This window comes from Podarcis liolepis (assembly GCF_965112155.1).
Source record: "Podarcis liolepis genome assembly, chromosome: W".
Taxonomy (NCBI): Eukaryota; Metazoa; Chordata; class Lepidosauria; order Squamata; family Lacertidae; genus Podarcis; species Podarcis liolepis.
This window is the reverse complement of record NC_139568.1, coordinates 32036113-32108201: the sequence shown is the minus strand read 5'-3', so window position 1 is coordinate 32108201 and position 72089 is coordinate 32036113. Positions and strand designations below refer to the sequence as shown.

Sequence of the window (72089 nt, the reverse complement as noted above, 5' to 3'; positions counted from 1 at the left end):
TGCAAAAACACTAATTAAGAGTTGGTAAATAGTAAGATTTATTGTGCCTCCCATTAGACTCGAGCAATCTTTTCCTAAGGTTAAAGGGCAAGAGCTAATAGGAACAGCAGCTGGCTGGGGAAAGGGGGGGTTGTAAACCGAAGAGGCTTCTCTCTGAAGCTGTTTCCTTTTTACTTTGAAAAGGCCTTTTCTTCTAAAAATCTATCTATGTTATTGTTATGTACTGAGTTGAATAGGATCCAAACTGCAGCAGTCTGATTGGTCCTAGAACAATAGGATCCAAATTGCAGCAGTCTGATTGGTCCTAGAACAATAGGATTCAGAATGCAGCAGTCTGGACTTCCGGAGGCGGCGCGAAACAGCAATGGCGGTCCTCTTCGTGCTCTGAAGAGGGGCTCCGCAGAAAAGGGTCGTCCGCTGCGGCACAGCGGTGACCCATCAAGAAAAACCATGGGCAGAGTGAGCCCGTGGCCGTGGGACTCGGCGGGCACCAGAAGCCCCCCCAGAAACGAAGAAGGAACCCCGTAAGGGGCTCCGGAACGTGGAAGGGGGAGCGGTGCTGTGAGTTCATCGCTCTTTCTGTGGAAGCGAAGCCGCGTAGCTGCTGCTGATGAGCGCTGACCTTTCTTCCTGAAACATCAGACTTCAAACTTCATACCCGTGAGTAGGGATTACAAAATTTTCGGGACTAAAGTTATTAAATTCGGCTGAAAACGGGAGACGCAAACAGGAAGTCCGTCTTCCGATCGTGCTTAGAGATCAAAGCAAAGACTCTGACAAGCGGGAAGCACTTTAAAAGGGATTACGAAAGTTTGGATTATTGTGCAATAACTGAACTTGCTTCTAAGAAATTATAAGAAATAATTTTGTTTTAAATTTATTGGATTTGGATTGGAACTTTCCTCCCCTTTGTGGATTATAAAGGACTAAGAAACCAAAGCCTCGGACTGTCAGGATATAAGAGAACTGTCAAATTGCGGAAACTGTATTTAATACTGAAAGTGCTACATGCGAGCGTTATTGTCTGGATACAAACAGGGAAACTGTTTCTTGCACCCTTTCTGAAACTTTGTTTTAACTTGGGAAAAGCTCTACATGCCTAAAGGGAAATTGAAAGTTCCTTTGTAATTTGCTTTGGACTGCAGGGACTTTAATGGCGGGAAAAGCTCTTTCTTTCTTCTGAATTACAGTGGTACTCCCCCTAGAGGATTTTGGATTTATAAGTCTCTGGGAACTGCATTTTATTTTGACTATCTGCTGTCTTGCTGTTTATACTTTGGAACTGCCTTTCCCATGGGATTGCTTACAGTTTGACCTTGACACATAGACAGGTGTGGAATGAGTGGCACAGGGAAAACAAGATCGGCCAAAACGAAAGCAAAACAATCTGTACAATTGGTACAAACAACTCTGACTTCTCAATCGCGTAGATCATCTGTCCCAACTGTTTTAGGATTACAAGAAGGGGAAGCTGAGCAGACAGCACCAGAGGATATGGCCTCAGGAGGATCTGATACAGTTTTAAAACAAATTTTGGAACAACTGGCAATTTTAAATAAAAAGGCTGATGAGCATTCGACTAAAATTGATCAAGCCACAGCCTCTATTAGTAAACTGACTGATCAAGTTGCTCAACATACACAAGCAATTGGGAATCTTCAGGCAACAACTTCAGAAAATCGTAAATTGGCTGAGGAAGCCAATCAAAAAGCAGAACAAGCCAATCAGAAGGCCGAGGCAATAAAAGGGGAGGTAAGGCCACTGCGCAAACAGATTAATGAACAGCAGGCCTACCTGTCTATGGTGGAGTTGAGAAATCGGGAAAACAACCTCAGATTGAGAGCTATCCCAGAACTTGAACAAGGAGACTTGATTGGTTATTTGACATCAGAACTTTCAAAGTTCTGGGTGTGATGGGACGATGAGCTGCTTGTGCGTAAAATCCAAGTCCCTCAGAGTTTGATCAAGTTTGCAAACCTCTGTCTGTAACGGAGCCCCTGAAACATGGCTCCCTCAGTCACTGGCAGATTCCGACAGTGGTTGCTTTCGGAATCGCTTCCAACATAAAAGCTCCTTAACGGAAACATGTCTTCTGGACTCTCTGCGTGACAGTTTCCGGCGAGGAGTGGGTGTCCCTACGGGAGGTCCTGAAACCTCCCCACTGCCCTCGCTGGAAGTGTCTCGGAGCCATCCCTCCTGCTCACTTTCCCTCAGCTCAGCTCCTCTCCCCCTACTGGTTCCCTCTTCAGCTGCTGAGTCCCTCCCCACCTGTGTGAGCCCTTCCACCTCCCTTCCTTCTGATGGCAGTTCCCTGACATCCACCTCCCCTCCAGGGCCCCCTTCACCCCCTCCCGCCCCCTCCTCTATGGGCGGTGAGGAGGCAAAACCCCGGAAGGAACTTCCTTCATCTTCCAATGTCTCGAACACTTCTCTCCACCTGTTGCGGTTCCGGGTCTCGAAGTACTCCTCCTCCTCAGAGTCCATCTCCCCTTCCCCTTCCGAATCCATAAATCCTTCCAACTCCTCCTCTTCATCGGTGGTGCCAAAGTATTCCCTCCGGAACCTCTCCACAGGCTGAGGTTTCCTTGGGAACCTTTGATGGAACGTTTCTATCAATACCTCGTCATTGATATCTTCTGCCATTACCCAAGTGTTTTCTGACTCCGGTTCTCCTTCCCATGCTACCAAATACTCCACCTGATCCCCCTTCCACCTGGCGTCGAGGATTTCTGCCACATGGCTGCTGCATTCCCTTTCTTCTATGACCGGTCCCCGAGTGGACTTCCCTTCCCGTCCCCCCTCATACGGTGACAGTAACGACCTGTGAAATACTGGATGCAGTTTCATGTGGTTGGGTAACCGGAGCCTGAAAGCCACTGGGTTGACTTGTTGAATGACCTCAAATGGACCCAACCTCCTGGGTCTTAATTTCTTGCAACCTCCTTTGAACGGCAACCCTTGGGTTGACAGCCACACCCGATCTCCCACCCTTATGGTTTCACCTTCCCTTCGGTTCTTGTCTGCCTGCCTCTTGTATTCTTCCTTCGCCCTTTCTAAGTTGAGTTGGAGCTGACGATGGATTGCTTCCATTTCTTCTACAAAATGCTCGGCTGCCAGGACGCTCCATCTCTCCCCTCCTCCCCCTGGGAATGCCCTGGGATGACACCCATAATTAGCCAAGAAGGGGCTCATCCCTGTGGACACATTCTCTGCATTGTTGTAGGCAAATTCCGCCAGCGCCAACTTCTCTACCCAGTCATTCTCTCTGTCATTGACATAACACCTCAGGTATTGCTGGAGGACACCGTTTGCTCTTTCCGCCTGCCCGTTGGTTTCAGGGTGCCGGGCAGTCGAAAAGTTGACCTCCACCTGCAGTAAGCTCATGAGCTTCCTCCAGAACCTGGAAGTAAATTGTTTTCCCCTGTCTGAGACCACCCTCAATGGCACCCTGTGCAACCTAAAAATGTGTTCTACAAATAACTTAGCTGTCTCTTCCGCCGTGACTGCATGCGAGCAGGCTACAAAATGGCACATCTTTGTTAGTAGGTCTACCACCACCATGATGGCTGTTTTCCCCTTGGACTTTGGCAGATCAGTCATAAAATCTATCGACACTGCCTCCCAAGGTCGTTCTGGGGTTGGTAAGGGTTCTAATAGCCCTGCCGGCGCCCGCCTCTCCCCTTTGGCTCGCTGGCATTGCTCACACCCTCTTACATATTCCCGTACATCTTCCCTCACCTTAGGCCACCAAAATTCCCTGGTGACCAACCACATGGTTTTGTGTTGTCCAAAATGCCCCGCCGTGGGGCTGTCGTGCAACTGCTTGAGTACCCTCCCCCTTAAGTCTCCTTCGGGGATATACAGTGCCCGTTTGTAATACAACGCTCCATTTCTTTCCTCGAAACCCCCTGGTTCCTCTCCCTCACCCCTAAGACCTCTGAGCTTATTCTGGGCATATTCATCATTCTCTGTTTCCTCTACCAGTTCTCTTTGCCCCACCAATGCCGCCCCACACACCCAGCGGTCCTCTGGGATGACATGTCTCTCTTCTGGTGCCCCCTCCCCTTCCAAATATTCAGGTTTGCGTGAGAGAGCGTCCGCCCTAACATTTTCTGGACCTGGCACATAACAAATTTCAAAGTGGAATTTGGAGAACTCCTGGGCCCATCTCACTTGCCGTTGGTTGAGCACTCGTGCCGTTCTCCAATACTCTAAGTTCTTGTGGTCTGTGCACACTTACACCTTATGTTGTGCCCCAATTAATAAATGCCTCCATCTCCTGAACGCTTCATGAATAGCTAGTAGTTCTCGGTCATACACCGTGTAGTTCCTCTCAGATTTGTTCAGCTTTCGCGAAAAAAAGGCACACGGTCTCCACTCCGACTTTTCCTTCCCCCCAGGCTGCAGAAGCACCGCCCCCACAGCCCAGTCTGATGCGTCCGTCTCCACTCGCATCGGTTTTTGTAAATCCACATGCAAGAGCTGTTCTTCCGAAGCAAACGCCCTTTTCAGTTCCTCAAAAGCTCGCTCCGCCTCCACCGTCCAAACAAATTTCCTCTTACTGCTGAGACAGTCCGTAATGGGAGCCGTCAAGTGGGCAAAATTTCGGATGAACTTCCGATATAAGTTTCCAAATCCAAGGAATCTTTGCACATCCTTCCTTGTTTTCAGTGTTTTCCATTCCAGTACCGCTTGGACCTTGCCAGGATCCATAGCCAATCCCTTGTCCGACAAGCGGTACCCCAGGAATTCCACCTCCTTGGCATGAAACTGACACTTCTCTAGTTTCACCAGGGGCGCCAACTTATAAAAAATATTGGGGGGGCCCATACCGGGGTCCTGCCGCTGGTTCGCTCGGGTAGCCGGGAGAACGCAGTTCGAGGTGGCGGTGTTGGGGAGAGACCCTCGCTCAGGGCGCCACTAGACTTGGCGGCCGGCGGCCTATCTGGGGGGTTTTGGAGCGTATTTCGGCAGAGCGATTGGGGAGGAGGGGGCTTGTTGCCGGATTCTTCAGCTGAGCCGGAGATCCGCTGCTGGGGGTCCCTGGGCCGAATTGTGAGCATGGCCTGCTGAAGGGAGATCCAGCTGATTGCGCGACGGGGACGGCCGGGGCTCTCCGGCTAGGGCGCGCGGCTGGCTGGCTGGCGAGGGAGCAGGTGGGGAGGAGGCGGGGGTCCTCACTCTCTTAGGAAACGCACCCGCGCGCCCGATTGCCACGAAGTCCGAAGGGTGCGTGTGTGGAATTAAAAAGCAAAAACGAGATACGGGCAGGGCAGGCAAAGAGTTTTCTGCAAGAGGATGGAGGGCAGGTTGAAGAGAAAATCACTCAGGATGAGACAGTCAAATCAGCCATGATAAAATGGGCTCAGGATATTGGGTATAACATCATGTTTGAGGACTGGGAAAGGTTATGGACCACCGGAATGAAATTCACGGCATGTAATGCCTTGAAGGAAAATATTATGAAAATGATTTATAGGTGGTACATGACCCCAGTCAAGCTTGCAAAAATATATCACCTGTCTGATAATAAATGTTGGAAATGTAAGGAGGCTGAAGGGACATTCTTTCACCTCTGGTGGACTTGTCCAAAAGTGAAGGCCTTCTGGGAAATGATCTATAATGAGTTAAAAAAGGTATTTAAGTATACCTTTCCCAAGAAACCAGAGGCCTTCCTCTTGGGCATTGTTGGCCAGAAAGTGTTGAAGAAGGATAGAACTTTCTTTATGTATGCAACTACAGCAGCAAGAATACTTATCGCAAAATATTGGAAGACACAAGATTTGCCCACACTGGAAGAGTGGCAGACGCAATTGATGGACTACATGGAACTGGCTGAAATGACTGGCAGAATCCGAGATTTGGGAGAAGAAACAACGGAAGAGGACTGGAAAAAAATTAAGGACTATTTACAAAAACAATATAAGTTGTATGAATGTTAAAAATTTACACGATTCGGAAACTATAGATTCAGCAATTAGATTTGGGAAACAGGAAATTATATTTTAAGTAAGAAAAGGTCAAAATCTAAGGTAATACTATGTTTAATTTAAGATATAAGTAACTGATGAAAAGTATGTTAAATTTAGAGATATAGTATTTGAAAAGTACAAAATAAGGTACGAAACAAGGTAATAATTTGCTGATATCTTTATTATAATGAATGCAGGGTAAGGGAGATGCGAGGAAGTCCAGTTAGTTATATAAAAAATGTGTTGAATGGTTGGTTTTCTTTTCTTCTTTTTCTTTTTTTCTTTTTCTTGTTCTTTTTCTTTTTTCTTCAGTGTATGTTTCTAACTTTGTATTTGAAAACTTAATAAAATATTTATAAAAAAAGAAGAAGAGAAAATCCTTTCGCTTTTCTGGGGCGCAGGGAAGTCTCAGAGCCGGAGGTTGGGGAAGGGACCCCCTTTGCTCTGCCCTCTTCTCCCGTCTTAGATTTGCATGGGGGTCCCCGCCCGAGCTTGCCTGGCCACCGGGCCACACAAGGGCCGCGCTCTACGCGGCGCACCTTGCTAGCCGCGCAGCTGTCCTCCTCTGGGCGCCCGCTGCGCTGCCAATGACAAGCGGGCGACGTCGCGGGCGGGGAAGGCGTCGCTTTCTTTCCCGATCCTGCATCCTCCCAGCCCTTTTTTGGGTTGGAAGCTCGTCTCGTTCGCCCTTCTCCTGTCTTCACCCTGCGCGCAATTTTCCTCCCTCGTCTCCCTCCTCATTTCTCCTTCCTTCCTGACTGACTGACGGGCTTGGGCTTGGGCTCGGGCTCCGGGTCGGGCTCCGGGTCGGGCTCGGGCTCAGGCTCGGGCTCGGGCAGCCACAGCGTCGGCGGTGTTGGCGATCGGCGGCGCGGGGGGATGGCCCTCCCGGGGGAGCCGGCGCTGCTCAATGGGGTTGCCAAGGAGACAGGCCGGCCGCCCCCCTCCCCTGGCCCGGCGCCCCCCCGCCGCGCCGGTGCCCGTTATCGAGCTGGTGCGCGCCGGGCGCCCTATAAAAGCCACGGACGCGCCCACCGCCGCCCGAGATTATTGGGGGGGCTGAGCCCCCCCAAACGAATTTTTGAGGGGGCTCGGGCCCCCTCAAGCCCCATGGAGTCGGCGCCTATGAGTTTCACCCACAGCTGATTGGCTTGCAGTCTGCCCAACACTTCCCTGACGTCTTTTACATGCTGCTCCTCAGTCTCTGAATATACTAACACGTCATCTAAGAAGGCCACACAATTCTTGTAAAGCAAAGGCCCCAGGACGTGGTTCATAAACGATTGAAAGCACGCGGAGCCTGCTTGTAGGCCGAAGGGCATAACTAAATATTCAAATGCCCCCAAAGGGGTGAACATGGTGGTTTTCCATTCATCCCCCTTCCTTATTCGTATCAGGTTGTACGCCCCCCTCAGGTCCAGTTTAGTAAAAATCTTTCCCTTCCTGACCCTTGTCAAAATGTCATCAATTCTGGGCATCGGGAAAGTCACTGGTTCTGACACTGCATTCAAGGCCCTGAAGTCCACTACAAGACTGGGTTTGTCCGTGTCTTTTTTGTCCACAAAAAACACTGGGCTGCCCCCCACCGCCCTGGACTCTCTGATGAACCCTCTCTTCAGGTTCTTGTCAATGAACTCCCTTAGCTCCTGCATCTCTCTGTCTGACATGGCATACAGCTTGCCTACAGGGAGCTGTGCCCCAGGTAGTAAATTGATTTGACAGTCAAAGGGTCTGTGTGGGGGTAGTTTGTCTGCCTCCCTCCCGCTGAAAACGTTGCTCAGGTCAGCGTACTGTTGGGGAACCTTCCCCTTCTCCGTTACTTCTGTCCCTGCTAGAGTGGCTCTGGCCCCTCCTTGAGCCTCCCGCTCCTTGCAGTGTTCTAAACAATGTGCTGACCCAAAGGAGACCACTCTCTGATGCCAGCCCACTAGCGGATCATGTAACGCTAGCCAGCTCATCCCCAAAATAATGGGAGCTCCTCCCAAGGTAGCCACATTAAACGCTATTAGCTCAGTGTGTCTTGCTACCCTCATTATCATTGGGACGGTCTGCTGGCTGACTTCTCCTCCCAGCAGCTCCCTTCCATCGATCGTGGTCACCTGCAAAGGGTTACTTAAAGGGATAGTCTGTATCTGGTGCTCAGCAGCAAACTCCTTACTCATGAAATTGCAGGAGCTGCCTGAGTCCAATAGCGCCTTTATCTTTAGTGGGTGTCCGTTAGGCAGCTCTAGGAACACCTCTATCACTAGGGCGGGTTTTGGAGGTTCCGGCGTGGGCACTTTCACTGCTCTTTGGCCTGGCTGCTGTGCCCCGACGGTGGCAGCCAGGCGTTGGCTTTTACTTGCTCCGGTACCTTTTCCTCCCTCTCCCCAACAGCTCCCGCCATTCCTTGCCATTCCTTTCTTTGGGGGCAGACTCTGGCAAAATGACCTGGCTGTTGGCAGAGATAACATTTCTTGGCGCCCTTCCCCTCCTTCTTCCGCTCTTCACTGGGCTTTGAAATTGCGCACGCGCGCGCTGTTCCAATTTCCATCGGCTCTCCCAGCGGGAACGGTGGCTCTGGAATCTCTGGAATGCGAAGCTCCCTCCAACGTTCCCCCTTCCCTTCCCGCCTCTCCAAGGCTCTCGCCTCTTGGCGCGCTCCTATGGTCAGCGCTGATTTGGTCAGCTGGTCCATAGACTCCTCCCTGGGCGCCCGGGAAAGTTCATCCTTTACCGCCGAAGCAAGCCCTTCTTCAAAGAGCATTTGAATGGGTTCCGCCGACAAATCCCACCCCAATTTATGGATCAACATGGTAAACTCAGTCCAGTACTCACGAACAGATCGGCTCCCCTGTTTGCACGCCATTAACTGTCTGCGTACCACTCCCTGCTCAATATCGCTGGAATACATCAAATCCATGGCACGAAAAAACTTCCTCGTGTCCTTCAGGATGTCATTGTTTGTTGCCATCAGGGGCCTCACCCAGTCTTTCGCCCCCTTTTCGAGATGCCCAATCACAAAAGCCACCCGTGATTCCTCGTCGGGAAAGTCATCAAACTGTAGGTTAAGGGCATATTGCATCTCTGTCCTAAAGGCATGATAGTCCTTGGGCTCCCCCCAAACTTCTGCACCAATCCTGGCAACTTTCTGGCGAGCGGGGCGGTTTTCCCCTTCTCTGCATCTTGAGCCCTCCTCTCCTCGAGCCTCGCCGTCTGCAGCGCTAGCTGGATCTCCAACGCCCGGTACCTTTCTTCCAGGCTTGGACCCGCTCCAGCTCCTGCTTCTCCGGTTCCGGCTGGGTTGCTCATGATGCCTTCTCCTGCACAAACTGCTCACAGAGACTGTTGGAATGCTGTGATGGGACGATGAGCTGCTTGTGTGTAAAATCCAAGTCCCTCAGAGTTTGATCAAGTTTGCAAACCTCTGTCTGTAACGGAGCCCCTGAAACATGGCTCCCTCAGTCGCTGGCAGATTCCGACAGTGGTTGCTTTCGGAATCGCTTCCAACATAAAAGCTCCTTAACGGAAACACGTCTTCTGGACTCTCTGTGTGACAGTTTCCGGCGAGGAGTGGGTGTCCCTACGGGAGGTCCTGAAACCTCCCCACTGCCCTCGCTGGAAGTGTCTCGGAGCCATCCCTCCTGCTCACTTTCCCTCAGCTCAGCTCCTCTCCCCCTACTGGTTCCCTCTTCAGCTGCTGAGTCTCTCCCCACCTGTGTGAGCCCTTCCACCTCCCTTCCTTCCGATGGCAGTTCCCTGACACTGGGGTATAGAAGAAGATAAGGACTTTAAGATTGTAACTGCTTTTAGATTGGGAAGAGTGGTGAGGAAGGACAGATCCAGAGACTGTTTGATCATTTTGAGATCCAAGCAAGAGAGAGATAAAATATTAGGCCTTCATTTTGAAAAATCACTTGTTATTCAAGGCAACAAAGCAGAAATTTACAGAGACATACCGAAACAACTTTTGGATCTTAGAGCTACATATACAGAACTAGCAAGATTACTGAGAGGTAATTCAATTCCTTATAGGTGGGAGTTTCCTCAAGGACTATCTTTTAACTTCAAAGGAAAGAAAGTCAAAATCAGAACAGCAGAAGACCAACAAAAGTTTCTGAAGGACTACGAAGAGGACCTTCAAAAGGGAGCAGCGGCATCTTGGCCACCACCTCCGCCTGTACCTATACCGACACCTGCATCCCCGGGATCAGAGGAAAAGGAAGAGACGCCACTATAGAACTAACAGATTGATCCAGGATGTCTCTGCAGCTGCTTAGTTGGAACATTAATGGCGGAAATTCCCCGGAAAAAAGAAGAAGAATCTTTCATATATTGAAAAAAGAACAATTGGACATTATTTGCTTGCAGGAAACGCACGTGACTAGGCTCCATAGGAAAGTGTTAATTAACAAAAGACTAGGCCAAGAATTTATTTCATCGGACAGAGTCAAGAAAAGAGGTGTGGTGATCTATGCAAAGGAGAGCCTGTCACCAAAATTTTTATTTAAAGATGAGCAAGGAAGAATTTTGGCAATTGAAATACAGACACAAGGAGAAAATTTTTTGATATTAGGAATTTATGCACCAAATGAGGGGAAATCAGAATTTTACAAGAAGCTGCATGAGATAATGCTGGATTATCTGGACTATACCAACATCATTATGATGGGAGACATGAATGGGGTGGTCTCTACAAATATGGATAAGTCACAAAATCAAAACTTAACAAAAGATGGCAGACTACCCAAAACTTTTTTTGAACTAACTGACAGTATGGATTTGATTGACATTTGGAGGACAAAGAACCCCCTAGGTAAAGAAGGAACATTCTTTTCTGAAGCCCACCTGTCATGGACAAGAATCGACCAAATATGGACAACTAGAGGGCTGGCACCTAAGACTAGAAAAGTGGAAATCTGCCCAAAAACTTGCTCCGACCATAACGCCATGAAAGTGGAATTGAGACTTACTCCAATCGGTTCCTTCAGATGGAAAATGAATGACACCCTATTAAGAGATCAGGAGATTGTGAAGAAGGCCCAAAAAACTTTAAAAGACTATTTCGAAATAAATTTGAACACTACGGTGGAAAAGAGGACAATCTGGGACGCAAGTAAAGCAGTTATGAGAGGGTTTCTGATACAACAGAACACGATTAAGAAAAGGCTCTGGAATTAAAAAAAGGATAAGATCTTAGAGAGGATAAGAGATGGAGAGAAAAAATTGAGATCAAAACCAAAATCGAAAGAGGTTCTGAGAGAAATTAAATTCCATCAAGCACAATATGCGAAATTGATAAATCAAGAAGTTGAATGGAAAATTAAACAAATGAAACAAAGATCATTTGAATCAGCGAATAAGTGTGGAAAACTGCTAGCATGGCAGTTGAAAAAGAGACAAAAATTGAACACCGTTACTAATCTAGAGATCGAAGGGAGAAACATTCAGAAACCAGAAGAAATTAGAAAGTGCTTCCAGAGATATTTCAAAAAACTTTACACCCAGGGGCCACAGGATGAGACTGAGATAGACCAATTTTTAAAAATTAATGGATTATCAAAAGTAGTCCAGGAAAAGAGAATAATCCTGAACTGTAAAATAACACAACAGGAAATTGAGGGTGCCATTCAGAATATGCAACTAGGCAAATCTCCAGGCCCAGATGGACTTACCTCCAAGTACTATAAGACATTAAAAGACTACTTGATACAACCACTAATGGAGGTTTGCAACCAGATTATGGAGGGGAAGAAGGCACCGGAAACGTGGAAAGAAGCTTTCATCACATTGATACCCAAACTGGAAACTGAAAAGACTCAACTTAAGAACTACTGTCCCATCTCACTCCTAAATGTGGATTACAAAATTTTTGCAGATATTTTGGCAAGTAGATTTAAAAAAGTGTTAAATGAAGTAATTCATAAGGACCAGGCAGGCTTTCTCCCAGGTAGACATTTGTTTGATAACACCAGGAATATTAATGACATTTTGGAATTTTTGCAAACTAATATTAATACGAAAACAGTGTTAATCTTTATTGATGCGGAGAAGGCCTTTGACAACATTTCTTGGAAGTTTATGAAGAAAAATTTGGAAGGGATGGGAGTGGGACGGGGGTTTGAAAATGGAATAGAAGCAATTTATTCAGAGCAAAAAGCTAAATTGATAGTGAACAATGTGGTGACAGAAGAGTTTAAAATTGAAAAAGGAACACGACAGGGGTGCCCCCTATCCCCTCTTTTATTTATTTCAGCCCTGGAGGTGCTTTTGAACATGATTAGGGAGGACCGGTTGGTGCAAGGAATACAGGTTGGAGTGAAACAATACAAACTGAAAGCTTTTGCAGATGACATGGTTTTAACATTACAGGAGCCAGGATCTAGTACAAAAAGAGTTTTAGAACTGATTCATGAGTTTGGCCGGGTGGCGGGATTTAAGTTGAATAAGCAAAAAACTAAGGTTCTGGGAAAAAAACTTGACACCTTTAGAAACAGATGGGTTTCAGAAAGAGACAGAGTTAAATGTGGTTTAAAAAGTGAAATACCTAGGGGTTAATTTGTCCGCTAAAAATTTGAATTTATTTAAAGATAATTATGAAAAATGTTGGTCAGAAGTTAAAAAGGATTTAGAAATTTGGTCAAGATTGAAACTTTCCTTGTTGGGTCGAATTGCAGCTATAAAAATGAATGTATTGCCAAAGATGTTGTTTTTGTTTCAAACCCTACAGATCGTGGACAGAGTGGAATGTTTTGGAAAGTGGCAGAAAGATATCTCTAAGTTTGTCTGGCAGGGCAAAAAGCCCAGGATAAAATTTAAAATACTAACTGATGCAAAAGAAAGAGGGGGATTTGCCCTGCCGGACTTAAGGTTATATTATGAAGCTGCAGCTTTCTGCTGGATGAAGGATTGGTTACTTTTAGAGAACACTGATGTCCTAGATCTGGAAGGGTTTAATAATTCTTTAGGATGGCATGCATATTTGTGGTACGACAAGGTAAAGACTCACAAAATGTTCAAAAACCATATTGTCAGAAAAGCAATATTTATTGTCTGGACAAAATACAAAGACTTACTAGAAAACAAGACCCCGAGATGGTTATCACCAATAGAGGCTAAGGCCCGAAAAAACCCCAATATGGAAGCCGGTTGGCCGAAATATTGGGAAATAATAGAAAAAATTGGAGATAATTGGAGGCTGCAGAGCTTGGAGAAATTAAAGAATAAGGTGCGAGATTGGTTACATTACGCTCAAATTCAAGAGGTTTTTAAATTGGACAAAAAAGTAGGGTTCCAGGTGGAAAAATCGAAATTAGAGACAGAATTGCTTGAACCAAAGACTAAGGTACTCTCGAGAATGTATAACTTGCTGCTTAAATGGAACACTCAAGATGAGACAGTCAAATTAGCCATGATAAAATGGGCCCAGGATATTGGGTATAACATTATGTTTGAGGACTGGGAAAGGTTATGGACCACCGGAATGAAATTTACAGCATGTAATGCCCTGAAGGAAAATATTATGAAAATGATATATAGGTGGTACATGACCCCAGTCAAGCTTGCAAAGATATATCACCTGTCTGATAATAAATGTTGGAAATGTAAGGAGGCTGAAGGGACATTCTTTCACCTCTGGTGGACTTGTCCAAAAGTGAAGGCCTTCTGGGAAATGATCTACAATGAGTTAAAAAAGGTATTTAAGTATACCTTTCCCAAGAAACCAGAGGCCTTCCTCTTGGGCATTGTCGGCCAGAAAGTGCTAAAGAAGGATAGAATTTTTTTTATGTATGCAACTACAGCAGCAAGAATACTCATCGCAAAACATTGGAAGACACAAGATCTACCCACACTGGAAGAGTGGCAGACGCAATTGATGGACTATATGGAACTGGCTGAAATGACTGGCAGAATCCGAGATTTGGGAGAAGAAACAATGGAAGAGGACTGGAAAAAATTTAAGGACTATTTACAAAAGCACTATAAGTTGTATGAATGTTAAGAAATTGCACGATTTGGAAATTTTAGCTTCAGCAATTAGATTTGGTGAAACAGGAAACTAAGTTATAAGTAAGAAAAGGTTGAAACTTAAAGTAATATTATGTTTAATCTAAGGTACAAGTAATTGATAAAAAGTATTTTAAATTTAAAAACATAATATCTGAAAGGTACAAAATAAGACATGAAACAAGGTAATAATTTGCTGATATTTTTATTGTAAAGAACACAGGGTGAGGAGGATGTGGGGAAGTCCAGTTGGTTATATGAAAAAGCCTTGGAAAGTTGGTTTTTTTTCTTTTTTTCTTTTTTCTTTTTTCTTTTTTGTATTTCTTGTATTTTGTGTATATTTTTGAATTTGTATCTGAAAAATGTAATAAAAATATTTTTTAAAAAAATAAAATAAAAACATTTTAAGGCAAAACTAAAAAAAACCAAAACAACAGAATGCAGCAGTCTGATTGGTCCAAGAACAATGCAGCAGTATGATTGGTTGGCAGGAACCACCCAATCATGCTCCAGATATAAGTGAATCCACAACCTGAATGGCTTACAGTAGAATTCCAAAATTAACCAATCATGTGCAGCCCATTGTGTAAATAATGTATATAAAGCTGATACTTTGAGGGGACTTTCATTCATTCCTCCTCACCACTATGAGCTGAATAAAGAGCATGAAATCACTTTGCGACTCTGAGTATATTTCACTGGCGACGAAGGTGGGATCCTGCTGAGCTGACTGCCACACACAGCACCGCAGCACCGCCACCTGCCGCACCGCTGCCTCGCACCGTGTATCCAGGCCTCAACTCCGGGACACAAGGAACTCAGAATGGCAACCGACAGCAGCTTCTCGCCGTTCAACCCAGCATCTGGAGACTGGGAAGCGTACGCCTCCCGTTTCACCTTCCTCCTAGAAGCCAAAGGGGTCACCGATGAAGAAGACGCCAAGAAGAGGGCGATATTCTTCAGCATCTGCGGAGAGGAGACATTTGAAATCGCCCGGGCTCTCCTTGCACCTGAAGACGTCGCTACTGTTCCATACAAAACAATAATGGAACAGCTGAAGGGGCACTTTTCGCTGCAGCCCTCAGTGGTGGCTCGTCGAAATGCCTTCTACGCAAAGCGGCAAGCCCCTGGGGAAACCATAACTGGGTTTGTGACCTCTCTCTGCCAAGCTGCCCGGTTCTGCAACTTCTCAGAGCTGGAGAACATGCTTCGTGACCGCCTCGTCGGTGGCCTGAAGGATGAGAAGCTGCAATGACGCCTCTATGCCAAGAAGGACCTAACGTTACAGGTCGCTCTGGAGGAGGCCCTGGCAACGGAAGCTGCCAAGAGGTCGACGCAAGAGGCACGGCTGAGCCTGCCACCCCAACCGAGGGTCCACCATGAAGACCTCACCGACGACTCAGGATCTGACAGGGAGGAGGTGCACCGAGTACAGCAGCGCACTCAAGCAGCCCACATACCACAGCTGCCTTGACGAGAAGGAGGGAACTGCGCAAGCTGCGGGGAAAGTCATGAGAGGAGGACCTGTCGTTTCCGCAACGCAGAGTGCAGGCAGTGCAGAAAATTGGGACACATCGCCCGGGTGTGTCGAGCTCGGCCCACCCGATGCCAGTCATCAGATGACCAATCCAAGAGCCCCAGATCCCGGGGCCCAACGCACCAAGGCAACTCTACGGAGCTCACGGACTTCCAGGTATACCAGTTGCCCCACCCCAACGTAGAGAAAATTTATGTAGAGGTACAGATAGAGGGGGCCCCATGCCGCATGGAGCTTGACACGGGTTCAACTCTATCCATAATCTCGGCAAGGACCATAAGGAAACTGTGTCCTACTGGGGGTCCCAAACTCAGGCCGGCCCCATTCACCCTCCGGGACTTCCAGAAATGTAAGGTCCCCACAATGGGGGTGGGGACCGTCAGGGTGCAATACCGAGGGTGGACGCGGCAACTGGACTTGCTCGTGGTCAAGGGCCCCTACATTAGCTTACTGGGATTGGCATGGTTTGGACCACTGGGGCTAGCCATCACCGGGGTGAACCACACTACCTTACAAGTGGACGTGGACGCCATCTGCAAGGAATTTCCAGGGGTTTTCGATGGGAAATTGGGACAGTATACGGGCCCCCCCATTGCTCTACAGCTTGACCCCGCAGTGCGACCGGTCAGGCTCAAGGCCCGCTGGGTCCCGTTCGCCCTGAAACCCCGTATAGACGAGGAATTGGACCGGCTCGTGGAGGAAGGAGTGCTGGAGCCGGTGCCGAATGCCACCTGGGAAACCCCAATCGTCACACCCGTCAAGCCTAATGGTTCGGTCCGCATCTGCGCAGACTACAAATGTACCATAAACAAGGCCCTCACGGCCCATGCATACCCAGTGCCAGTGGTCAGCCATGTCCTTGCCACCCTGGCTGGGTCGAAAATTTTTGGCAAGCTGGACTTGGCCCAAGCATATCAACAGCTGCCAGTAGATGAGGCCACAGCAGAGGCACAGACGATTGTGACGCACAGAGGAGCGTTCAGGGTAAAGCGGCTGCAATTCGGTGTCAGTGTGGCACCAGGCATATTCCAGAATCTAATGGACTCGCTCCTTAAAGGGATTCCTGGCATCACCCCCTTCTTCGATGATGTGTTGATTGCCGGGCCCACACCAGAGGAGTTTGAGGACCGCCTCCGCACCGTTCTGCACCGTTTCCAGACGGCTGGTCTCAAGGTGAAGCGGGAAAAATGTCTACTAGGAGTGCCTCAGGTGGACTTTCTGGGATTTATGGTGGACGCAGAAGGGGTCCACCCAACTGGGGACAAGGTACGGGCCATTTGTGATGCCCCAGCACCCAAGAGCAAGACTGAACTTCAGGCCTTCTTGGGACTATTGAACTTTTACCATTCATTCCTTCCCCACAAGGCGGCAGTAGCAGAGCCCCTACACAGACTCCTGGACAAGCGGGCCCCTTGGGTGTGGGGCCAGCACCAGGAGGCTGCATTCCAGGCAGTCAAGGACTTGCTTGTCTCAAACTCGGTCTTGGCACACTTCGACGAGAGGCTGGCGGTGGTGCTAGCATGCGACGCCTCGCCCTATGGCATTGGCGCTGTCCTGGGACACCAACTCCCGGATGGAAGAGAGGTACCGGTGGCATACTTTTCCCAGACACGCAACGCAACCGAGCGGAACTACTCGCAAATAGACAAGGAGGGTCTGGCAATCGTGAAGGGAGTAAAAAAATTCCATGATTTCTTGTACGGGCGGCCCTTCACCGTGGTGACTGACCACAAGCCGTTGCTTGGCTTGTTTGCCCCCGAAAAGCAGACCCCCAAGTGCTGTCTCCTCGCATCCTCAGGTGGTCAATTTTCCTTGCCAGCTACCAGTATGCACTGACTCACCGCCCGGGGAAGGCAATGGGCCATGCGGACGCCCTCAGCAGGCTACCACTACCGGAAACAGGCCCCGACCCAGCACCTGCACAAGAGGTTATGAGCCTGGAGCTGCTTCCCGACCGACCCATTCAGGCACAAGAAGTTGCACACCATTCCAAGAAAGATAGGGTCATCTCCCGGGTCCTGGACTGGGTGTGGAGGGGATGGCCCAGCAGCAGCCCTGGGCCAGAATTCGCTGGCTACACAACCCGCAAACATGAACTGTCGGCCCACAAGGGGTGCCTGTTATTGGGAAGCAGGGTCGTTGTTCCCCAGCCCCTCCGCAAAAGGGTCCTCACAGCCCTACACGAGACACCCAGGGGTGTAAGAATGAAGGCCCTTGCCAGGAGTTATGTGTGGTGGCCAGGGATCGACGGAGAGATAGAGGCCTGGGTCAAACACTGCCAGGCCTGCCAAGAATCCCGCCCAGATCCCCCAAGGGCCCCAGTCCAGTCCTGGGAGTCCGCCCGAGCACCATGGTCACGCCTGCATGTGGACTTCGCTGGCCCCTTTCAGGGGAAAACATTCTTCATAGTGGTGGACTCCTACACCAAATGGCTGGAAGTCGCACTGGTACCGTCCACTTCTACATCCGCAGCCATCCGGGTACTACGCAGGCTGTTTGCAACCCACGGGCTCCCTGACACTCTCATCTCAGACAACGGGACTGCATTTACGTCAGGAGAATTCCAAATCTTCACAGCGCAGAACGCCATCCGCCACATCCGTTCGGCGCCATTCCACCCTGCCACCAATGGCCAAGCAGAACGCATGGTGCGGACCACCAAGGACACCCTTCGCCGCATGATGCAAGGGGATTGGGAGTACCGCCTTGCCACATTCCTCCTAGCACAGCACAGCATCCCCAGCTCAACGACTGGCCGGAGCCCCGCTGAACTACTAATGGGTTGGCGCCTTGCAATCAGATTGGACCGCCTTCACCCTGATAGAGCTCAGGATGAGGTAGTGGTGGGGGAAGGCAGGAACCCCCGGACCTTCGAGGCCCAGGACCCAGTGTACGCAAAGAATTTTGGGGCAGTCCCAGCATGGGTACCCGCCACAGTCACCAGGGTCACTGGCCCCGTGTCGTACGAGGTGCTAACGAATGGGGGGCAATGCTGGCGCTGCCACTGCGACCAGATACGGCGACGATTCCCAGGAGAAAACCAGGAGGAGGAAAGGTCAGAGGAGTCCCAAGGGAACAGAGGGGCAGTGAGGCCCATAGACCAGGAGGGGCCAGCAGGAGAGGCAGAATCAGTAAATACAGAGAGGACCCGCGAGGCCGAAAGGACACCGGAACCAGAACCACGACTGAGCGAGCCGGTTGCGCCAAACCAAACAGGCCCATCACAGCCAGCATCCTTGGAACACGAGCCAGAACCTGAACCCCGGACCAGGGAACACCACAGGCCGCAACGCACACGTAGGCTGCCGGCGTACCTCGAGGACTATGAATGCGACCTGCCGGGCAGGACTGGAACTTAGAGGGGAGGGGTGTTATGTACTGAGTTGAATAGGATCCAAACTGCAGCAGTCTGATTGGTCCTAGAACAATAGGATTCAGAATGCAGCAGTCTGATTGGTCCAAGAACAATGCAGCAGTATGATTGGTTGGCAGGAACCACCCAATCATGCTCCAGATATAAGTGAATCCACAACCTGAATGGCTTACAGTAGAATTCCAGAATTAACCAATCATGTGCAGCCCATTGTGTAAATAATGTATATAAAGCAGATACTTTGAGGGGACTTTCATTCATTCCTCCTCACCACTATGAGCTGAATAAAGAGCATGAAATCACTTTGCGACTCTGAGTATATTTCAGTTATGTATGAAATATATTGGCTTAATGTAACTATGCAAAGGATTTAGAAAGTAAGAAATGTTAGATTCTTATGTTAGATTCTTATTTCATTGATGGTGTGTGAGAAGGTGAACCCAAGATCTCTGTTACCATGAGCCATCTGTTTTAGCCATCTGTTTTGGAGTGAATAGGGCAATAGGGCAAAGATGATCTGGTAATTAAGGTGCCTTTTCGAGGCAAATGTAAGATATATGGCTACTTGTCTGCCATTTATGGATAGAAGGAAACATAGCTCTTTGTCTCCCATAAAAGGTAATAGGAAATGGGTGTATCTTTTATGATTGGTTCTAGCAAACAGCCAATAGGAATTTCAACCAGGCTGATTGGACAGAGGCAGCCAAAGGAGGAGCAAGGGGGCTGGGCTGAGGAAATATAAGTGCTGGCCATCAGGGCTGGAGTGGGCAGAGCTTTGGTATCTCTATTGCTGCGTTGAATATTTCATTCCAGCTAAGCGTTAACCACAAGCAGGGTGCTACAAAAGAAGAATGGAAACTTTTTACAAATTACTTAAAATACAACAAAATGAATTGGACTCCTTGGCAGGTTTTGAATAAACATACACAAATTTATTGACTGTTAACATAGTAGACAGATAATATAAAGATTTGTACAATTTTACAGTATGCAGAGAATATGTGGTGAGAAATCAGAGAGAGGAGCTGAGGGAGTCTGGAGAGGGTGAGGAAGGGAGGGTTTGATGGGGAGATGGGGGGAAGGGGGAATAATGAATACATGTTTTGATATTTTCTTATGTTGAAATTGTTAATAAAAATCCTTTTTTTATTAAAAAAAGGAAACCTTTGCTCCTCTTTAACCAATCAATGAAAACAAAACGGAATGAACGATCATCGAAAGCCCCGCGCAGGGTTTTAAATGAGAGAGACCTTTTTATTTGGACGGGTGGGTGGTTTAAACGCGACGAATGAAGCAGGGCCTTAAGTCCCTTTTCAGCAGCACAGAGAGGAAGGCGAGCGCAGAGGCTCCTCCGCCTCCCTCAGGTTTTGGCGGGAAAGCTGGCGGGGCCCTCCGCGTGACTCATCGACAGAAGCGGCGGGGGCGGCGACCTCCCCCCTTCTCTCTCCTCGCCTCCTCCCTCAATCCCGCCGAGGCCGCTTCCGCCGCCGCCTGAGGGGAAACCCATCATTCCCGAGCAAGATGGCGATGCTCTCCGTCTTGCAGGCTTCGCTGGCCGACGCTGCCGGAGGATTCAGCTTCCACAACTGCGCCCGGTCAGTGGCGGCCGCGGGGGGAGAGCGGGGGAGGCGGCGTGGGGGCCCGGCGGGGCGGCTCCGAGGCCTAGCGAGGCCCTCACGCGGGTGGGAGAGAAAGGGCTCTTCTATTACAACGGTAATAAGTAACGCGCGCGCCGGTGCTGCTGCGGTTTCCCCATGGATCTTCCTTAGCGGCCTTCTTATTCGCCTGATCGCTTAAGCCGCCTTGGGATCCGCGGATGCTTCGTTCTTTCCCGGGAGGGGGGGTCGGGGGGCCGAAGGGGGGAGGAGGAGCCCCCCTTGGAAGTGGCTGAGCCAGACCCCCAAGGGCCGCCCATGGGGTGAGCGGGCTGGGGGGGACCTTGCCTCTCCCCGCCCTTTATCTCAGAGAAGGAAGGGCTGTCGCTTCGTTACTATCCACCTCTTGGAAAGCTTAAACCTGCGGATTTCTTTCCTCCTCAGTAACTAGGCAGCTGCCAGAGGGTGAAAATAGCGCTCAGGTTCTTTGCTGGGGGGGGGGGCGGGGAAACGGGAATAATAAAAATAAAAATAAATTTTATTTAAACCTCACCCTCTCCAGCCAAAACTGGGCTCAGAGCAGCCAACATCAAATGTATAACACATTAACATAAAATCAATCAATTAAAATACATCCTCAAATCAGATCAAGATCAGAATAAAATCCAATCAGATGGCAACCCGCAGATTAGGGTTGGGGACCTTAAATGCTCACCAGGCCCAACTATTTGTGCTGTTTGTTTTTGTATGGGCCTGTGAGAAAAATTGGGAAGCCGCTTTCATGCAAGTGCTTATTAAAGGGGAGGGGGAGTCAGGCTGAACCCTGACCAAAGGCCTGGCTGAACAGCTCCATCTTGCGGGCCCTGCGGAAAGATGTCAGATCCACCTTTTTATCCTGCTGGGCGGCTCAGTTGCTTAGAGCCTGATGTTGATAATCCCACGTTTGCCCAGTTGCAGGTTCGTATTCCTGCCTTGCCGGGAGCTGGACTAGGACTAGGTGATTCTTCGGGTCCCTTCCAACACTGCGGTGCTATGAATCCCATTTTTGCCAAATCGTAGCTCCTCCCATAGGAGCAAACGGTTGCTAGTTCCCCCACCCCCAATTATAGCGGGGGTGGGGTGGTGGTGGTAGAAGAGAATTGCAGGGGTGGGGAGAGCGTGAGGGTTGTTGTTTTTGCTCCAAACTGCTTGTGTGTGCGCTGAAATGCCAAGGGAAAACACACTTGCCTGCTCCCCAATAGGGCGGGTGGAGCATGCAAAAGCGATCCACTGTTGTAGCCAGCAGCCCTTGGGCAGGCTTACTTAGAAGGTAAGTAAGGTTGGATTTCATTCTAGCGGGATCTACTTATAACCTTCAATTTCTAAGAGTTAAATTTTAAATGCATGACCAGCTTCCGGGGTGTGTGTGTCCTATAATGAACTAGTCAGGGGGCCAGATTCAGGGAGCGATGGGGGTAGGTTGTTACCTTCCTGACAGTGCTTTCTTCCTTTTATTAAATCGGGAGGAGTGGGGTGTTGGTGGGCTTGGTGCTTGCATTGGTTCCTTTTGCTGCATTCACTTCTTTCTCATCCTCTGGCAGTTAGAGTAGTCAGGATCTCCTTACACTATTTATGGAGAAGACTTTTTAATTTTTAGCACCAGTGCCTCGTTTTCATGATTACCTCCTGTTGTAGGAATTCTCAGCTTGAAGTGGAGGGGACCAAGAAGGGCCTACGTCTTCCCACAGCCCACAAGACTGGCACCACCATTGCTGGGGTAGTGTTTAAGGTGAGGCCCAATGCTTGTTGCAGTAATATCAGCTTTTTCAGTGTTTGTCCTATGCATGTCTACTCAGAAGTAAGTCCCACTAAGCTTAGTGACACTTGCTTCCAGGAAAGTGGGCATAGGATTGCCACCTCCCTTTCTTTATCTAGGATGGGATAGTACTTGGAGCAGATACAAGAGCCACTGAAGGGATGGTTGTTGCTGACAAGAACTGTTCAAAAATACACTATATATCTCCAAACATTTAGTAAGTATATATATTACTAACCTTTTTCTAGGCCTGCTTATGACCACAGATTTTCTGGAAGTGGAAAGTTGCAAAGTATTGGTTTCTAATGGAGGGAACCAGGGAAAAGTAGGAAGAAAAAGCATGGGTATTTAATTGTTCATGTTTCACAAAGGGCTTTCTCTGTCCTCTCCTGAAAATGACCACCTGCTTTAATGGACTAAGACTTTCTAGTTAGCTCTTGATTCCTATAGAGTGGCAATGTGTTCCGGGGGTTTGTGGGGCGGCTGCCAACCAAGTGTGGCCATGGCTTCTAGATAATTATTCAGAAGCTGCTTGTTTACTAAATGAAGTAAATATGTTTGCAGTTGTTGCGGGGCTGGAACGGCTGCAGACACAGAAATGACAACTCACTTGATCTCTTCTAACATTGAACTCCACTCGCTCTCAACTGGACGGCTTCCAAGGGTGGTCACAGCCAACCGGATGCTCAAGCAGATGCTCTTCAGGTGACTGGCTTGTGGGCTGAGCAGTGCTGTTGCCACTGTTTGCCTCCTCCCCTTTCTCTCTTCATTCAGTTAAGCAGTATACAGACACATGTAGTTGGGAAAGTTCAGCAGCTGAGTGGCATGTTCTAAAATATGTGTGTGTTTAAACAATTTTACAAGCAGAAGCCTCCAGGGGCAGCATTTAAAAATGGAAATTTTTGTGTTTGTCATCAGCATTCAAAATTAACCAGTCTCCAATCTCTTTTTCGACTCAATAGCGCCACCTAGCAACCAAAATGAGATTTCCAGCTATGTGATTTGTGACCAAGATCTCTGGCTGCGCAGGAGAGCCAAGGGCAGTGTCCTAGGACTGAAGCGTTCCCTTTCTCCTTGCTCCCCAGGGAACTATTTGATGGGCTAAAGGAATGTCTCCCAGGGGCCCAAAGCAGCCTTAATTGTGGTTCTTTCTCACTGCTGTTTTTGTTACCACCCCAAAATACAAGTGTTGAAATACCGTATTTTTTGCTCTATAAGACTCACTTTTTCCCTCCTAAAAAGTAAGGGGAAATGTGTATGCGTCTTATGGAGCGAATGCAGGCTGCACAGCTATTTCAGAAGCCAGAACAGCAAGAGGGATTGCTGCTTTCACTGCACAGTGATCCCTCTTGCTGTTTTGGCTTCTGAGATTCAGAATTTTTTTCTTCTTGTTTTCCTCCCCCAAAAACTAGGTGCGTCTTGTGGTCTGGTGCGTCTTATAGAGCGAAAAAGACGGTACCTCCCATCTAGCCATCTATCTACTGCAGAGTAAAGGGCTGCTTCCTGCCTGCTGAATTTGCAAGGCCAGAGAGATGCGGCTCTGTGAGCCTGCCTCCACCCGCCAACACCATGTGTCTACGTCTCTCTGGCTGGGTCTCTCTGTCCTGCAAGCCAGAGACTTTGGGCAATGCGCAGCTGACAGGTGGGCAGACAGGCAACACTTCCTCCTCACCCCTCTCTCTTTGGAAAAGCTTCAAGTCCCTGTGAATCAAACCAGTGGTGAAGGCTGCCGGGTGTGTGGCCACCATGTTTCTTCTTTGCTCAACTTCTGTTTGTGCAGCATAAGCTGGGTGGGTGGGGGGGTGCAGGTTTTGGGGCAGCTGCTTTTTACTCTCTGGGAAGCCCATCTGTTTTATGAGAGGAGTCTTGACGTTTCAACACTCTTAAGTGTTTGTTTTCCCGCTCCCTTTTATTGGTTTAAATAGTTTCTGCTAGGAAGGGTGAGGGGAGTGCCCCTGCCTTTAAACTGCCACCACCACTGGTGTTTGTGTGCATTTTGAGAGGGAGAGAAAACTGCACAGAACTGCATGGCTTGCCCTGCTCCTGCCCCTGCTTTGGCAGGTTGGCTGTGGTTGTGCTCTTTTGGTGCTGCGCTGCTTGCAGATCCCCCACAATCTTTTTTTCCAATGAAAAGGCACCTAGGCATTCTTGTAGTGCCTGGAATGCAGGTTTAAGATGTCATTAGGCTCTTAGCTTTTATACCCCAGTTTCTAACACTGTTTGGAATGCATTTCTGGTGTTCACACACTCTTATGCTAAACACATTTATGTCTTCCAGGTATCAAGGTTACATTGGCGCAGCCCTGGTTCTGGGTGGGGTAGATGTCACTGGAGCCCATCTTTACAGCATCTATCCTCATGGATCTACTGACAAATTGCCTTATGTCACAATGGGTGAGTCTTTCCCTGTTACAATTTAGGTAACTGCACTGCCCACTAGTGGAAATCTGTCATAATTAGTTTTTCTTTCCTCATCTTTACTCGTGTGTGTGATTCTGAAATGTCATTAGCGTTGTAGAAAGTGAAAGTAAAACAGGGATCTCATACTCTGTGTGATCATATCTCTTGATGCCTAATAATAATAATTTAAATAATTGGCAAATTGTAAATGGCTTGGTGGGGAGATGGGAAATACAGCTTGTGCACATTTGCCAGAGAAATGACTCCCAGAGTGTAGCTTCAATGCTGAATGACAAATGGTTTGCTAATTCAAATCCCAAGGTAGTGGTTCTTCATCAGAACATTAAAACAAACACAAAGTTTCTGAAATGCCATCAGAACCACTAGAGAAATTACACTGTAAGGGTGATTGCAGATTTCTTAAAGCAGCCCTGTAGCTTATATAGGGGCTGTCAGCAGCAAAAATAATGTTAGCTGACTGAAAATACAGGTGTGTAGCACTTGTCAGTGGAGAGTGTGAGAGCTTCTAATTTAATGTTTTGTTCTTGAAATGGATGCAGTAGTTAATAGGCAAATGCAAGACACAGAGCTGTTCCACCAGGCCTTTGGCCAGGGCACAGCCTGACTCCCTCCTTTGGCAATCTTCACAGAACTCTAGCCCAATGGTTGCCATTAATTTGATTTGAATTAATTTTATAATGAAATGATTTTAGAATGTTGTATTATTTTATTGTTGTTAGCCGCCCAGAGCCCGGCTTCGGCTGGAGAGGGCGGGATATAAATAAAAAATTATTATTATTATTATTATTACTACTATGGATGTTTGATGGCGTTTGTTCACATAGATTCAGTTCATTCTGACCCCAATTTCACTTTGCTCGAATGCTTTGCCTGCCTATACCTCTGTGTTTACTAGGGTCAAACATTTTTCTTAAATTACTTGAAGAAATGGGGTGTGGGTGTGGGTGTGTGTGTGTGCGCGCGCACACACACACACACACACACACACAAATCATAGAAGCATCTCTATTACAGATAGCCCTAGTTAGATTATGGAAGAGGTGTACTCCAAAATTACTGCATCTGTTTGGTTGATTTTGATGTTCTTTCATGCCAGTGTTAGGGAAAATTGGAGTCCTGGGCATAGACAAGCAGAGTTGTACAAAATGCTTAGAACAGAGTGTAGCTTTTTTACACCAATCGATGGTGCCATGGTACCCTACAAAGTAGTAAATTATTTATTCTGTGCATGAAATCTATTTTTGAAAGAATGCTATTATAGGATTTATGGTATATTATTCTATTCAGACCCTTATATGAATTAACATAAAATATGAAATTGGATTAATATTTATAAATGTGTCCTGAAATTTATAAATTATTAAACTGCTGAACAATAAACCTTGCTGCATTTGTATAGTGAATGATTAGTGACCCAAAACTGCAGGATTCATGTCTGCCTTGCACCAGGAATCCTTTGACCCTGTTTTGTTTGAAGCTGTAGAGCATGGTTATCCTATGAATATTGTTCGCTGCACCCAGTGAAAGAAATCTGACTGGTACGGACTGCTGTCATTAAATGGGAATAGGCTTCTAAGCCTGTGAAGCCTGACAGTATTAATCTGTCTCTTTTATCTACCATGCTGCTATTCCTTTAAAAAGAGAAGAAGAAGAAGGCTGCAATTCCAGCATGTTTAAAAGTAAACCACGATGAACTCCACAACACTTGTTTCCAAGTAAAAGTGCTTAGGGTTGGGCTATTGCATACCTGACAATGCTTCATTACAGGAATGACATGGGGTATATTGTGCAAATCTCTGGTCTGGTAAATATCAAAAATAGTAGTAGTAATAATAATTAATAATAAAAATAATTTATTATTTATACCCTGCCCATCTGGCTGAGTTTCCCCAGCCACTCTGGGCGGCTCCCAATCAAGTGTTAAAAACAGTACAGCATTAAATATTAAAAACTTCCCTAAACAGGGCTGCCTTCAGTATAGACAACTTCAATCTACTGTTTAAATAATTTGTCCAAATGTAGGGCCATGTTTTAAATGTGATATAGCAAACTAAGAGACTGGAGAATGAATTTCTTGCTGCAGTGTGCAGCATACCTAAGGCTTAGGGATTACAATCTTAAAATGATCATAAAACCAGACATCAAAATTCATGCCCTCAAGCTCTGTTCTTGGGATGGATAACTGGCACAGACATGAATGTCTTGCAGTGCCTCTACATTGACACAACCCAGTTTTGGCCTCTTCTGGAAAGAAAGGACCGTAACCTTTTGATGGGCAGATGTGATGAAATATGAACACAGTTTGTGTTTTTAGTACTCCTGTGAAGGCTGACTGATCTCTTATGTGCCAAAATATTAGCATGATTTTTAAACTCAACATTTTGACAAGCTTAGGTTGGTAGCAGAGAATACATATTTAAGCCAGAAGGAATTAGCTATCACAGCAGAATAGTAAATACTCAGACCTGCTCATATTTGATCAGATGTTAGGCACACACAAGGCAGCAGTATTGCTATTCCATGATTCCTCCATGTTTCTACAAACTGAATACTAATTTCCCCATACCTTTCTCTTGTTGTTTTAAGCAATATTTTACATGTGTGTGCATGTAAGGCCTCTGTATTGTTGCTCAAAACAGGCAAAGAATAGAAATCCAGCATTTTGTTCCTAAATAAGAGACCAGTGTCGTTCCTTAGAAGGAATTTAAAACATACTCAGTGCTTACTCAGGAGTGAAAACATCAAATTAAAGTGTTTATGCTGACAAAGGACAAATGCGGATTTCAGCAAACGATGCAAGATTGTCTGATTGCTGGCTTGTCTAGAAAAGCTTCTGGCCATGGCTATATAATGAAATGCATGCATACAATTAAAGGGCTTGAAGTCTGTACTTCAGACTTGGGAAGCAGCAAGATGCATTCTGGTGGTCTCTTGTGGCTAAGGCTGATCTCTTGGCACCAGTATTGTTTCATATTCATAAATCAGCTCTTCATGCATTGACAATGTCTGTCTGCCGCACAGGCAATGCCACCAAGAGACCAGGCCTCTCAGCCAGGAACCAGAGTGAAAAATGATGCCGATCGATGGGTCTGTGGAGAACACTGGATATCTACCTAGGAGGAGCAGCAAATTGAATAACAATGAGCATTTGTGAATAAGTGCGCTGTCAGGGACTGTTGACACTGATGGATTAGAGAAATCTAAAAGTTACTCTCTTCACAGTGCATTTGTTTGCCAGTGTGGCAGCAGCAAACAGGAGTGCTGGAAGATGCAGAAGGCTTTTTAGTAAAAGAAAGCACTCTTCACTGAATGTTTGACATTCAAAAGGCTGCTTGCTAACTGCAGTGTGCAAATGGACAAGTCCAATATCTGTTAAATATGGGACAGCAAGGTCATTTTAAAACACAAAAGTATCTCTAGGTCATCAGATGTATAAAAAGGAATGCTGTGACTCTGTAATGTAACTGTAAAGAGAACATCATTCAGATATTATTATTATTAGTATTATTTATTTATATATATATATATATATATATATATATATATATATATATATATCGCCCTATACCCAGAGATCTCAGGGTGGTTTACAGAAAAGAGGGCAGTTCACAGAAAAGATTCCCTTTCTTGTTATTCTTTCTGAGTCTAATAAAAAAAATCACTTTTGAGATTGGTGTAGAACTTATTTCTAGGCTGTTTTTAATTTAAATGCAGGTAGCACTGAGAAACTTATGTGCCCTGATCAGTTTATTTTAAAATATTTTTAAAACCACCTGTTAGGTGCCGGCATGGTTGCTCGAGAGCGAAGAGGCAAGACTCCCACCGGTCTTTTCCAGGCTGTATTATCTGTACAAAAACATTTACAGTGCAGAGCGTCTCAAGTCCATGTCTGCTCAGTCGCTAGCAGAATCTGGGAGTGGGCGGTCCTTAAACTTGCCCCAGCATAACAGTCTTTTGACCCCCATCCTTCTCCTCCCCTCTCTGCTCGTAAACCGACTGCACAGAGAGGGCGTTGGCAAAGGGGGACCTGCCTCCCCCCCCACTTTGCTCAGGCTCGGTGTTGCGGCTCTCTCTAGCATCTTCCGATCCCTGCATCCCTTCCCCACTGGAGGCTTCCCTCCTCCCCGGAGGAAGAGCTGCTTCGCACGATCTTCGGAGGCTCCCTGTATTTTTTTAAAATAAATATTTTATTGAGTTTTCACAATCAAAAAGCATACAAAGAAAATACAAAATCACAAAGAAAAATACAATACAAAAATACAGACATTAAACACATCAAAAAAAGGAAAAAAGAAGTAAAAACACATATAATAGCAAAAAACAAAAATTCCCTCTTTCTTAATTTCTCATCTTCAATTAGCTTATTTTCCCGACTTCCTCACGTCTCCCGTTCTTGTATCCCTTTTTTAAAAATTAATTTAGCAAATTCATATCCTATTAATTTATCTGTTGTTAATCCAATCTAACATTTTACTTCGTTGCTAAAGCCCCTGCGATTCATTTCAATGTCCTTAACATTCATAAATTTTACAGTATTTCTGCAAATAAATTTTAAATTTCTTCCAATCTTCCTCCACCGTCTCCTCTCCCTGGTCTCGGATCCTGCCAGTCATTTCCGCCATCTCCATATAGTCCATTAACTGCATCTGCCAATCTTCCAAGGTGGGTAGATCTTGTGTCTTCCAATGCTTTGCGATGAGAATTCTTGCTGCTGCTGTAGCATACATAAAAAAAGTTCTATCCTTCTTTAACACCGATTGGTCCACTATGCCCAGGAGGAAGGCCTCTGGTTTCTTCGGGAAAGTATATTTAAATACCTTTTTCAGTTCATTATATATCATTTCCCAGAAGGCCTTGATCCTTGGGCACGTCCACCAAAGGTGAAAGAATGTACCTTCAATCTCTTTACATTTGTTATCGGGCAAATGATATATTTTTGCAAGCTTGACTGGGGTCATGTACCACCTATACATCATTTTCATTATATTCTCTCTTAAGGCATTACATGCCGTAAATTTAATCCCGGTGGTCCACAACTTCTCCCAGTTAGCAAACATAATGTTATGGCCTATGTCTTGTGCCCATTTTTTCATTGCCGATTTTACTGTTTCTTCCTCAGTATTCCATCTCAACAGCAGATTATACATTCTCGAAAGTGTCTTTACATTGGGTTCTAACAGTTCTGTTTCCAACTTTGATTTTTCCACCTGGAAACCAATTTTTTTATCCAAGTTATAAACCTCTCTTATTTGAAAATAGTGGACTTCCGGAGGCGGGGCGAAACAAGCAATGGCGGTCCTCTTCAGTCTCTGAAGAGGGGCTCCGCAGGAAAGGATCGTTCGCTACGGCACAGCGACGATCCATTAAGAAAAACCACGGGCAGAGTGAGCCCGTGGCCGTGGGACTCGGCGGGCACCTGGAGCGACCCCCAAAACGAAGAAGGGACCCCGTAAGGGGCTCCGGAAGCGCGGAGGGGAAGCGGTGCTGTGAGTTCATCGCTCTTTCTGCGGGAGCGAAGCCGCGCGGCTGCTGCTGATGAGCGTTGACCTTTCTTCCTTAAACATTGGATTCTAAATCACCTACTCGTGAGTAAGAACTACTCTATTTTGGATTACAAATTTTGAATTTGGCTGAAAGAGGGAGACGAAAAAAAGGAAGTCCGTCTCCCGGCAACGCTTAAAGATCAAAGGCAAAGAAACTGACAAGCTGGAAGCAGTTGAAAGGGATTACAAACTTGGAAGTATCGTGCGTTGGTAGAATTGGTAATTGAAAGGAAAGGCAAGTTTTCTTCTTTTTTATTATTGTGTTGACTTAAATTGGGAACCCTCCTCCTTCTGTGGACTTTAAAAACTTAAGAACCCAATCTCGGGCTGACAGAAGGGAAAAGAGCTGTTTTTGCGGATACAATATACAAAACTGAAATAGCTACATTAGGGCGCTACTGGAAGATACAATTAAGCAACTGTAGCCTGCACCTTTTGGATGAGATTTTGTGGCAACTTGGGAAGGGTTCTGCAAGTGGAAAAAGTTTTAAGGACTATTGTTAAATTATTTAGTTGCAGGGATTTTAATGGCGGCTAAACTTTTCTCTTTCTTTCCTGAACTGTAATAATACTCCCTCTAGTGGAATTTGGACTTACAAGCTCCTGGGAACTAACTTTGTTTTGACTCTCTGCTGTTTTGTTATTTACACTGAGGAACTGTCTTTCCCATGGGACAATAGACAATTTGACCTTGACTCATAGACAGGTGTGGAATGAGTGGCCCACCGAAAACAAGATCTGCGAAAGCAGGGCAAGGCCAACTTGTGCAAACAACTTTGACTTCTCAGTCACGCAGATCATCAGTCCCAGCTGTATTAAAGGGACCTGAACAGCCAATAACAGCTGTATTAAAGGAAGCTGAACAGCCAACAACAGAGGATATGGCTGCAGGGAGATCTGATACCCTTCTAAATGAAATGCTACAACAATTTGTAATTTTAAATAAGAAGGTAAAAGACGCCACTTCTGAGAATCGGAAATTGGCTGAGGCTGCAAATTTAAAAGCAGACCAAGCAAACCAGAAAGTGGACGAACTAAAAGGAGAGGTAAGGCCACTACATAAGCACATTAGTGACCAGCAGGCCTACCTGTCTATGGTGGAACTGAGAAATCGGGAAAATAATTTAAGATTACGATCTATCCCAGAGCTCGAGAAAGAAGATTTGACTGGCTATTTGACAGCAGAATTTGCTAAGTTCTGGGGTATAGAAGAAGATAAAGACTTTAAAATAACAACTGCGTTTAGATTGGGAAGAGTAGCAAGGAGGGACAGGCCCAGAGACTGTCTGATTATTTTGAGGACTAAACAGGAGAGAGACAAAATACTTGACCTTCATTTTAACAAATCACTCGAGATTCAGGACAGAAAAGCGGAAATTTACAAGGATATACCAAAACAACTTTTGGATCTCAGATCTATATATACTGACCTAGCAAGACTTTTGAGAAGCAACGGGATACCCTACAGGTGGGAGTTTCCACAAGGTTTATCATTTAACTACGAAGGAAAGAAGGTTAGAATCAAAACAAAAGAGGACAACCAGAAGTTCCTGCACGACCACGGAGAGGATTTGCAGAAGGGAATAGCAGTTCCTTGGCCTCAGCCGCAGCCTGGAATAGAACCAACACCTTCTCCCTCGGATCCGGACAAAAAAGAGGACACCCCATAAAGAGTAACAACAGATTGATACAGGATGTCTCTGCAGCTGTATAGTTGGAATATTAATGGAGCAAATTCCCCGGAAAAACGGAAAAGGATTTTTCATATTTTGAAAAAAGAACATCTGGATATAATTTGTTTGCAAGAAACACATGTGACTAGGCTCCACAGGAAAGTGTTAATTAACAAAAGACTAGGCCAAGAATTTATCTCTTCAGATAGAGTTAAAAAGAGAGGCGTGGTTATCTATGCAAGGGAGAACCTATCACTGAAATTTTTGTTTAAAGATGAACAAGGAAGAATCCTGGCAATTGAAATACAAACTCAAGTAGAAAAAGTTTTGATATTAGGAATTTATGCACCAAATGAGGGGAAATCGGAATTCTACAAGAAGCTACATGAGACATTACTGGACTATCTGGACTATTCCAACATCATTATGATGGGAGACATGAATGGGGTGGTCTCTACTAACATGGATAAGTCACAGAATCAAAATCTAACCAAGGATGGCAGACTACCAAAAACTTTTTTTGAACTAACTGACAATATGGACTTGATTGATATATGGAGGACAAGAAACCCCTTAGGTAAAGAAGGAACTTTTTTCTCTGAGGCCCACCTGTCATGGACAAGAATCGACCAAATTTGGATAACTAGAGGGCTGGCACCTAAGACTACAAGAGTGGAAATCTGCCCAAAGACCTGCTCCGACCATAACGCTTTGAAAATGGAAGTGAGATTTGTTCCAGCCGGTTCCTTCAGATGGAAAATGAATGACAACCTGTTAAGAGATCAAGAGATTGTAAAGAAGGCCCAAAAAGCTTTAAAGGATTATTTTGAAATCAATTTGAATACTTCGGTGGAAAAAAGAACAATCTGGGAAGCAAGTAAAGCTGTAATGAGAGGGTTTCTGATACAACAGAACACGATTAAGAAAAAACTCTGGAATGGAAAAAAGGATAAGATATTAGAGAAGATAAGAGATGAAGAGAAAAAGTTAAGATCTAAACCAAAATCAAAAGAGATTTTAAGAGAAATTAAATTCCACCAGTCACAATATACGAAACTGATAAACCAAGAAGTGGAATGGAAAATTAAACAAATGAAACAAAGATCTTTTGAATCTGCGAATAAATGTGGAAAACTGCTAGCATGGCAGTTGAAAAAAAGACAAAAATTAAATTATGTTACCAACTTAGAGGTTGGAGGGAAAAACATCCAGAAACCAGGAGAAATTAGAAAGTGTTTCCAGAAGTACTTCAAAAAAATGTATACCCAAGGGCCCGAGGAAGGGTCTGAGATGGATCAGTTTTTGAAAGACAATTGCCTACCAGAACTGCCTCAGGAGAAGAGATCAATCTTGAATCACAAAATAACACAACAGGAAATCGAGGATGCCATTCAGAACATGCAGCTAGGCAAATCTCCAGGCCCCGATGGACTTACCTCCAAGTACTATAGGATGCTAAAAGATTATTTGATACAACCATTAATGGAGGTTTGCAACCAGATTATGGGGGGAGGGAGGGCACCAGAAACGTGGAAAGAAGCTTTCATCACATTGATACCTAAAGTGGAAACTGAAAAGACTCAACTTAAGAACTACCGTCCCATCTCACTCCTAAACGTGGATTACAAAATATTTGCAGACATTTTGGCAAGTAGATTTAAAAAGGTTTTAAATGAAGTAATTCACAAGGACCAAGCAGGCTTTCTCCCAGGCAGGCATTTGTTTGACAACACTAGGAATATTATTGATATTCTGGAACTTTTGCAAACAAATATTAACACTAAAGCAGTGTTAATCTTTATTGATGCAGAGAAGGCCTTTGACAATATTTCTTGGAAGTTCATGAAGAAAAACTTGGAAGGGATGGGAGTGGGACGGGGGTTTGAAAATGGCATAGAAGCAATTTATTCAGAACAAAAAGCTAAGTTGATAGTGAACAATGTGGTGACAGAAGAGTTTCATATTGAAAAAGGAACACGGCAGGGGTGCCCCCTTTCCCCCCTATTATTTATCTCAGTCCTGGAGGTGCTGCTGAATATGATTAGGAAGGACCGGCAGGTACAAGGAATACGGGTCGGAGCGAAACAATATAAACTGAAAGCTTTTGCAGATGACTTGGTTTTAACATTACAGGAGCCAGAACCTAGTACAAAAAGAGTTTTAGAACTGATTCAAGAATTTGGTCGGGTGGCGGGATTTAAGTTGAATAAACAAAAAACTAAGGTATTGGGAAAGAACCTGACATCTTCAGAAACAGATGGGTTTCAGAGGGAAACAGAATTAAATGTGGTTAAAAAAGTGAAATACCTGGGGGTTAACTTGTCTTCCAAAAATTTGAACTTATTTAAAGATAACTATGCAAAATGTTGGTCAGAAGTTAAAAAAGACTTAGAAACTTGGTCAAGACTGAAACTTTCCTTGTTGGGCCGAATTGCAGCTATAAAGATGAACGTATTGCCAAAGATGTTGTTTTTGTTTCAAACCTTGCAGATCGTGGACAGAGTGGAATGTTTTGGAAAGTGGCAGAAGGATATCTCAAAGTTTGTTTGGCAGGGCAAAAAGCCCCGAATAAAGTTTAAAATACTAACTGATGCAAAAGAAAGAGGGGGGTTTGCCCTGCCAGACTTAAGGCTGTATTATGAAGCTGCAGCCTTCTGCTGGATGAAAGATTGGATTTTGTTAGAGAACACTGATGTCCTAGATCTGGAAGGTTTTAATAATTCGTTAGGATGGCATGCGTATTTGTGGTATGACAAGGTAAAAACACATAAAATGTTCAAAAACCATATTGTCAGAAAAGCAATATTTATGGTCTGGACAAAATACAAAGACTTACTTGAAAGCAAGACCCCGAGGTGGTTATCACCAATGGAGGCCAAGGCCTGGAAAAAAACCCAATATGGAGGCCGGTTGGCCGAAATATTGGGAAATAATAGAAAACGTTGGAGATAATTGGAGGTTGCAGAGCTATGAAAAATTAAAGGATAAGGTGCAAGATTGGTTTCATTATGCCCAAATTAATGAGGTTTTTAAGTTGGATAAAAAAACAGGATTCCAGGTGGAAAAATCGAAACTTGAGACAGAGCTGTTAGAACCAAAGACCAAGGTATTATCGAGAATGTATAACTTGCTGCTTAAATGGAACACTCAGGATGAGACAGTTAAATCAGCCATGATAAAGTGGGCTCAAGATATTGGGTACAACATTATGTTTGAAGACTGGGAAAGGTTATGGACCACCGGTATGAAATTTACGGCATGTAATGCCCTGAAAGAAAACATTATGAAAATGATATACAGGTGGTACATGACCCCAGTCAAGCTTGCTAAGATATACCATTTGTCTGATAATAAATGTTGGAAGTGTAAGAAGGCTGAAGGGACATTCTTTCACCTTTGGTGGACTTGTCCAAGAGTGAAGGCCTTCTGGGAAATGATCTACAATGAGTTAAAAAAGGTGTTTAAGTACACCTTTCCTAAGAAACCGGAGGCCTTCCTCTTGGGCATTGTGGGCCAAAAGGTGTTAAAGAAGGATAGAACGTTTTTTATGTATGCAACCACAGCAGCAAGAATTCTTATCGCTAAACACTGGAAGACTCAAGATTTGCCCACACTGGAAGAGTGGCAAACGCAATTGATGGACTACATGGAGTTGGCCGAGATGACTGCCAGGATTCGAGATTTGGGAGAAGAAGCATTGGAGGAGGACTGGAAAAAATTTAAGGACTATTTGCAAAAATTTTACAAGTTATATGAATTATAGGATTTCGCATGATTAGGAAGGTTAGCCCCAGCAATGAGAGTGGAATATATATGAAATTAGACAATATTAATGAAAGAACCAACGTTTAAATGTTTAAAAAGGATAATATATGTGTTTATAGAGTAAATGGATAATAAGTAACTTAAACTTAAAATGCAATTGAAAGTACAAAAGAAACACATGAAACAAGGTTATAATTTGCTGACAAATTTATTATTAAGACTGCATTGTGCGGGAGATGTGGGGAAGTTCGATGGAAGATTGAAACAAGCTTTGGAAATAATCAGGTTTTTTTTCCTTTTCTTTTCTTGTTTTCTTTGTTTTTCTGTGCTGTTTATCTTTATCTGGAAAAAATGTAATAAAAATATTTAAAAAAAGAAAGAAAATAGTGTAACCAGTCTCGCACCTTCTCTTTGAGTTTGTCATAACTCTGCAATTTCAATTTATCACCTTCCTGTTCTAAAATTTCCCAGTATTTTGGCCAATTAGCTTCCATGTTGAGTTTTTTCAAGGCCTTTGCCTCCACAGGTGATAGCCACCTTGGAGTTTTACTCTCCAAAAAGTCTTTATACCTTATCCAGACATTAAACAGTGCTTTTCTGACAATATGGTTTTTAAATGCCTTATGTGCTTTTATCTTGCCGTACCATAGATATGCATGCCACCCGAATACATTATCATACCCTTCAAGGTCCAAAACATCAGTGTTCTCAAGAAGCAGCCATTCCTTCAGCCAGCAAAAGGCTGCTGACTCGTAATAAAGTTTTAAGTCCGGCAGGGCAAACCCCCCCTCTGTCTTTAGCATCAGTAAGAATTTTAAGTTTTATTCTGGGCTTTTTGCCCTGCCAGACAAATCTAGATATGTCTCTTTGCCACTTCTTGAAACAGTCCATCTTATCAATAATTTGCAATGATTGGAATAAAAATAACATCCTCGGCAATACATTCATCTTAATAACAGCAATTCGACCCAGCAAGGAAAGCTTCAAGTTCGTCCAGATTTCTAAATCTTTTTTCACCTCTGACCAGCATTTCTCATAGTTGTCTTTAAAAAGATTTACATTCTTAGATGTCATGTTCACCCCCAGGTATTTTACCTTCTTTACTATTGTTAGCTCTGTCTCATTCTGAAACCTCTCTCTTTCTATCGGTGACAAATTTTTCTCCAAAACCTTAGTTTTTAGCTTACTTAATTTAACACCTGCCACTTGACCAAATTCCTGGATTACTTCTAAGGCCCTCTTGGTACTAGGTATCGGCTCCTGTAATGTCATAACAAGATCATCTGCAAAAGCTTTAAGTTTGTATTGTTTGGCTCCGACCTGGATACCCTGAATCAAATGATCCCTTCTAATCATGTTTAGGAGAACCTCCAGGACAGAAATAAAAAGCAATGGGGAAATTGGGCAACCTTGTCGTGTCCCTTTCTCTATTTTAAACTCTTCAGTAACCATATTGTTCACTATCAATTTAGCTTTTTGTTCAGAATATATTGCACCTATACCGTTTTCAAAGTTTTGTCCAACCCCCATCCCCTGAAGATTTTTCTTCATAAAACTCCAAGAAATGTTGTCAAAGGCTTTCTCCGCATCCACAAAAATCAAAACTGCTTTTGTATTGATGTTCACCTGCAACTTTTCTAGAATATTAATAATATTCCTCGTGTTGTCCGATAAATGTCTTCCAGGGAGAAAGCCTGCCTGGTCTTTATGTAGTATTCCTGCAAAAACTTTTTTCAATCTTCTAGCCAAAATATCAGCAAAAAATTTGTAATCCACATTGAGTAGGGATATGGGGCGATAGTTCTTAAGTTGTGTCTTTTCAGACTCAGTTTTCAGTATGAGTGTGATATAAGCTTCTTTCCATGCCTCAGGTGCCTTTTCCCCTTCCATAATTTCATTACAAACCTCCTTCAATGGTTGGATTAAACAGTCTTTCAAAGTTCTATGATACTTGGAGGTTAGTCCATCAGGTCCTGGAGATTTACCTAGTTGCATATTTTGAATTGCGCCTTCCACTTCTTGTTCAGATATTTTATAGTTCAGTAAATCTTTATTTTCTTGAGAATTTTTTTGTAATCCATTGGTATTCAAAAATCAATCAAGTCAATTTTCGACTCCATCTGCGGCCCTTGTGTGTAAAGTTCTTTAAAGTATCTCTGGAAGCAGCTTATGATCTCCTGTGGCTTCTGAATGTTTTTTCCATCCACTTCAAGATTGGTAACTGTGTTTAGTTTTTGTCTCTTCTTCAACTGCCATGCTAGCAATTTTCCACATTTGTTAGCTGATTCGAAGGTTTTTTGTCTCATCTGTTTGACTTTCCATTCAATGTCCTGATTTATCATTTTTATGTATTGTACTTGATGTAACTTAATTTCTCTCAAGATCTCTTGGGATTTTGGTTTAACTCTAAGTTTTTTCTCTCCTTCTCTTATTTTCTCCAAAATCTTCTCCTTTTTCTCATTTTGGATTTTCCTCTTTATTGCATTTTGTTGTATCAAAAACCCTCTCATCACGGCTTTGCCTGCGTCCCAGATTGTTCTTTTTTCCACTGTAGTCTTCAAATTTATCTCAAAATAGTCCTTTATGGTTTTGGGGGCCTTCTTGATAATTTCTGAATCTCTAAACAAGGCGTCATTCATCCTCCATCTGAAGGATCCAGTCACTGTTGGTTTCATTTCCATCTTTACAGGGTTATGGTCGGAACATGTTTTTGGGCAGATTTCCGTTCTGCGGATCTTGCGAGCCATTCCTCTAGTTATCCAGATTTGGTCAATCCTTGTCCAGGTCTTTTGGGCTTCAGAGAAAAAAGTCCCTTCTTTTCCAAGGGGGTTCTTAGTTCTCCAAATGTCAATTAAATCCATATTGTCTGTCATTTCAAAAAAGATTTTCGGTAGTCTTCCATCTTTTGTCACCACTTGTCTTTCTGACTTATCCATATTTGTCGATACCACTCCGTTCATGTCTCCAAGCATAATAATGTTTAAGTCCATATAGTCCAACAATGTCTCATGCAATTTCTTGTAAAATTCTGATTTCCCCTCATTTGGTGCGTATATCCCTAATATCAGAAATTTCTCACCTTGAAATTGTATTTCAATAGCTACATATCTTCCTTGATCATCTTTAAATACAAATTTAGGTGATAGACTTTCCTTTGCATAAATCACCACTCCTCTCTTTTTAACTTTGTCTGATGAGATGAATTCTTGTCCTAATCTTTTGTTAATTAACACTTTTCTATGTGTTCTGGTCACATGGGTTTCTTGTAAACATATCAAGTCCAATTTTTCCTTTCTCAACAGATGAAAAAAAATTTTCCTCTTGTCCGGGGAATTTAGACCTCTAATATTCCAAGTTAATACTTGCAGAGACATTGTGAAGTTATTCTGCTTCTCCTCCAACTGCTCCCAGTGTTTGTTCTTGATCTGTGGGTGGTATCACTTTTGTTTTATCCTCCAATGTTGGCTTTGTTAGGTCCAAAATTCCTGGCTTCGGCCTTGATTCTCTGTTATCCACTTCCTTATATAAGTCTTCCTCATGAACTCTCAAAAACATCTCTTTGTCCTCTTCCGATTTTATCTTGACCTTTTTCCCTTCGTAAGTAAAGGACAACCCCTGGGGAAATTCCCACCGGAAGACGATGTTGTTTCTTCTTAGCAGGGTCACCAGGTCTCCGTATTTTGCTCTAAGGTCCAATAAATGTTTCGGGATATCTTTGTAAATCTCTATCCTGGATCCCTCTATTTCCAGTGGTTTCTGATAGTGTAGGCCCAATATTTTGTCTCGCTCTTCTTTAGATCCAAGTGTAATCAGGCAATCTCTTACCTTGTTTTTCCTTCCCTCTTTATTCCCTCTACCAAGTCTGAAGGCTGTCACTATCTTAAAATCTTTCTCTGGATCGAGTTCCTGCGTAAGGAATTCAATCAAGTTACCTTCTTCCGATTCCGGTACAGCTCTGATCCTCAAATTAGCTTGTTTATCTTTCAATTCCAATAGGGACAGTTGTGCCTTGTGTTCTTCTATTTGCTTGTTAATTGGTTGCAATTTTCCTTCTACCACCAGCACCTTTTCTCTAGCTTCCTCAGCAATTTTCTTTGTCAATTTAGATTCCTGAACCAGCCTGTCAATGGCCTGCGTATTGGAGCTAATGGTCGTGGTGTTCAAATCAATTTTAGCTGACAGTTTCTCCAAAGCTCCAAATATTTTGTCTAATGATGCACTTAAGTTTTCCTCAGCACCTGTACTTTTTGGCACAGTCTGTCCAGTGTCCTCTTTTTCTACAACAGGAGGTGCTACTACTGATTGTCTTCTTTGTTGTTGTCTGGTTTTCATTCTTGTTGGCTGTGGCTGGGGCTTATCCTGATCCATTGCTTTATTATTCAACAGTTGAAGGTCGCTTGCGCAGTTTAAATTCCTTTCCGATGGGAAAATTTCCAGACCTTGTAATGGAAAGTCCCCAACTATATTCCAAGCCTCCTCTAGGGGAGTACTTTTGCAACAATGTTACTTTCAAAGCAATTTTCCAAAGGCAGTCCTGTCCTGCTTTCACTTTTCAATAGAAGGCAACAATTACAGAAAGTTCTTCTAATTCCAACTGCTACAAAGAGTCCCTTCCAATTCAAGAGCAGAGAAATTTTAAACAGTTACAAATCTGTATAAATGGTGCAACACTTTCTTATTGTCTCTGGCAGACCAGTATCAGGGATTGGGCAGTGGTCTCTCTTTTTTTCCCTCCAACTCCTTAAATCTCAAGTTCAAAGGCTTCCCTCTCACCCTCACTTCAGGGGGGGGGGGTTCTTACACCAGGCATTAAAATCTGAGTCCTTATAATTTAGTTTCAATAGCTTTAGCTTTAAAGGTCTTTGCTTTGCTTCTTTCTACAAGAGCGGAAGACGGACTTCCTTTTTGCATCTTTTCCGCTTCAGAGCCAAGTTCAAAGTCTTTTTTTATTCCCGATCAGAGGTAATCCAATCCTCTGATCTCCCGATTTTTTAAAAAAAGTCTTACTCACGGGTTGAAGTTTGTAAGCCGAATCTTCAAAGGAAAGAGTACAGCGCTCTCTGGCAACAGCTGCGCGGCTTCACTCCACGGAAGTAGCAGTCAACTCTCAGCGCCACGCCACCCCTGTTCTGCTCCGGAGCCCCTCGCGGGGTTCCTTTGACAGTTGGGGGGCGCTTCTGGCGCCCGCCGAGTCCCACGGCTGCAGGCTTTCCCCGCCTGCGGTTTTTTAACGGGTCCCTGCTGTGCCGTAGCGGTAGAACCCAGTTTCCGCGGAGCTTCCCCCTCCAGCTTAGAAGGAGACCGCCATTGCCGTTGGCGCCGCCCTTCGGAGGCTCCCTGTAACCCAAGTGCCCTTCCACCTCTCACCTCTGAGCTGATGGCAATTCCCTGACATCCACCCACCCCCCTCAAGACCCCCTCCCCATTGGTGGGGTCTCTAACAGCATCCCCCTCCTGGACTCTGGTAGAAGAGGGGGGAGGAACCCCAGAAAGAATAGTCGTCGTCCTCCGTGGATTCAAAAACTGCTTCCCATCCTCCCGTGTTCCTCTCTGCCGACGGGAAGTCCCAGTCAGATTCCTCCCCCTCAGGCAGCTCCTCGACTTTGTTCCGTAGTCCGTCCTCTCCCCCTGAGGATGGAAAGCCTACGAAGTCCCCCTCGTCATCCGTGGGTCCAAACACTTAGTCAAAGAACCTCCCTTGGGGTTTTAGCTTGTGTGGGAACAGAGCATGGAATTCCTCCACCAGATATTCCTCTGTGATGTAGCCTGCGGGAACCTACGCATTTTCTGAGCTGGGTTCCCCCTCCCAGGCCACCAAGTACTCTATCTGGTGCCCTTTCCACCTGGAATCGAATATTTCCGTTACTTCATTACAGCGTTCCCTCTCCTCTGCGTGTGGATGGGTAGACACCCCTTCCTCCCTTCCCGGGGAGCCGTGTCCCTCCCTATAAGGCGAAAGTAAGGACCTATGAAACACCGCATGTATTCTCATGCTGTCCGGCAATTTCAGCCTGAATGTCACTGGGTTGACCTGATGGATTACCTCAAAGGGCCCCAGCTGTCTAGGCTGCAGTTTTTTGCAACCCCCCCCCTTAAGGGCAACCCCTGGGATGACAACCACACTTTGTATGACCTCTCCTGGCCTGTGATGCCTGTCTGCCTGCTTTTTATATACCTCTTTGGCCCTTTCCAGGTTCAGTTGGAGCTGCTGGTGGAAAGCTTCCATCTCTTCTGCAAACTGCTCTGCCGCCGGAACACTCCATTCCCCCTCGCCCGTCCTGGGAAGGCCCTGGGGGGACACCCGTAGTTGGACATAAAGGGGCTCATCCCCGTGGACACATGTTCAGCATTGTTATATGCAAACTCAGCTAGTGCTAATTTCTCCACCCAATCGTTCTGCCTCTGGCTGATGTAGCAGCATAGGTACTGCTGTAATATGGCATTGGCTCTTTCGGCTTCCCCGTTGGTTTCTGGGTGTCTTGCCGTCAAGAAGCTCACCTCTACCTTCAACAGGCTCATGAGTTTACGCCAGAACCGTGAGGTGAACTGTCTTCCGCGATCGGAGACGACCCTCAATGGGGTCCCATGCAGTCGAAAGACATGATCCACGAACAGCTTGGCCGTTTCCTCGGCTGTCACCGCGTGGGAACATGCCACGAAGTGACACATTTTGGTCAGCAGGTTGACCGCCGCCGTCTTTCCTCGTGACCTGGGCAGTTCTGTCATGAAATCTATGGACACCACCTCCCAGGGTCTCCCGGTGTCGGTAAGGGTTCCAGTAAACCCGCCGGTGCTGCCCTTAGCCCTTTGGCCCTCTGACACCTGTCACACCCTCTCGCCTCTGAGCTGACGGCAGTTCCCTGACACCACCCCTTATCAGTTAAGATATTTGCACAATAAGACCAAAAGTGGCCATATAACCACAAAAGCCCCACGTATACAATACAGCCAAAACAACTTTACAAGGCAGCAAAATATAATAGGGGGACTACACACGCAAAGCAGCTCAAGCAAGCAGGAAAGTTTTGAATTGGCACTGTGAAAGATGACAAAGTTGGTGCCTATGAAATTATGTGGGGATGTTCCACAATTGAAATGCCACGTCAAGAGGCACGTTCCTCATGTGCTTGTAGCATGCTCAATAAGAGCCTGGCCCACAGCAGGTTGTAAGATGGTTGTAGGCTGGTGTAGGGGCAGGTGCTGCATCAGGCATTTTAAGAGCATGCTCTCGCAGACTGCCTTGTGACCAGTGTTGTGCAGTTCTCTTCAGTGTTTGGGGGCGCATGGCATCCAGAGAGCTACATGCATCTCCTGTCCCCAGATGCAGGCCTGTTGACTGCGGGCTTCTGGCGTTGAAGAGCATGAGCTAGTTGCTGAAGCTGCCTTGAGTATTTTGTGGTGCTTTGGGAAAGCAAGGGTGGTCTGTTACCCAGGCTTGTCACCCAATGTTCTGGTTTAGTTCCTCTTACTTTATTAACACTTTTGTGTAGTTTTTGCCGAGCTATATGCCATGATATCCATCGTTTAAAATGCCAGCTCTGTGTCTTGGTCACACACCAGCATGATCAAGAAATGGGAAACCAGGGGTGAAGCTGTGCAGAAAGAGGCTGCCTCCAGGAACATAGTTCCTGGACATTCCACCTCCTCTGCTCCCGGGAGTGAGCTGACAAGTGCTTGGGGTGAAAGATAGGGTATGCGCCCCCCCCCAGCAATATCCAGTCTTTGAATCCATTAAGGCTCTTCTTTGAAAGTCAAAAATGAGAGTGCTGCAGCTGCAAAGATGGGAATCAGAACCTGGTTGGGGAACGGGCTGGTGATAACTTGTTGTCTGTGTATATATCATTACAGTATGTTCTCTATTCACGCCCTACTCATCCCCTGCCTTCCAAAATGTTGGGAGTTTTGCTAGCATGTGAATGCAAAATGGGCTGTTTCAGAAGGAAGGCCTAGATATAAATTACATAAAAAACAGATTGTTGTAAAATATTCTGGCACATTACAGCTCTTGTCTTGCCTGTTAAAACTCCAATGTGAGACTCTTCCAGACACCTTGCTTGCCTCTTATTCCACCTGATTCTGCTTATTCCTGTTGTGGGGAGCTTGGCAATAAGGCTCGCCTCATAAACTGCATCCAGAGCAGCACTACAGGACTTCACTTTGACCTCCTTGTGGTTCAGCACAGTTCTTCTTCTTTGCTATTTTTGGCAGCTGGCATGCTTTGTGCATGTTGCTCTCCTCTCCTGTTCGTCACTTGCAAAGAATTCCTTTTTGTTTCCCATTCCTACCTTTTTGAAAATGGAGCTGTACGTGGCTCCAAGGCAAAAACAAATAGCCATTGCCTGGAGTATAAGAAGATGCTTTGTAAACCCTGAAGGAGCGTCTCCACCCCCATCATTCTGCCCGGACGCTAAGGTCCATCGCCGAGGGCCTTCTGGTGGTTCCCTCATTGCGAGAAGCAAAGCTACAGGGAACCAGGCAGAGGGCCTTCTAGGGAGTGGCGACCGCCCTGTGGAATGCCCTCCTATCAGATGTCAAAGAGATAAACAACTACCTGACATTCAGAAGACATCTGAAGGCAGCCCTGTTCGGGGAAGTTTTTAATGTGTGACATTTTAATGTATTTTTAATCTTTGTTGGAAGCTGCCCAACAAAATTATTATAAATGTGATGTATTTGGTACTGTAAAGGTAATGATCCTCAACCACAGCAATATTCCATAACAGGAGGAGTCTTTGTCACATTCGCTGGAATTACCATGTTCATTGATTTGTGTCTGTAAATCTGCCTCTACCCTTTAAATTTGATCTATAATTGGACCTCCTTAAATGGTTCAGATAAGATAGTCTGTATTTTCTCAGCAATGTCACTATCAGCGTCTCCCTTTTCATTATACATTCAGCAGACTTAATAAAATCAGCAGGACACCTCATTTGAAACTCTTTAATCGCTGCCTTTTTCTTTACTAAACCATTGAGGTGGTCAAGTGATGTACACAAATCATTTTAAATGGAAAATATGGCTTTCTGGGTGACCCAGCTAAACAGATAGTGGTATGCAAAACAAGTTAAAAAGTAATAAATGCCAAAAAATCTAATTGGCATAAAAAAATTGTCGCTAACTTTATTCAGTCTTCAAAAGCAGATCATCCTGAAATACTGTCTGGGCTGCACTGAAACATGATGATGATGTCTATGCAGGGAAGATTCACATTCTCTTCTGAACAAAGCTTATTTAAGATTGCCAAATAGTTCATAGCCGCTCTTTGCATGGACTTGTAATGCCTGGAGCTGACATCGGAAAGGGGGTTCTTCTGTTAGTATTTTTGTAGGACAGTTCTTGAAATCGCCAAATGTGTGTGTTTAAACCTTTGTGTGTGATTCATGTTTGCCACTCTGGTGTGCTCTGCCTTACTGTTTTATAGTGCAAACTAGAAACAATCCAGAAACCAATAAAATAAAACACAATTGAACTGGGGTAGATGAGACTGAATGGCCACCCGGATTCCTATATCTTTCTGTGCATGTGCTAAACCAACCCACTGAAATAATCTGTTCCTTTCAGCTGATCCAAATGATTTTAAAGCCCTAGTCTGCCTCTTCTCAGAGCTTCTGGCTTGGTCATACGTGGCTCAGTATATATTTTTCTAGAAAATATCTCAGCTGTTCTAGAAATGCTGCCCTAATCTATAAAAAAACAACAACTCCAGGATTTAGAGGGGTGCTTCTGGTGCTTCTAAAGGCTTGGTCATACCCAGTAGGATTTTTTTATTTGTCTTGAACAGCAGGACCACCCACCACCCTCTCTGCCATACCACACCACTATTCACTTTTGATATTGAGAATATTTTCAAAAGCATTTGGGAAGGGGGCTGGGGTTCAAGAAATAAAAGCTGAACATGCTCCCACTAAACCCTGGTACAGCTTCCGCAGGGAGTTTAGTATGAGTTATCTTTTTTTAATATATATGATTTTCCAATTTAACAATCCAATCAAATCACATTAAATATTCCAAACTATACATATACATATCAAATAATCCAAATATTCTGCCAAATTATAATTTTTTTATTATTGGGACTTCCCATGCTTTGGTGCCGGAGGAGACTCTTGAGAGTCCCATGGACTGCAAGAAGATCAAACCTATCCATTCTTAAGGAAATCAGCCCTGAGTGCTCACTGGAAGGACAGATCGTGAAGCTGAGGCTCCAATACTTTGGCCACCTCATGAGAAGAGAAGACTCCCTGGCAAAGACCCTGATGTTGGGAAAGATGGAGGGCACAAGGAGAAGGGGACGACAGAGGACGAGTTGGTTGGACAGTGTTCTCGAAGCTACGAACATGAGTTTGACCAAACTGCGGGAGGCAGTGGAAGACAGGAGTGCCTGGCGTGCTCTGGTCCATGGGGTCACGAAGAGTCGGACACGACTAAACAACAACAACAACAAATGCTTGAGTTCGGGGGGGGGGGGGCTCTGATCATCTCATGTTTCTGCTGCTTTTGCCAGTCATTTCTAATAGTTCCTTTAAATCTTCCTGTTGTTTTCTTTCTTTCACTGTCTCCAAGTTGTTTCCACAGATGAGTTGAAATAAAATCGTATGTTTCTGTGTGGATTTAATTGTGTGATACCCCTCTGTCCATGCAACATTTCCTCACCCACTGGTATTTCTGCCGAATCAATCGAAAAACCTTTTCGCTGCTGGCAGCTGCTATCTTCTCTCAGTTCCAATGAAACAATTCTTGGTGTCTGCTCATTAATTTTCCCAGATCGGTTGCATCAAACATTAGCCTTTCCAGGGGAGATTTACCAAATCATGCTTGAAATACAAATATAATGACATATTAAGAGCTCACCTCCCCCTATGACTATTTATAACTCTGCAGCTCGGTCTTATTCCATCATGGAATTTCCAAATTAAAACTGTGTCATCACTCCTTTGACTCATTCTAGGAAACCGTCCAAAATTTTTTAACATCTCTCCAGCAGCTAATGAGATCCTGCTTCTGTCTAATATCAGCAATTGGGGAATCTTTTATCTTCTTCCAGACAATTCAAAGATCAAAAGCTTTAATTATAATGTTATTTCCACACAGTTTATAGTTTAAAGCCATATTTATATCAACGAATATAAACTTTTCATTCTCGTTTGCTATAAATGATGTAAATGATTTTTCTGGTTTTTTTGCCAAGTATTATAATAAATCTGAGTCCTATAGTAGAAAAAGCTTTACCCCCCCCCCCATTTCCATTCCGTTCCAACATACCAGCTTGGATGTTATCCTTCTTCCACTCCGTCTCTTTTGGCACCTCAGTGGCTGGCTTAATTGGCAGATTAATTTCCCCATCCTCGCTCAAAGCATGTCCAAAACATAAATCCAATTTTTCATCTTAAGAAATGGAACTTGGGCGCTCCTGGGGACAGCGTCTGGGAGATCCAGACTCCCTCGGGGGCTTTCCATCCAGTGCCCCCACCCCCTCCTTCTTTACGAACTTGGGGGTTGTTAGTGGGCATCTGCGGATGGGACTGCATCTTCCCATCTTGGTATGAGTTATCAACCTACTTTTCCCCTTTGCCTTTCTTCAGAGTAAGGCTCTGTTTGTTATTGAGCTTGAATAAGAGATGCTGCTCTAAAGTAGCAAAACAAATGTACAGTCCTACCTCGGGTTGAATGTGCTTCAGGTTGAGCGCGTTCGGGTTGCGCTCCGTGGCAACCCGGAAGTAACAGAGTGTGTTACTTCCGGGTTTCGCCGCATGCGCAGACGCTCAAAATGATGTCACAAGCATGCGTGAAAGCGGCAAAACACGGCACGCGCCGTCGTGTCTTACGTTCCATTCAGGAAGGCGAACGGGGCTCCAGAACGGATCCCTTTCACATCCTGAGGTACCACTGTATAGGAATGTAAATGAGTATTTGTAAAGTTCTTGTCTCATCATTGCCTTTTCTGTTCTGTCATTTGAAAACCATAATGGTGTATTGGACGTAACACTAGTGAAAATTAAAATGAAAACTTCTTGCTCTTTTCAGGTTCAGGTTCATTGGCAGCTATGACAGTTTTTGAAGACGAATTCAAGCCTGACATGGAGGTAAACATTCTCTCTGCCTCCTGTACTCCCACTGTTTATTTGTGTAATTGTGATAGTAGCATAGTGTGATTTGTAGGATGGGGTTGCTTATTAATCTTTAATCCTTTGAATGATCTTTAATGGTTGGTTTTCAGTTACAGCAATGCCACAACAGTCTGAAGAGTCACTTTGTTGTCTTCTGTGGGGATTATCCAAAGTATTGTTTCTGTGCTAATAAATATGCACAAAACTTGAGTTAGACACAAAACTGTAAAATGTGTGTACCTACGTTCTCATGGAAAAATCAGTACAAGTCTGACACCTGTGCCTTGTGGATGTAATTGCAGGAATTCTGCAGGATGTGTTAAACACGTAACTGATGTTTCCTCAAATGCTGGTGTTTCCAGATATTTTGTGCCTGGCTCTTTAAGATATGAGTGCAAAAGTGAAACGTATGGGTGATTATTGGGTCTGTAATCTGAAAACAAAGATCATGGCCACTGGTCCCATCACCTCCTGGCAAATAGAAGGGCAAGAAATGGAGGCAGTGAGAGATTTTACTTCCTTGGGCTCCATGATCACTGCAGATGGTGACAGCAGTCATGAAATTAAAAGACGCCTGCTCCTTGGGAGAAAAGCAATGACAAACCTAGACAGCATCTTAAAAAGCAGAGAAATCACCTTGCCAACAAAGGTTAAAGCTATGGTTTTCCCAGTAGTGATGTATGGAAGTGAGAGTTGGACCATAAAGAAGGCTGATCGCCAAAGAATGGATGCTTTTGAATTATGGTGCTGGAGGAGACTCTTGAGAGTCCCATGGACTGCAAGAAGATCAAACCTATCCATTCTGAAGGAAATCAGCCCTGAGTGCTCACTGGAAGGACAGATCCTGAAGCCAAGGCTCCAATACTTTGGCCACCTCATGAGAGGAGAAGATTCCCTGGAAAAGACCCTGATGTTGGAAAAGATGAAGGGCACAAGGAGAAGGGGATGGCAGAGAATGAGATTGTTGGACAGTGTTCTCGAAGCTACCAGCATGAGTTTGACCAAACTGCAGGAAGACAGGAGTGTCTGGCGTGCTCTGGTCCATGGGGTCACGAAGAGTCGGACACAACTAAACGACTAAACAACAACAGTCTGTGCATGTTCTTCACAAAGCCACATTCTGTGCCCTTGAGGGTTTTTTTAAGTGGAGACTGGCATTGAAGTCACTTTTTGTGGCTTAGTGGTTCTCTACTCCCAGCTTGTCAAGGGTGAAATCCTCAGTACTCAGTGGTACCTCGGGTTACATACGCTTCAGGTTACAGACTCCGCTAACCACGAAATAGTACCTCTGGTTAAGAACTTTGCTTCAGGATGAGAACAGAAATCATGCAGCAGCAGCAGGAGGCCCCATTAGCTAAAGTGATGCTTCATGTTAAGAACAGTTTCAGGTTAAGAACAGACCTCCAGAACAAATTACCGTATTTTTCGCCCCATAGGACGCACTTTTTCCCCTCCAAAAATGAAGGGGAAATCTGGGTGCGTCCTATGGGGCGAATGCAGGCTTTCGCTGAAGCCTGGAGAGCGAGAGGCATCGGTGCGCACCGACCCCTCTCGCTCTCCAGGCTTCAGGAAGCTATCCGCAAGCCTTGCAAGCCCGGTGGGAGTACCCGCGGGCTCACAAGGCTTGCGGGCAGCAGCCTGCAGCCCCCGCGAGTGTCCGCAAGCCTTGCGCGCCCGGCAGGAGGTCCCGCCGGGTGCGCGAGGCTTGGGGCGGCAGCCTGTCGCCCGAAGCACGGGGAGCCCTTCGGAGGCCTCCCCGTGCTTTGGGCGAGTGTCTGCAAGCCTCCTGCGCCCGGCAGGAGGTCCCACCGGGTGCGCGAGGCTTGGGGCGGCAGCCTGTCGCCCGAAGCACGGGGAGCCCTCCGGAGGGCTCCCCCTGCTTCGGGCGAGTGTCTGCAAGCCTCCCGCGCCCGGCAGGAGGTCCCACCGGGTGTGCGAGGCTTGGGGCGGCAGCCTGTCGCCCGAAGCACGGGGAGCCCTCCGGAGGGCTCCCCCTGCTTCGGGCGAGTGTCTGCAAGCCTCGCGCGCCCGGCAGGAGGTCCCGCCGGGTGCGCGAGGCTTGGGGCTGCAGCCTGTCGCCCGAAGCACGGGGAGCCCTTCGGAGGGCTCCCCTTGCTTTGGGCGAGTGTCTGCAAGCCTCCGCGCCCGGCAGGAGGTCCCGCCGGGTGCGCAAGGCTTGGGGCGGCAGCCTGTCGCCCCGAAGCACGGGGAGCCCTCCAGAGGGCTTCCCCTGCTTCGGGCAGGTGAGCGCAAGGCTTGGGGCGGCAGCCAGGGCTGGGGGGGGGGGGAATAATTTTTAAAAATTCATTCCCCCCCCCCCAAAAAAATGAGGTGCGTCCTATGGGCCGGTGCGCCTTATAGGACGAAAAATACGGTAAGTACGTAACCAGAGGTACTACTGTACCATATTTGTGTGTTGAAACAGCAGAATGGCTAAAAATGGGAGCAGAAATAGTATGTTTCTAGTTGCTTAAAGGCCAACCTGATTTACCGTATTTTTTCCTCTATAACACGCAGATTTTTTCTCCTAAAAAGGAAGGGGAAATGTCTGTGCGTGTTATGGAGCGAATGTGTGGTCCCTGGAGCCAAAAAAATAGACAAAAATCAAACCGCGCTTCACGGAGAAGGGAAACCTGAAAAGAGGAAGTGGCTGCGTTCCTGCATTCTGCCTCAGGGTCTTACTGCCCACCCTCCTCTGTTTCGTTGCTGTGTTTGCTCAAACGGAACAAAGAGCAGGGAAAGCCCCTCCCCTCCAGGCAAGCAGAGGGGAAAGGAGAGTCGTTCATTCTAATTCCTCTCTGTGCTCTGGTGCTGCGTCTAGGGACTAGCAGGCAGCATGCAGGTGGGAGAGAGAGAGAGAGAGAGAGAGAGAGAGAGAGAGAGAGAGCTGGCTGGTTTGGGTGCTTGGGTGGGGGGAAACTTTTGCCTTTCTTTCCTCCCTCCCGTTAAATTCCTCTCCTGCATTTTTAGCCAGCTGCTTCTCTGCACACCCCTCTCATGCTCCTTTCCCCTTCTTTGTTTTTCCTTCCCTCCCCACTTAAAATGTGGTTACAAAGCATAGATCCACATGGATCCTCAGGATCTTTGCATTGGGTCACCCCAAATTCACCATCAGATCACATAGCATGTCCATGGCTACAGCCTACCCCCCCAAAATCACGCACCCACTGTTGCCTGGGGCTGCAATGGTGCAAAAACGTGGTTAAAAAGCATGGATCCACATGGATCCTCAGGATCTTTGCATTGGGTCACCCCAAATTCACCATCAGATCACATGTCTGTGGCCACAGCATGAAGCACAAAAATGATACATCCACTGTTTCATTCAGAATGTTTTTTCCCTTGTTTTCCTCCTCTAAAAACGATGTGCGTGTTATGGTCAGGTGCGTGTTATAGAGCGAAAAATACGGTAAACAATTGTCATGTACACAATCAAGTGGCATTTTTAATTGGCTGCTGAATTGAGCATAAACAGGAATCTATTAATTTTGGTTGGCCGTGGTAGCTGATGCTACTGCCTCTGAGTGTCTGAAAACAATGGACTTTGCTTTCTGAGTCCTTTGAAGGAAGCCCAGTACAAAGTAATGGAAGGAAGAGCCCCTACCTGTCCCTTGCCAGAGGTGTTCGCTCTTGGAGGTTCTATTTATTCTCACAGAGAAGAGCAAAATGTGACTCAGCACTCAGTTGAAGTCGACAGCTTGTCTTGGGAAAGGAATCACCTTCAACCCAACATTTTTACTTGATGGGTGATTGTATTAATGAGTTGGATCTTAACTGCTTCTATCCTGGTAATATCGCTACTTTAGTCACAGTGAACATCTAGATAGGCCAGGCTCCTGTGTCACCCTCGCAGAGTTCACAAGACTCAGATTAGCAGGCCAGTGCTAACCCAGCAATTCTTAGCTTTTATTCTTGATTGGGAATGGATGTGTTGAGAATGGAGAAGACCAATACTTTGTGTGCCTGTGGTGTCACTTGTCAAGGTGCAGAAGCATCACAAAAGAGGGGCTGCCCCATTTGCCCCAGGGTCTTCACACCTGACTGTACTGCCTTGGCAGTCTTTTCATTTATTTATGATTTTACTGGTTTATTCATTTCCATACCACTCTTCATCCAAAAATCATCACCATTACTATATTAATAATGCTTTAGACAGAGCAGCTTGCTCTGTCCTCTGACCAGAAGAAAGAAGCAAGTTTCCATTTTGAAACAGCTTATAACCACATTTATATGAAAGAATTGAAGTGAGGATCCCCTCCAGTCTTGCCACATTCCTTCTCCTTCATCTTTCAGCCAGGGAACACGCCCCTCCCTAGTTGAAAAAAACAAATGTTTTATTGGCTAATCTGGTTTTATGGGAGGGAGAGAATTGTATCCTGCTCTGACTACTGTAGATAGCATGGGCTACCAAGTGCATGTGGGTTTGGATGGCAAAAAGGCTTTAATTCTGTTTGTGTGTGTGTTTTTCTAACTATGAAGGGAGGCTCTATCTTGGTCATTATGAAGTACCCCTTTTTAGATGGGTGTTCTCTAGCACAAATTCTTGGAAGGTTTAGTAGCATAACAGGTTGCATGATGACAGCTCCTCTGTGAATAGACTGAACAATATTTGGTAAATCCACGTACCACTCAAATGTGTTAATGTTGAATTGGTCAACTGCTGATGCACATGCAGTGAAAATAACTTTAAAAATCTTGGTGCCATGGTCATTAAAATGTGTAGAAAATTAATATTTTTTCTGTCAAGATTAATGCAGCTCCTTTTGTTTGTCAGAATATCTTGATAGAGCTTTTAAAGGGCAGTGGTGTTCTTCAAGACCATCACATCACAGATAAATTATTCAAAGGCAAACTGTCCTGCACCCTCTGGTATCAACTTGCAAATTAGCATCTGGAATCTAAACAAGCTTAATGAAATCAGCAGCTGAATATTCTGTGCTACTGAAGCTGTTCACCAAAAGCATTGATCATTTGATCAGCCCCACTAATGAAGCCAGCATTCATATGCAGCGTGTCACTGCTCCTGAGTGTCAGTCACTCATACAGGAAGCCTAAATGAGACTGATGAGGCGCCAGCACCTGATCAAGTTTGAAGTTTCGGCAGTTGTCAAAAAACAAACAAAAACTCCCAACTATCAGCATTGTTGTCAGCCATTATTCAGGTGCCTGGCCGCAAATAATTATGTCAGTAATTTCCTTCACTCTCCACAACACCCCCATCTGAGCCTTGTTATTTCACATCCATCCTGAACTACAGATCCTGAATCTTCCACCATTTAAGTCCAGAAAAGCAGTCTATTGGTCAGTCTACCCTTGCACTCTAGAGCTGTGGTTTCAAAATGCTCTGGGAGGCAGGAGGCTGGACTGTATCTTTCTACAGATTTCGAAGTGCATGTGAGATCTGCACACAGAACCCACCAGCCACCCTCATCCTATTAAAGCAGAGGGGTTTCACATTCCGCTGCAGTGGGAATGTGAAGAGAATTGCAGACAATGCATTTGTCATTATGCTAATTTGCAAGTTGATACCAGAGGGTGCAGGACAGTTTGCCTTTGAATAATTTATCTGTCTTGAAGAACACCGTTGCCCTTTAAAAGCTCTATCAAGATATTCTGACAATTAGCAAACAAAGGAGCTGCATTAATCTTGACAGTAAAAATATTAATTTTCTACACATTTTAATGACCATGGCACCAAGATTTTAAAAGTTATTTTCACTGCATGTGCATCAGCAGTTGACCAATTCAACATTAACACATTTGAGTGTTTGTTTACAATTTATTTTTAGATGTTTACAATGTGCAGAAGACAAATCATACAGCATGACATTTTTGCTAAATGCCCCAAAGACAAGGACTCTTATATTGAACCTTGGCCTGCTTCAGATCGAGTTTTGTAGCATGGGGTGAAAGAATGCTACTTTTGACCTATGTGTCTTGTGATTCCATTTGGAGATTCAGCCTCTTTTCCCCACTTTATTGTTATGTCAGAAAAGGTGGGTTTGCATGGTGCGTGGCGTGGCTGAAGTAGTAATGTTTCCTTGCTTCTCTGAAAAGCTTCTACCTGCAGTAACCCGTTGCAGAGCACCTGTGTTCTTGTAAAATGTAGTTAACAGAACAGCCTGAAGGTTTGCTGTGCCAGAATGTGAGCCAAGGATAAGCTGTAGCAGCACACATGTTGATGGTCAAGGCCCAGCATTACTGCCAGGAAGTCTCATCCATGCATGAAGAGTTTATTGTTGTGCAAAGCACACTTCAAATATCAGACCCATACAAGGGGTGAATTCTCATGATGAAACAACCTCTTGTTTATTTATTGCTGCCAAAGCTTGTGTGTCTATGGTGTCCGTCATAGTTATATAGGCAACCTAGACAACACCCCCCCCCCCACTCCTAGATGTTTAAATTCTCAAACAGAGTGGGGGACCCATGACCTCATAATTTCTCTTGCCTTGAGATCTGGAAGATTACTGTGTGGTTACGTCACCTGTTTGATTTCCTGCCTCACTGAAGCAAACATTCACATGGCATTTGGTCTGTAACATGGAAAGCTGCCACCTTTCAGTTCCCCGTGTGGAACTGGGAAGTTGTGAATCTTTTGTGTTCCTAATGCTTTTACTCCTTGCTGCTGAACGGTAACTAGAACAGCCTGGCTACTGCATTAGGAATATCACCAGTGAGGTAAAATGCTTCACAAATGTACACAGCTTGCTGTAGCATTGTATGCTGGAGACCGGGTTAGGGTCACTTCATCCAGCTATTTCTGGATGCAAGGAAGAAATTGCTTAATTGGGTGAGGGTCAGTACAGGAGTAAATCTAGTCAGCTTGGCTAAAGTGGTGCCCATTTTGAAAATTATTTGTATGGCAGCATAAGCTTCTGTGCTGCATTATTTTTTATGGGTCCTTCAATGAATCAGTTCATGAACAAGTTTGACCTTTCATTATGTAACTCACTAAATTAATATGAGAGTGTATATCTTGTACTGAGATTTTTTTTATACCCATCACTGCTTTTAAATTAATACAGCTGAGGTACTGTGCGCAAAATAAGTTTTCAGTGCTATCCTATGAATGTTGATTTGGAAGTAAGTCCCACCAAGCTCACTTGGATTCCTGGGTAAATAAATGCACCTTGGATCACCTTTCCATGGATGCTAGATGATTCCGTGTGTTGTGGGGTGGGGGAGGAAGGGAAACTTGTGGCCCTCCAGATGTTGTTGGACTTCCACCAGCCCCAGCCAGCATGGGGCAGTAGTTATGGATGATGGAAGCTTTAGTCCAACATCTAAAGGGCCCCTGCTGTAGGAAATTGTCTCTTTAATTTTAGCAACTGGAGACTTGGTGTATGTGGGGTGACCTCACATTGATTTCCTCTGCCCCTGGTCTCCTGCCTTTGTGATAGCAGACAGCAGTGTTCTCCAGTTACAAAACTTGTGTTTCTTAATGACTTAGGAACTTGTGTGAAAAGCATTGGATGGAGTGGAGAACTGGCACCACAAATTGGATGCTCTATACTCTTCCATCTGCAAATCAGTGAAGTGACCAAGGCACTTACTTGTAAGACAAATGTGGAAATGTTGTGTGCTGGGGATGGGGAAGGGGAGAAACAGACCTGACTTTGGGACTCTTGCCACTGCTGTCAGAGAGGGAGGTAATCTATCAGTTTTGGAGCATCTACAAAATGCAACTCTCCTGATAACGGGTTTAAAGTAAAGATTTAATGCCGTCCTCTCTCTACTATGATGTTGCAGTGACAGTTTAAAACTCATTCTCTAAATCTCAGCAGACTTTACAGCCAGCAGTGGGCCAATATAGAGTTTAATGGCATTACAACACATAAATCATCTTTTAAAGATGCTACCAGTAGCTCCAAAATTAAATGCAGACAATGTCCTCAGTTATAAATAATTTATCAAACACCATTTTGGATGAGCCTTCATGCTGAGTTATTTATTTTAGCCTTTACTGTTCAATTCCTCAGATACATTTTGAGAGATCCATTACTGGTCAGTTTAATGAACTTGGGGGTCTGCTGTGCCCCCCTCCAGCAGTTTGGCACATCTGTGGTGACCATTACATGGCTGGTCCAGACCTCTTTGTGCCTTTTACAAGTGCTGCCCATTTGTCATGTGGCGGTAAATGGAGGAGCATATTGGAGCCTTGGGACCCATTGCGTGATGCAGCAATGGAGGCAAGCCGAGCGCTCCATAAAGGGCTGCTTGTCACAGCTGACTTGTATTACAGTCCATCACTCTTACTGTAATCTCATTTAAGGAGCAGCCGTGGGCCCCAGAGAAGAATATTCACAGTTAGCTTGGGCTTTGTAACCATAAAGGAGGAAGTGCTCCTTTTATATACTCAGAACTTTTAGGGTACTTTTTTAGATTAATTCTTGCCCTGCGTCATTTGTGCTACCATCGTTAAGACTGCGACTGTCAGCACATTCAATATACACCTCTGTTTTGCAGCTTTAAGAACTTCATTCGGTGGTAGAAATTAGCATATGTGGCATGTATGCAGGGCCAATTTTTCCTGAGCAATGTTTCACAATGCCATTCTTGAGCAAAAACAATATTCCACTCGTATGCAACTGTTTCTTTAATTAATAGGATTTAATAAAATGGATGTTAAAAATGTTACATGGGCCTGATGGTGGTAGGTGGTACTTGATTTGGTAAAGTGGAGTTTGGTTTTGTCAGTTTAAATGTGTAAAATGGCTTTGAAAGCATGCTAAAATAGTGTTGAATTTGGCACAGAGCAGGCAAGCAGCTGTATTTTCAGTCTGAGGAAGAATGCCTCTGTTTTTCTGGTAGTATCAAGTACAGTGGTGCCTCGCAAGATGAAATTAATTCGTTCCGCGAGTTTTTTCGTCTAGCGAATTTTTCGTCTTGCGAAGCACGAAATCCCATAGGAATGCATTGAAATTCAATTAATGCGTTCCTATGGTCAAAAAAAGTCCAAACAAAGCCAAATTTGGTACAACAAGAGTTTATTAAGTGCTCTTTAAAGTCACACATACTGTAAAGAGCATTTCAAAAACTGAAGGAACAATAAATTAAGTTTCTAAACATGACAGGAAAACATTTAAAAATCAACAAAGTGTACAGTACATTTTCTAAGACTCTGGGGGACAACTCGAAGAAGGTTCCTCTTCCACTCTTTGCTTATTCCTGTTCCCCCAGAGTCTTAGAAAATGCCTATTGCTGTTCCCCCAGCCACCCACCACACAGAAATTCAAATCCAGATTTTTTTAAAAAAACCAGCAGAGTGGCCCAATGGTCACAGGAAATCATAAAAATGCAGAAAAAACCACACAAGCTTCCAGATTCTTGCAAACCCCTCCTCAACTGTTCCCCCAGCCACCCACCACACAGAAATTCAAATCCAGAATTTTTTTAAAAAAACAGCAGAGTGGCCCAATGGTCACAGAAAAGCATAAAAATGCAGGAAAAAGACACACAAGCTTCCAGATTCTTGCAAACCCCTCCCCAACACCAAGTCCTTGAATTCCAAACACCCCAACCCAAAATCCAACCCCCCCCAAAAAAAAAGTTTTAAAAGTTTAACTTACCAAATGGCTGCAAAAGAAGTTTTGGAAAAGCTTCAAAAATCACCAAAGTCTTCAAAAACCTCAAAAAAGGCTACCACACCGCGTTCTATGAGTTGCTCCTCGAAGTCAAGTCGCAACTGTATTAACGGTGTTAAGAAAAAGGAAACAAACTTGCAAGATGTTTTCGTTTTTCGTCTTGCGAAGCAGCTCAAAAAACGCAAAACCCTTTCGTCTAGTGAGTTTTTTGTCTTGTGAGGCATTCGTCTTGCGGGGCACCACTGTATTATGTTTGCTTATTTCAGTACATCTTTTTCTTTCTAAACTGAGGAATGTCGCTGAGATAGGGTCACATGAACATGTCTGAGGCTTGTCCAAGGACTCGTATTTGATGACAAAAATCCCGGAAGCCCATCTTTCACAGGGGGGTGGTTTCTGCTTTTAATTCTGAACCAGGACAAAGCTTAGGTTGAGTGTGTTCTGAACAGTCATTTTGTTCAGTGGAAGCAAATGAGGCAAGCAGAATGCAGACCTCTCTGCCTGTGTCACAACTGAGCTGTGAGACTCTTGGGGGCCTCTGCAGAAAGCACCATATATGGATAATGATGCTGGACTGCAACTCCCAGCAGCTGTTGAACACATCCAAAAATATCTGAAGGACCACAAATTACTCATCCCTTAGATCAAAATACCCTCCTTCCCCTGCTTGCTTTTCCAAGTGGACTTTGGTTTGGATGTTCTCTTCCTTGGAATAGTTACAGCATTTATGGATACACTTCATTGCTTATTTGAATTGAGCAATATTTCCAGTTGCACAGGTTCTACGAAAAGGATCTTGGGCCTTGCAAACAGATCCTGTTCTGCATTTGGTTTCTATGGAAGTTTTGCTTCAGGAGATGATTACTCCAATGGAGGCTGGTGGCTGGCATTGTGCAATTGCTTGGAAATATGGGAAGGGGGGCAAATGTCTGATACCCACTTTGAATTTTTTTCCTAGGAGGAAGAAGCCAAACAGCTTGTGAGAGACGCCATAGCAGCTGGCATATACAACGATCTGGGCTCTGGCAGTAACATTGATATTTGCATCCTCAGTAAGAACAAGCTGGACTTTCTCCGTCCCTACGATATGCCCAACAAAAAAGGGGAAAGGTGAGCGTGTCCCTGTTTAAATTGTTTCCACAGACAAGAGAGTTAAACCTTCAGGTACCAGGAACAGGCAGATTATGCCTTCACAGTGCAAACACTTGTAATTGAAATGTTACAGGTAATCGTATCCCAATTGTTGAGGCTGCACACTGTTCTAGCTTAGATAATTAAAACGCACTCTTGAAAAATAAATGCAACAAGAATTGTTCTGCCTGAAGTAGTTGTCAGCCTAAGAGAAAGTCTGCTAGTTCCAAAAGTGGAGTGAGTTCATTTTAATAGGAACGAAGGGTATTTTCGAGAGACATGCACAAAGACTCCTGGATAAACTTAGCAGTTATGGAATATGAAGAGAGGCCCTCCTGCACATCAGAAATGGTTAGATAGCAGGAAGCCAAGAGAGTAGAAATACAGGTGGCTCCCCATTTATGTGGGAGTTCCATTCCGGGCCCCTGCACACATACGCAAAATTGCATAAAATGGGGAGCACCTGGTGGCTTGTGGGGAGACCAACCCCAGAGCCCAAAGAAAACCTTTTCAGGAGGGTTTACTCATGAATGAGCCTGAAGGGTGGCAGCAGGGCTTTGTTGAGCTACTCAGCCTCCCTGCCTGGCAGCTGCAGTTGCCTCTTCCCAGCGCATCAGCTGAGCAAGCCCTGCCACCCCCTGGCTTGTGAGTAGAACCTCCCCAGAGCCCTGGGGTGGGTGTCCTTGTGAGCCAGGATTCACGCTGCTCCCCATTTCCAGATACCTCTTCTGGGTTCCTGGCACCACACGTGTGTGCAGTCATGCACAATAGATTGCACATAAATGGGGACTTGCTTATAAATTGACAGTTCTCCATATGAAAAGAATGTGGAGCTGTAGAAAGCAGAGACCTCCAAGGATCAGTATTGAGACCTGTGCTTTTTAACTTGTTTATAAACTATATTTGCTTCGGGGTGAGCAGTGAGGTGGCCAGATTTGCTGATGATATTAAATTGTTCAGGTTTGTTAAAACAATTTGAGACTGTGAAGAGCTCCAAAGGACCTCTCCAAACTGAGTGAAAGGGAGGCAAAGGAGCAAAGGCAGTTGAGTGTAAATAAGTGTAAAGTGATGTATTTTGTGGCATTTTTTTTTTAATTTCACATATACACTCATAGGGTCTGAACTGGCAGTGACTGATCAGGAATGAGACCTTGGGTTTGTAGTCGATAGCTCAATGAAGATGTTGACTCTGTGTGTGGCAGCTGTGAAAAAGGCAAATTCCGTGCTAGGGATCATTAGGAAAAGAATTTAAAATAAAACTGCCAACATCATTGTGTCATTATACCAATCTATGGTGGAACTGCCTTTGAAATACTATAAACGGCTCTGGTCCCCTCACCTTAAAAGGGTAGAGTTGGAAAAAGTTGAGAAACGTGCAACCAAAATGATCAAGGTGGTGTAACAGGTTGATATCTTTGAGACTTTTAAGTTCACACGAAAGGCAAGCAAGAGGTGACCTGATAGATGTTTATAAAATTATGCATGACATAAAGTGGCTAGGGAGGTTTTCTCCCTCAACAACAACAGAACTCATAGACATGCAATGAAGCTGAATGTTGGAAGAACCAGGAAATATAAAGTACTTCATGCAGCACATAGTTAAACTATGGAACATGCTCCCACAGGAGGCAGTGATTACTTTAAGAGAGGTTAAGGCTACCAGGGGCTACTAACCAAGATGCCTGTGTTCTACCTTCACTGTCAGAAGCAGTATGCTTTGGAATACAAGTTGCTGGTAGTGGCAGGTGGGCAGAGTGCAGTTTTGCTCATGTTCTGCTTATGGGCTTCCTCCATGTATCTGGTTGGCCACTGTGAGAAGAGGATGCTAGACTGGGTGGGCAATTGGCCTAATCCAGGAGGCTGTTCTTATGTTCTTAAAGTGCAATTGTCCAGCGCAAATAGTATGGTGTGAAAAGGCAGTAGCTGGGATTGTGACCCTTTAGGGAGACCAGTATTCCCTGTACATCTGCTGTGTCTTTGCCAAGGACATGGCTGTTTCAAAGTAGGGAAGAGTAAGAACTTTCAATTTTTGTTTGCAAGGGAATAGCCACTTTGCTGTGCAGTTTTCCATTCTGTTCCGTGCACCAGGTTATTCTTGGAGTTGCACTAGGATGTGGGCAATAACAAGAACTGCATCATTTTGCATGGCAGCAGCTATTTACTTCTTTCAAAGACTAGAAAGGACCATTTGGGAACATACTACTTACCGACCTTGAAAAAGGATCCTGTCTTTGCAGGAGCCACTTTCCCTGTGTTTGTAACCTTCTGTAAAAAGAAAAGGCTTATTGTAATCAGCTTTCTGGGTCACTGTCCTAATGCAATCCACAACTCCCAGAAAGGTCACCTGGGGTTTCCACTCATAGCCTCCAACTGGGCTAACTGGCGGCACTGACATTCTCTCTGTCCAGGAGAGGTTCTTCAAAAGCCATAGTGCAAGAGGGATATGGGTTACAAATACAGAATGAGGTGCTCTTGGCAGGGGTCGAAGCTCTAACTTGACTTTCTGCTCCAAAATGGAGTCTTCCTTTCCAATAACCTTGTCTTAGAATGTATTCACATGCAGCATTAAACAGTTGTATTTTAATCTATGTGTACAGATGCCTCCCTCTTGGCCCATGTCTAACTGCCCTGCAGCAGAGGAAATAAGCTGGAGTCTGGCTTGTTGTGACTTGTAACTCAGGGCCTTGTGGTTTGTTTCCTCTGTGTGGTAGTCAGAAGTGGGTGATTAACTTGCTGTGTTCTATTTGGGAAAAGGGCAACTTTACTCAGTACAGCAACTAGATCTAAGTATATATCTCAATCTCCATCTGCCCCCCTTGTTAGTGGGATTTCTGGCAGACACACATTACTCTCTATAATTGCTTCTCTATTCTCCCCCTCCACCCTCAAACAGGCAAGGGCGATACAGCTGTGAGAGGGGAACTACAGGTGTGCTCTATACGAAAGTTACACCCTTGGATCTTGAAGTGGCAGATGAGACAGTGCAAACAATGGATACATCTTGACTTACTGGGAACTTCTGGGCAGTGGAAGAGGATTGAGAATTTTCATACCTGAATTCTGCATCTGTATGCTGGCATTAATGTTCTGTATGCAGTTTAAATAAAAACCAATATGAATTGACCGGTTGACTTGTGTAATAACTGGGGCAGGAAAAAATAATTTTCTAAAATGCTTATTTGCTTCAGTAGGTCAACCCAGTTGTACATCCAGCCTATTATGTGACCCCAGCCACTTCATAAGTAGAGCAGCAGTCATTCTTAGATGCAAAAGTTAACAGATCTTATCCCCTGTGTGCTAATGGTGTATTTATGCTGAAGCTGTCTGGTGACCAACAAGCAATAGCCTAAGATTGTGTGGACTAAAAGCCTGCTTCATTCGATAAATCTGCTGAAGCAAGTTTTAGGTCATGAAAACTTGTGATGTAAATTTGTTGGTCTTTAAGGTGCTTATCAGATTCCTTGGTTTTGTATGCAATATCCTTTTATATTGCTTTTATATTTAATCATTTCCCATATTTTTCATAACTCAAGAGGAATATATAAAGTGTGGTCACAGCATTTTTTGCTGAACACTTTCACGTACCTTAAGCAGGTATGGCAGAGGCAGGGGGTTACAGATCATTTAGTAAAGCAACAAAGCAAAAGTAACAGGCATAAGGTGGAAGTTATTTGACGCTGGAAACAGTGTTGCTCTGGATTTTACACCAATCAACCCCAAGTGGCTTTACCTCACCCCACACCTAAGGTTTTTGGGGGATATAGTACAGGTAAATGAGGTGACAAGTATTTTTCCAAGGAAGAGGAAGGGCAGAAAGTCGGTATCAAGCTCAGTACTATTTAAACTAACTTTGATAAATGGCTATTATCTTACCTTTTACCCTTGAAACTTACATTTCCCCTAAGCGGTGTCTTGGTACCTGCTCTCTCAAGCCCCCCATCTGCTCTACATGGGATGGAATTAAATAGATATGAAAGAGAGAGAAAAGTTGGTGTTAAAGAGTTGAGTTGCACTCTGTCTCCTTCTGTTTGTAATATACAGATGCAGAAATGAGCTTATATTTAGTCAGCATGAGTTGCTTATTCCTCCGGTTTAATAGGAATACCCTTTCTGACTGTCATCAGATGTTTTCTTATAAGAAAATTCAGCCATACAGCAAGTAGCACTTAACTTATTGTTGTACCATAATTATAACTGAACCACTGTCCCAAGTCAATTAAGTACGTGAATATGTATATCAAGATTAAATCATTTGCAGATAAATAATAGATAATAATAGGGAAAACTGGGAAGGACTGTCCTACAGTTTATTCAAAAGGTCAATCAACTTCCAAATGCAGCCCAACAGAACCCCCTTTCACAGTGAATATTCTGCAGAAAGAATTTAAAACAGAAGCACATCTTAAGAGGCAAAGGTAGGATAATCACGGTAATATGCTACCTTTCGAGAGGATCTCATTCTTTTGTGATTTAATCTCTGCTAGCAATTTGTGTGTATATGCTACAATCACATTTAGCCCTGGAGGAGAGCCAGCATCTGGTACATGTTTTTTAATGTATTTTTAAGCTTTCTGTTTGTGTGAATGATTTCAGATACCAGATCATCACCTGTGTTACCTTGTTAATGTACTTCATCTTTGTGTCGGTGTCAAAAAAAAAAAAAAAAAGGAAGAGAGAGAGAGAGAGAGAGGATGAGAAGGGGAAAAAAATAATAATGATGTTGGGACTGAAGAATTTAGAAAGGACCTAAGAAAAGGAGGTGAAGTGGACAAAATTACCTAGTCCTTGGTTTAGCGGTCAACCTGTAAGCAGGGGAAATTTTTTCCTCATGATTGCAAAAAGATGTGCTCAGATAATACGCTTTTACACCAGGCACCTTTTTCTTTCTACAAAGAAAATTGTTTATTTTGTAAATCATTTAATCTTATCTAAAAATGCACATTCACAAAAAATTATTTGGAAATACATGCACTTAAGCGCTAATAGATCTTAAGGAGTAAGTATATGAGACCAGATTTTGGCAGACACACCTGTAACATGGAATTGCCCAACAGACAATTGCACCCCAAGACCAGGTTATATATAAATTCAAATGAAGCCTGCAGTGCCAGGGAGAGATTACCTTGCTTTTAAAGACACCCACCAGCAGCAGCACCTGAAAGTTTGTAAGCAGATGTGCTGCCGCTGTACAATAAAGCTGAAATATTCTGACTTTCCACCAATATTGATAGGCTGGACTTCCCTGTGGCTTTCCACAGCCAGGATCTTTCACAGCAATTAAACACTAGCCTTATTACCCTTTGTAGATTGTTTCAGAACTGCTTAGTAGTTGGCATTGCCCTTCTCAATTTAAGGCAGACTGAGCTACACAGAAATCCACTGAAAAAGATGCATGTATATTCCATTCTTTATTTCCAGCAAAATAACCTGCTTTGAAAATAGCCCAGAGGCCAGGCCACATTTCAACCCATGAAACGTGGACATCCTTCTCTAAATAGCATCCTTCAGTACTGAAGCTGATGAAGCACCATTACTCGGAAAGGGGAAAAAAGACATGCAAGAGAAAGCTGGCTTCCTGAGCAAAACCTTTCTTGAGCCAATGGAAACTGAATTAGCAAGTCAATGAAGTAATTTAATTGATTGAAAGTATGTGTAAATGCAAAGTCTTAATACGTCCTTCAAATCAGCTTGATTAAAATATTCACATTCTTCAATGAGTCTTCACAGTTAAGAAGTGTGGTTGATCATTTGAGTTAAAATGAACGAATTCTATTTTAACTTACCTTATTGCATGGTCAGTGTAATACCCTTTTACATTATGTTTTGAACACTGCTTCAAGGTAGTTGTAGATGGCCAAAGTACCACTGATTTTACAAAGCTTTCCCCCCCCCAATCCCATATTCTGTGTGCAGTAACACTGGTCATGTAATATTAGCTATTGAGATTCTCACAAGATCTGTGCCAGCAGCGGCACAGAAACTGACAAAAAAGAGAGCTTTGGTTTGAGGCCTACAGTGGATGCCTCACTGATTGCATCCATAGTGGCAAATAAAATGCATTGCAAAATATAAATCACAAAGTTTCAATTTCTTTAAAAAAATATTCAAACATGTTCACTCACCATACCCTATTATTGTAAGGAGAGAAGTACAAAAACTCCAGGCTGGATGTCTTTTTAAAAAATATATTGTAGCCTTATTGGAGTTCACCGATTGCGTCTGCGTTGCTCCAGGACAGGAGGAAGGAAGTCAAAATGACACCGAGGTTGGTTCAAAGAAAGAGTTTATTCTGCTCTCCGGATAGCAGAAGGCACTTGCGTGGTGAGTCCACAGCAAGTCCAAAGAAATGACAAGTTTCATGCAGTATATATACCCTCCAGGCATCCTCTCCCCCTTCCCCAGCCACGTCAACTTGTATACGCAGGTTGACATCACATATGTTCCTGCTCTGGTACTCTCAACCATAAAAGGATCTTCCTTCCTGTACTTCTGACCATAAAAGGATCTTCCTCTTCCTACTCTTATCTGGGAAGACGTCATAATCTCTGGGAACACGCTTTTGGCGTTTTTCCCGGACATTGGTCTTGTGCGTATTTTGTGGTCAGCACATAAAATAAAGTTCTGACGTGTTTTCGTTGTTCCCCTGGGGAGCCAAGTCCATCCCTTGCCTGTCCTGATAAAGGACAGAACTGTTTATGCAGTTGTGTCCTTATTATGGTTTTGCTCAACAGTTCAAGTTTTACGCATTTAAAAGTGCTCTCTTTTGAAAGAACAAAGGGGGGGTTGAGTCAGTTTTTAAACTTACTACACAGAAACCCATTCCTTCTATATGAACTAAAAACTGAATTTGCTCGACGCGGTGCCCCGGAAAAACCTCATATTGAGCGTTCTGAGGACCTGGTGTTCCAGTGGGTGCCTTTTGGCGACTCACCCACTCCCTGGTAAGCTCGTAAAGAGCCCCGAGAGCGAGTGAGGTTGGAGACGTGGCATAGCGGAAACGACTCGCTTCCTTCACAGCGCGAAGCTCTTGAGTCTGGCGATCGTGAGCGGCCAATTCCTCCCAAAAAAGGACAAAAAAAATTGGAACTGTGAGTAAAAGGAAAAGTTTAAATCAGGCTATTTTGGGGGACAAAAAGGGATTTAAAAATGGAGGTTGATCCCTTTTGCTGAACTAAAGGAGAATTGGTTTTGAGGACCAAAGCCTTAAGTGGGGAAAAGACTGTTAGAAAGTTTGCAAGCAAACCTCAAAACCCCTCTTCTGCGGGGGGGGGGGGATTTTTGGACTTTAAGAACCCTGCGAGACTGAGTATTAAATTAAAGAGGCTCCTTCATTCTGTAGCGGACCTCCCGGTAGGAAAGGCTAAATTCCATTGTGACGTCACAATGAGAGAGGAAACATTCAACTTTCGTTTCAATTGAATTGCATCTTGCTGCCGTCTGGACTTGTTTTTAAGTAGCAAAAAGTATCTGTTACCTCCAGAATTGCCTTTTAAATATCAAAAGGGACTGAGAAAAAATTATTTTGCAGCCTGCCTCTCAGTAATAAAGAACTGGGAGGCTGCTGGCTGCCTGCAACTGACTCCTGTGGGACTGTGGTGGGAACCTGTTTTTCTCCTCTCTCCCGCTTATTGTCGGATTGACCTTGAAATTCTTGAGCAACTATGAGAGTTGATAAAACAGACAAGGGAGCAGTAAGGCGAAGCTCTAGAAGTGCAGCCTTTGAGGATAGTTACAGATAGATAGCCGTGTTGGTCTGCCATAGTCAAAATAAAAAAATTCCTTCCAGTAGCACCTTAAAGACCAACTAAGTTAGTTCTTGGTATGAGCTTTCGTGTGCATGCACACTTCTTCAGATACAGATTCTTGAAGATAGTGTAATGCAACTGTTGTCTGAAATTAAAGATGATATAAAACGTAATTCTCAGGGCATTGAAAAACTGAATTAAAAATTTGAAGACTTGAGAGTGGAACTGAAAGAGGTGAAGACTGAGGTCACAAGTCATGAGACAAGGTTGACACAGCTTGAGACAGTTAGAGTGACTGATTTGGAAGGACTACATTATGAAAATGAAAATTCGATTGTATTTCTTCAGATGAGGGAACGGGAATCTCATTTAAGATTGAGACGTGTGCCTCAATTGGAAGAGGATCGACTCAGGGAGTGGATGATAGATCAATTTGTGGCATGGTGGGATTTGAAAAACGACGAAATTGACTTCTTGGATAGAAAAGGTCTATAGATTTGGTCCCCACAAAGATTCAAAAATTACCTATGACTGTATAGTGGTCTTTAAGACCAAAGAACAAAGAGATACTATTTTGGGACTGCACTACAAAATAGGGTTAAAAATTCAGGATGAAGCCATTGTCCTTTTTAAAGAGATTCCTAAACACTTTCTGAGCCTGAGATCCAATTACACAGATTTGACAACCATTCTGAGGAGGAAAAATATTTTCTTCAGGTGGGAATTTCCGGAGGGTCTCTCCTTCAAATTTGGAGGAAGAAAGCAAAGAATTAAGACTGTTGGATAGGGGCTTCCGGAGCAGCGCGCTGACGAGACGGGTGGGAACCTGCGCTCCTGCAAACTCGAGGCAGACCCAGGCGCCGGTGAGAGAGAAACGAGGGGCAAGGTGTAAGTCACCTCGACCTCAGGGGGGGATCCTGAGGGCTGAAGCCTTAGGCAGCGCGAATAGAGGTCTCCCAGTATTAAAAACTAAAGAAGATGCAGGGAGGACCTCTGCGCAAAGAGGCTAAACCACTCTCCGGTGCTAACGCCCCAATACCCCGGCATGGCAGCGCAGAACTCTCCAAAGAAAGGAGACTGTTAAAAGCAAAACGTCTCCCCTGAGTACAAGAACAGGAAAAAACTGAAACCAATAACCCCCATAAGACAAAGTAGGGAAAGGGAAAGGGAGAGACGGGAAGGAAAAACAGACTAGAAGAAAACACAGAGTTCGATTAAAAAGTGGACAGAAGGTTTTAAGAAAGACTGGCAATTGACCCAAATATAAATGACTCCAAAATAATTTAAAATAAGACTGCTGACAGCAAGAAAGTTTGGAGACTAAAATTAACACACCTGTGTCCGAGTGAGGAATGTTAAAAGTAACATGGAGGGCCACCATTGACGGAAACTAAAGGGAACACAGACAGGAAGAGACACCAAAGACGAAACTGAAGTATTAGAGAGAGGAATATAGGAGAGGGAGGAATTGAAGGAGAAAACAGTGACACGTGTGGCTGACGTAGGAACAGGCACAAGTGGAAAAAATACAAGTTGAGACAATAGCACCATCTATTGGACACACAAAAAAAAGACGAAAATAGACATTAAAAAGGAGACCAAATAAAGAACAGACAATCTGAAATAAAGATTTTAATGTTATTTGTGACAAAATTACAGCTCTCTTCTCTTCCCAACTAAATAACTTGGAGGAAAATACCAAACTATTTTTATAAATAAATGGACATATAAATATCTAAACTAAGGGAATTCCCTGAAACGAAAAATGCTGAGGGATCAGAAGGAAAAGAAAGGATTAAAGAAAGAATAGAAAGTACAACAGCTTGATGGGATCAAAGAAAACACCAACTCTAAGTGGTGCCAACACATTTCAAAATCACCCAAGGAGAATATCCATAGTAGAAAGTGAAAACAACATGGATATGAAAGAAATTCTAGGAGTGATGGAAAGAATGGGGAAAAAACCTAGGGGGAAAATTAACATCACTTGATTGGAATATAAAAACGCTAGATGAAAAGATGGAAAGGATGGGTGCTAAAATAGAAAAAAACTCAAAGGTAATAATGGACCTTTCAACTCAAGTAAATCAATTGACAGTCAAGCACCAAAATTTAGAAACAATAGTACAGGAGACTAAAATAAAGATGCAGAAACAGGATGAAAGTATGAAAAAGAATCAACAAGATCAGAAAGAAATGAAACGGTATCAAGAAAGGAATAAAGAAGAAATAGACAAATTGAGAAAGATACAAGAGGACATTTGGGATTCTCTTGCCATCTTGGAGATGAAGCAACGAGAGATGGTTCTCCGTTTGCACGGCGTTAAAGAAAGCCAGGACGAAGATATATCTACGAAATTGATAAAAGCAATGGCAGAATGGCTGGGAGTTCAAGAACAGGAGATGATACTGGACATTGAAAAAATATTCAGAATAAGAGTGAACAAAACTAAGACAAGAAAAGGACCTGGAGATTGCTTGATATTCCTGATTTCAAGACTGCTTAGAGACAAACTTTTGCTGAAAGGCAGGACAGACCCACTTTGCATGGAGGGGAGCTACGTAGAGTTTATGAGAGAGATCCCAACACGTTTGTTGAGGAGCAGAGAGAACTACAGATTTATGACCTCAGCGTTAAAGAAAAACAAAATAAGGTTCAAATGGGAATTCCCAGAGGGATTGTCATTTACCTACAAAGACAGGAGAAGATCTTTTAGATTGGTAGAAGATACAAAAATTTTCTGGAGGAAATATTGGGAGGAGTTTGGAGGAGAAAAGTTGATAGAGTGAAGAGAGAAAAATAATACTGAGATTTTTATCATAATTGATGTGATTGACAGACGTTGGATCTCTCCTGGCTGCAATCGTACAATATTAGTTAAAGAGTGACTATTTTATGTTAATAAAGGAATATGTTATTGAAATGTATTTCATGGAATGTCAATGATTTAAATTGCAAACTTAAAAGAAATAGAGTAGAATGTATATTAAAGAGGAAAAAATGGGATGTCATATGTTTGCAAGAAACACATATATCCAAAAACCATGTAAGGGTGTTAAAGAATACAAGATTAGGACAATAATTTATAGCGTCTGGAACAGAAAGAAAGAGGGGAGTGGTTCTGTATATAAATGCAATGTTGAAGTCTCAAGTGTTGTTTCAAGATGTGGAAGGTAGAATTTTAGGAGTAGAAATACAAACAAAAGAAGGGAAAATTATAGTGGTGGGTATATATGCTCCGAACAATAGAAAGGAGGAATTCTTAAAAAATTTAGAAGAGAGATTGTGGGATTATGTGGATGAAAACATAGTAATCATGGGGGATCTAAACGGGGTGACATCTATAGAAATGGACAGAACACAAAGAGACAGAATGTCAAATTCAGGTAGATTACCACTTCCTTTCTTTCACTTAACTGAAAATTTTAATTTATATGATGCTTGGAGAACAAAAAACCCAAGTGTTAAGGATATAACTCATTATTCAGAGGCCCAAAAATCTGGGGGACGAATTGATGCAATTTGGCTATCAAAGAAATTGATGTTGAACCTGGATAAAGCAGAAATATTGAACAGATCAATCTCACACCACAATCTGGTATCAGTCCATATGAAATTTAAGAGTCATACTATGGGAAGGTGGAGAATGAACGAGGAGATATGGAGAGATGAACAATGGGTAAAAAAGCAAATGAAACATTGAAAGAATTCTTTGAAATAAAAGAGAAACAAGATACGGATAAGAAAATAATTTGGGAGGCGAGTAAAGCTTATATGAGAGGATATGTAATACAGCAAATGGGGAAGATAAAGAGAAATAAAGAAAACAATATTATGGAAGTAAATAAACAAATAAGAGAGAAAGAAAAAGAATTAGTAAAGAACCCTAAGAACGAAGATACTCTCCAACATATAAAGAATTTACAAGTCCATTTATCTAACCAATCAAATAGAGAAGTTCAGAAAAAAATCATTTGGACAAAGCAATGATATTTTGAACAGGCAAATAAACCGGGCAGAATGTTAGCATGGCTCATTAAAGAAAGACAGATAGAAAGAGTAATAAATAGAATTATAGATGAGGAAAGAGAAATTACTGAACCAGAACAGATTAAAGATAGATTTATAAAATTTTATAAAAATCTATATAAAGCAGAATTGAAAGAAGAAAAGAAAATTCAAAAATATTTGTCAGAGAATGGTCTGCCAGAAATTAAAGAAGAGGAATATGCCAGCTTAAATTCAAATATTGAATTAGAAGAGATAAAAAAAGTGATTAAAAGTATGAAGGAAGGGAAATCACCAGGGCTGGATGGTATCTCAGTAACATACTATAAAAAACTAGAAGAAATAATAGCTCCCACATTACAATCAATTATGAATGAAATACTAGATAAAGGAGAAGTACCCAACTCCTGGCAGGAAGTATTAATAACTCTTCTCCCAAAACAAGGTGCAGATCTAAAACAAATAAAAAATTACAGGCCAATATCCTTACTAAATATAGACTACAAAATATTTACAGACTTCCTAGCAAGTAGAATGAAAATTATGCTAAAAAGAATAATAAAAAAGATCAAGGGGGGGGGTTTGCCAGAGAGGCAAATAAAGGACAATACTAGAGTTATTATAGACCTGCTGGAATATGATATGAGACTGGGCAAAAAAATAGCAATGCTGCTGGTAGACAGCGAAAAGGCATTTGACAGCGTCTCATGGAATTATCTAATTAAAACTTGTGAGAATTAAAAAATAGGAAAGAGAATCATGAATGGTATCCAGGCAATCTATAAAAAACAAAAAGCTAAATTAATTCTAAATAATGAAATTACAGAAGAATTTGATATTGAAAGAGGGACACGACAGGGATGCACCCTGTCACCACTCCTATTTTTAACAGTATTGGAAACTTTATTAATAGCTTTAAGGAAAGATGACAAAATAAAAGGCATAAACCTTGAAACACAATGTTACAAAGTAGAAGTGTTTGCGGACAATGTAATTATAACAACTGAAACACCAAGAGAAAGCATTCAGAAAGCACTTGTAAAAATGAAGGAATTTGGCGAGGTATCAGGATTTAAATTGAATAAGGATAAATCAAAATTACTAACAAAAAATATGGGTGAGAAAGATAAAAAGGATCTAGAAAAAAAACAGGATTAAAAATAGAAATCAAGGTAATTTAGGTGTATGGATCACGAACAAAAATACAAATTTATTTAAGGACAATTACGTCAAAAAATGGAAAGAATTTAAAGGTAATAAAGAAAAATGGAATAAATTAAAACTATCACTAGGGGGGAGAATATCTATGATTAAGGTACATTCTTTCACCTTTGGTGGACATGCCCAAGGATTAAGACATTCTGGGAGATGATTTATAACGAAATGAAAAAGATATTCAAATATACCTTTCTGAAGAAACCAGAGGCCTTTCTCCTGGGCATGGTCGGCCAAATGGTGCTAAAGAAGGATAGAACTTTTTTTATGTATGCAACAACAGCAGCAAGAATACTTATTGCGAAGTATTGGAAGACACAAGATTTACCCACCCGGGAAGAATGGCAGATGAAGTTGATGGACTACATGGAATTGGCGGAAATGACTGGCAGAATCCGAGACCAGGGAGAAGAGTCGGTGGAAGAAGACTGGAAAAAGTTTAAAGACTATTTACAGAAATACTGTAAAATTAATGAATGTTAGAAAAATGTTGGAATGGAGTTATATGGCTTTAGTAGAAATGTTATAAGGAACTAAGTATAAATAGATTAATAGAGTATTAAAGGAAAAAATAAGGTTAGAATGTGTTAAGATAATTATAGGATAGAAAACAGAGGAAGATGGAAAGGAATTGC

At 43.9% G+C, this 72089-nt stretch overlaps 1 protein-coding gene across 2 annotated transcripts; it reads left to right on the top strand.

Moving 5' to 3' along the window:
• Positions 1–20323: 20323 nt before the first annotated feature.
• Positions 20324–61608, top strand: LOC310697693 (proteasome subunit beta type-7-like). Of its 2 annotated transcripts, XM_083484396.1 has the most exons (8): positions 20325–20463; positions 22138–22231; positions 22378–22475; positions 22823–22963; positions 24537–24652; positions 47685–47743; positions 58313–58464; positions 61379–61608. In XM_083484396.1, the coding sequence occupies exons 1-8, from the start codon at positions 20390–20392 to the stop codon at positions 61488–61490; spliced, it is 846 nt and encodes a 281-aa protein (XP_083340522.1). In that variant the 5' UTR covers positions 20325–20389; the 3' UTR covers positions 61491–61608. The 2 variants fall into 2 exon arrangements, with proteins under 2 accessions (XP_083340523.1, XP_083340522.1); XM_083484397.1 differs by lacking the exons at positions 47685–47743; positions 58313–58464; positions 61379–61608 and adding an exon at positions 41854–44596 and having other exon boundaries at positions 20324–20463.
• Positions 61609–72089: the final 10481 nt, after the last annotated feature.

Coding starts and splice junctions, on each gene's coding strand:
- LOC310697693 (XM_083484396.1), top strand. CDS start 20,390: ATGGCGATGCTCTCCGTCTTGCAGGCTTCGCTGGCCGACGCTGCCGGA. Junction 22,232..22,377: donor TTGCTGGGGTAGTGTTTAAG/GTGAGGCCCAAT, acceptor TTCTTTATCTAG/GATGGGATAGTACTTGGAGC. Junction 24,653..47,684: donor ATTGCCTTATGTCACAATGG/GTGAGTCTTTCC, acceptor TGCTCTTTTCAG/GTTCAGGTTCATTGGCAGCT.